This window comes from Strongylocentrotus purpuratus, unplaced genomic scaffold, assembly GCF_000002235.5.
Source record: "Strongylocentrotus purpuratus isolate Spur 01 unplaced genomic scaffold, Spur_5.0 spur5_scaffold_13, whole genome shotgun sequence".
Taxonomy (NCBI): domain Eukaryota; kingdom Metazoa; phylum Echinodermata; class Echinoidea; order Camarodonta; family Strongylocentrotidae; genus Strongylocentrotus; species Strongylocentrotus purpuratus.
In genome coordinates, this window is record NW_022145598.1 from 20,709,973 (window position 1) to 20,782,061 (window position 72,089).

The following is a 72,089-nucleotide window of genomic DNA, read 5'->3' on the forward strand; positions in this document are numbered from 1 at the left end:
CACGGCATGCGTGTGTATTCATATCAACATGGTATACAAATATTCTAAATGTAAAATAGACGTTTTAACATAAATCAAAAATTCAATTAAAAATATCAGCTATCGGGTGCTTTACTATTGTGGGAATATAACTATGTGGTCTGCTAAGGCGATATGTTACACGAGAACTTCAACATGTGTCTCAGAGTCAGATATCGAAACTGTTATATTTTAGCTCGCATTTTGTGCAACCTCAAAGCCTCAGAGATTCACAATTCTCAACAGGAAACAACCTACTGCTAATCAGGTAAAACGAATATAAAATCATATCAAATAACTCTAAAATGCAATCAATAATGAAATAAATTATACCAAATCAAACTTTTAAGTTAAAAATGATTTTAAACATAATCCTAATCGTATAACATAAAACCAACTCATATTGAAAAAAGGTATCGTATTATATCAAATTAAATCAAATCAAATAAAATGAAGTCGAATTAAATCAAATAATTTCAAATCAAATCAAATCTTATCAACATCATATTTTATCAATCCAAATATATTATCATATCAAATCAAACAAAAGCAGTTGGGGATTAATGTCTGAAAAGTATTGCGATGATCTATTCTCAGCTTTCTCCCGCTAAATGTCGAAATGAAAGAGAACTAGGACACAGCAATCTCTTCCATATTTGCACAAGTATGAATTGATTCACTCGTGTTTTCAGACAGGCGTTGCAATGATCTGTCGATATCCACAATCTCATGTGGATTTATTCTTTTTGAAGGAACAGTTTAAAGAGGTCGAGTCTTACTGAGTCAAGGGAGAGGAGGTCTGTGTACTTCAGTTTCAATTGTAACAGAAGCGCAATAAAATAATCTTCTTCTTTTTTCTTCAAATAAGCAATCGTGTATTGTGGCGTAATTGAATCGTATCCCATTTTCATATCCATCGCGTTCATATAGTCTGCTGACTAACTATCTTACCATATGGCATGTACTCGATTCATAGCAAGCATGTATGTCTTTTCAACTCAATCAACTCACGTGTGGTCATTCTGTGTCTATTGTGTTTCAGGTCATATGATGCAGGGGATGAAGGAACACTATCCTAGTGTTCTGTAACCCCACCCTGGTTCTTGTACTAGAGCTAAGGAGGTGCAAGATCCCCCTGTGGAACACCTCTTCTCCGGGCAATTAGACCAGCAGAGGAGGGGGGGGGGGGGGGTGTTTCACAAAGATCCTAAGTTGAACTTAAATCTAGGTTGGAATTAAAAATTATGGAGAGCCATTTGCTGCCTTAAAATTCAAGTATTTTAGAATTTTTTATAAAGTCCACGTCAAGAACATGAAATCTCCTTGATAATTGAAAATATGAATGATTTGAATTAACATTTTGTGCCTTTTAAAATAACTTTTACAAAATATTTTCAAAGATGCTAACGGCTTTTCATAATTTTTAAGATAAGTTTAACTTAATATGATCTTTGTAAAAACACCCCTGGTGTTCTGTAACCCCATCCTGGTTCTGTATACTAGATCTAAGGAGGTGCAAGATCCCCTGCGGAACATTACTCTTCGCCGGGCAACCAGCCCAGGCATCGAGGCCTACTCTTCGAAAATCACTCCCATGATCAATTTCCCGCACTTGTAACCATACTCAGGATAGTTGTATCAATAGGGACTTTTCGTTTTACACGACGAGAACGTGGACCGCCACGTGTGACATCCTTTTAAGGTAATGTGACGACCTTTTAAGGCACTGCCGGGCACGGCCCAGTGCCTTAACACAATGGCACACGCGGCAGTCCACGCTCTCGTCGTGTAAAACGAAAGGTCCCTATTATCAGTGGGTTCTTGTCCGGGTGGATATGTTCCTGCGTGTTGTCCGAGGTGTAGTGTCCCTGGTCCATCCACGGACCTACTTCGAACACGGTCCAACGCGTAAGCGTGGGGAAGGTGGTGCCCTGAGGGGCATCGGTTGTTATATCATCAAAACGGACGATGTGGTAATAGCCTCAAAAATGCTCGATATTTAAAAAAAATGCTTTTCGTGCCCTTACAGTTATTAATGTTGTGATGAAGAGGATGGGGTAGAGGAGGGGTGTGAACATACTTTATGGAGAGGAAGAAAGAGAGAGAGAGAGAGATAAAGAGAGGGGGAGAGAGAGAGAGAGAGAAAGAGAGAGAGAGAGGGAGAGAGAGAGAGAGAGAGAGAGAGAGAGAGAGAAGAGAGAGATACATACAACTGTGCTCTGTACTGCTCTGTACTGCTCCTGACAGAAACTGAAAATAGTTATGTTCTGCTCAAGACTTGATGAAATTGTGTTTCAGTAGTGTAAAATTACATGCTGTACGTGCAGACTACCTGCAATCGGTTGCTTTACCTCTGCAATCAGTTGCTTTACTTTGTTCTCCCCAGACTCTCGGTCAGATGGTCTATCTGTCTGTCTGTCTGCCCCACTGACCTCTACCACTCTCTCTCTCTCTCTCTCTCTCCCTCTCTATCCCTCTTTTCTCTCTCCCCGCCCCTCTCTTTCTATACCCCATTCTCTCCCTATCTCTCTTCTCCTCTCTCTTTCTATTTTCATCTCTCGTCCTCTCTCTTCCTTCTCTCTCTTTCTTTCTTTTTACCCTCCCCTTTTATTTTCCTCTCTTTCTCTACCGCCACTCTCTCTCCCTCTCTCTCTCTCTCATCCCCCTTTTTCTTTTTTTTTCTTTTTTACTCCTACCGATCTTTGGCTTTGTTCTGTTTATCTGGTTTGACACAAGACTCACCTTAATCACTGATTGTAAGACTTTCTGTCTTTCTCAATAACAGCCAAATCTACGGGATCACCATCACTCCATTTCCGGTATACGAACCGCATCAAATGAAGAACTTCCTCATCGTTACCATGGAAACTATTGTCTGACGTCATATCGTTCATGAACCCATGCGGCCATGAGGGGTTATCACACCGGTCCAGCTTGCGCTGCCCGGCCGACGCGCGTCCCCCCTCTTCAGACCCAGACATAAAGAATCATAAGGGGTTATTATTCGAAGAAGAAAAAACCCACACCGAATAGATCAAAGAATTATGACAAACGTAATTGTAGCAGGAAGGAAATCTCAAAATTGGAGTAAACAAGAAAATGTAGAGAGAAAACGGGAAATAAGCAAGTTTCATTATGAAAGCTGTCAGCAAAAGAAGTTATCGGAGAAACAGTTGCGCTGAAGCCTTTGTCAAAGCTGGCGGACATGAAGTGAACTTGAATAAGTTCAAAACTACTTGATATCTAGTTTTATTTAGCAACGAATCTTTAAAATTATGTATTGTCGAATGTTACTCATTAATAATGTTCACCAATATGCATAGGTCGTTGCCATTCACCAATTTTAAACAGTATAATAACCATTCCATAATGGCATTCGTATTAATGTATCATTTGACATTTCCGTATTATGTGCATTTTACTTTTACAATGCTTCATTAAGCTGAATCAACTCAATTCTCGTTCATTTGCTTACATTTTTTTGTCATGAATTGAACTCTTTTTTCTCTCGTTATCCTTTCCCTCTCCCTCTCTTCCACTTTTCACTCTTTATTTCTTCTCAATTCACTGACAAACTGATTATCACCATTTTATAACTTACAATCATTCTTTTTTTCTTCATACTTTAAGTTATTACTGAATTTTTGATTCAACTGTTTTTAATGCATTTTTATATGATACAATGTGAGCAATGTACTTTAACTTATTACTGAATTTTTAAATCTACTGTTTTTAATGCATTTTTATATGATACATTGTAAGCCAATTATTGTTAGTCTTTGGACTTTTTATTTGGTATATTTGTAATAAAACCGATATTGAATTGAATTGAACTGAATGCTTGTGTGAAGTCAGTAGAATTTGAGGGCAACATGAAGCTGAAATATTAGAATATGGATACCTAATATTCCACTTTGAGTTATCCACTACTCGACAATCTTTGATGATCGTGGTATCGGGTTATTTGGCAAAACTAAGTGACTTCGTAATGATGCCGAATCATCACAATACACTTATTAGAATTGGCTAATACTTAATGATTTGTGTACTTACTCAACTACATCCGCATTTAAAAGAAAAACTTAAAGATCATCTCAAACTTGAATATGAATGATTTAAAGATAAAGGTGAGTTCTGGTCATCCGATTGCATTGTGAAAGAAAAGGTGTGGAATGGATCAGAAAAAAAAGTTGATCATGTAGCATGGAAGTATTGGTGTGTACTGCGAAGTTCTGGAGTCATCAAAATCATAATAAATTTGGCCCAGTCTTGGTGAAGTAACAAGCATTGTACACAGAAAGATGTATATGGGACTACACAAATGGTGTCGGGGCTACTAACCTTGATTTCTTAACTATTTCTATGCTCATTACTCAGCCAGTATACATTTTTTTTACCACAAATGTTCGGCAAATGAAATTTATTTGTTATCTTGAACATTCAGTGTAAGTTCCGTTTGATTGTGTGAGAATTCTTTTTTTCTTCTTTAAAAACAAACAAACCAGAACTCACCTTTATCTTTTAATCAGTCGTGATTATTTTGATTATTTTGTTTATATATTTCTGGTAGGCCTACTGTGCTTGTTTTATGTCTTTCCTGTTGTGTTTGTTATATGTTTAAAGTAAAACTATGAATATTTCTGCAAACTTTTAAACGTTTTGTTTTGAGGGGATATACCCCCACAAGGCATCTCAGGCTTTATTATAATTCTCTCTTTTCAATTTCCAATATAATTTGTAGGTTATTCAACATTTCAATGTAATTTTCATCTGTGTATTTTCATCGAAATGTTAATGTTTATGGGTATATTTGTGTGCTTTGTGTATGAGAATGAAATGAAATAAACGAATCGAAACGAACAAAAGGTATAGCATTCGATACGAGCTTGGAGTTTGGAAAGTTAGGATAGGTTAGTGTAGGAACTTGACCCCGGAGCAACATTGGTTCCAAATCAAATTCTATTTCATATAGGCATGCACAGACAAACCTTTCAGGTTATTTAACGTGGACCATGTTACATATATACAGTAGGAATCGTACAGTCAGTCGTAAGAATCTATTGTTTTTCCAACCGTACTGCAATTAATTGCATCTAATACCATGCGTCATATCTATCTCTCAACATAAGACTAATCGTATTTAACTATTTATTGTCAAGTTGCGACTGATTGGAGGGGATACGATTAATTTGAAGAAGTGTAACGGTTAACTGTACATTGTTTTAAAGCCCGTCTGACCTAGTTTGGCCAGGGGAGATTAGACCTCCCTGCAAGGTCACTGACAGGTGGTTATCTCATCACATCAGGTCTCAATTAACATACTTAAAAGGGGATCATGGGGGACCAATGGTCACCGATTAGACATTGTTTTCTATATAGAGGGAGCAAGTAGCTACATGTACAAGTAGTACAGTGGGGCATTAAATGTTACATGGCTCTGGGACGAGACGACTGGAGAATTTTCAGGGTTGAAGGTGGACGTATCAAGGAAAGTCAGACCGCTGGCTGTCCCAAGTGACAAGATTATTAGTGGCACGCGACAAAAACAAGGAAGTGATTTACAAGGGATAGTCGAGCAGTAAAGTAAAGCCCCTCATTCGGGAAAACAAAGAACATGTTCCGCGTATTACATGTGAGAGACCGATTTCACCTCCCTGGTCAAAGGTATATCGAGGCCAGTGTGAGAGACACATAAAAAAGTTGACAATCATTCGTGATACACTTTTTATTTCGATTGTTCAGTTTACGTTAAACTTTGTTCTAGAACGTTTTAGAAACAAAATGCGATTTAATGATATTGTCCTCAAGTAAAATTTGAGACATTTTTTAACGACTTAATGAGGTAAACGTTCTTAAAACAACTTTTTCTTTCGATTGTTCAGTTTGTTGTAAACTTTGTTCTATATAGAACGTTTTAGAAACAAAATGGGATTTAATGATATTGTACTCCAGTAGTACTTGGGAGTTTTTTTAACGACTTGAAGTAAACATTCTTAGGGGAGCCTTCCAAAGTTGCGACTGTGCCCGGACGCGTCGGGGCGCGATGAATAGAACAGTCGCGTCCCAAGAGACGCATTGAGGCGCAAAGGGGCGCGAAGGGGCGCAATAGTCACCCTCACCTGATTCTTGCATATGAAAAGAAACCGTCTATTGTTAGTATAAACCCGCCTTATTCTTCTTGCGCCCTTTTGCGCCCCACCAGGCGATGGAAGATTATCTCTCCCGTCATTGTTCTCGCTCGTGATGCGCGGTACAGCTTAAACTTGATATACAGAAAGTATTTGTCGGCCAAAGCCTGACTTCCCCTCCTCCGGTTTTCGTTCTGATAAACTTTCCATTGTTTGTACAAAAATGATGTATTCTTCTCGCGTCGCGATCTATTCTTCTCGCGCCGTTTTGCGTCGTAACGGGCGGGGTATTACCTTTCCAATCATTGTGGCGAAGCTTTGCGATGTACATTACTACAGCACAGCATGAACTTCTCTGGTGGGATCGTCTTTGTTTTTTTTTGGGTGGGGGGGGGGGGGGGGGGCAATCAACACACTCGTTCATCTTGATCAGAATACATTATGATTTATTTTTGTTGGGTTTAATACGCCTCCTTTTAATTTTTGTGACGACTGTATGAAATGTGAAATAAAGATGACTATGTACGATTAATGGTTGTTTAATTGCGAGCTTAATTGTCCCCAACAACAAAAAATAAAAGACGAATGATGTGAATGACCACATGTATGCGGTTATAGTCGGCAAATTGATTACTGTTTGGGTCGCTTGTGTATGTTTGTAATTTGAATGATTATCAACATATTTGTATAATTCCCACATCGCGATATGATTCTAGCGTCGTATAATGGAAAAAAGAATTATCTTTCTCTCCCGTCATTAATATTCACGCTACGCGTTGCACATCGCCACAGCCTGAGCTTGGAAGAATTTATATTTTGTCAGTCAAATCCTTTTTTTTTCTCCTCCCATGACTTGGTTCTAATAAATTAAAGGTTTGCTTATTAGGGATAAGAAGGATAACATCAAACAAACGATTTACTCAAGATGACGCTCTTTTCATTTCACCTCGCTGTTTGAAAAAGTAGAGTTTTACGGAGCGAATACAAAAGAAAAGTTCGCTCTAAGGCCAAATAAAAAAAATGATTTATTAGTGTCCTGTTTTTTCGAAAACTAGGAAGGAGGAGGCCCTCTCTTTTCTTTTTTTTTTCCTTTCAAAATGGCCGCTCAAAATGGCCGCTCGGTACATTTTCCCTGACAGTCAGGCTATTTTTCAAGATGGCCGCCGAAATCTTTTAACTTTTTAAAGAAATCAGTAATAGATCCATTTAAGTATTGTTTTTCATGTGTTTTTTTTCATTTTTTTAAATATTTTTTTAAATTAAATTTAAAAAAAAATTAAAACAAATTTCCCCAAAAATAAAAAATAGGAGGCGGCCCCCAAAAAGGAAGCAGGCGGGGACGCTAAACATGTATATTTTGTTAAGTGGCCTCAGGGAAAAAAAAACATAAAATGCCATGGCAGGATTTCACGCCCGAGATTTGCCTTCGAAAATTGCCCGTCCAAAAGGCGTTTTAAATCATAATAATTCCAAAGCTCTTTTTAAAAGTGCAATAAATAGAAAAAAGAGTCCGGGAACTATATCGAGATTATAAAACACGTGTGTCATGAAGATGTAAACAAAAAAGCGTAGCCTGATGGTGATAAAGTTGAGCAGCAATTGGAAATGCAATACAAAACATTAATCAGTTCATGATGATAATTAATCATTCGACACAAATGCAAACATTGATTTCTGCTCTAACATTCGAATCATTTATTCGTAGATTTGTATAATTAAGTGGCGAAAGTGAAATTTTGAAATCTTAATGCACAGATACAAAAAACATACCAAACATGTTTTGATTCTTATTCTAAAAAAAAAAACCGGCAAATTTTAAAAGATCTTTTTAAAAGGAGGGAGGCGCTATAGCCCAGTGGTAGAGCAGAGCAGCTCGTAACCGGGAGCTCCCTGGTTAGAAACCAAGTCGATATGCTATTGTAAGGCATAACTCAACATTACATTTCGTTCGGAGAGGATCTTAAACCCGCCGGTCCCCTGTTTGCCTAATTCAGAGCATACACATGCTTCATATAGCAGTCAGGAAAAAAAAGCGAACGGTACAGGAAGCTACCTTTTATGGATAGGCCTAAATTGAAGGTTTGGCTTAACTAGGGAGAAGAAGGATAACATCAAACAATAGATCTACTCATGATGACGCTCTTTTCATTTCACCTCGCTGTAAGATTAAGTAGAGTTCTATGGAGCGAATACAAAAGAAAAGTTCGCTCTAGAGGTAAAAACATAGAATGCCGTGGCAGGATTTCACGCGGCCGAGCAAGACTATTGTTTGATCGCTATAATTGTCCGACTTGCTATAGATTCTTGTTTAGCTACACATTAAGGTTGCTCGCTAGTTATAAGGACCGCTATTCATTGGACAACTATTCATGAAGACCGCTATTCGTAATTTGAGAACATGGTCATTATGTATAAGGGTCATGAATTCGTAATACGACATCCCCCTCCCCAAAACTAAATAAATAAATAGAAAACATGAATAGATTAATAAACTTAACTAATGATACAATAACAAATAATGCCCGGTAATTGGGAATAGCCGCCTATGAGCGCAACAACTATTAGCTGCTCACACTATGAATATAACGGACAAAGAAAGCGGACAAAATATACAGTTCCTCAGATAGACAAAGGAACATCCCTTCACTGCTATTATGTAAAAGGGTGAATATGCATGTGACACCTGTTCTACACATTTTTACATAATAGCAGTGAAGGGATGTTCCTTTGTCCACCTGAGGAACTATATATTTTGTCCGCTCTCTTTGTCAGTCATGTTCATAGTGTCAAAGAGCTGTCTTTTGTCATTGCGTTGCAAAAACAAAGTGCTTTTAAAAGTTACATGTACTATAATATCCGTATGTTATATAACACCCAATGTGAACATGACGTGTTCAGGCCTTATAACTATATACAGTGCACGTTAAAACAAAAGACTTTACTAGCGCTAGCTAACAAATATGCAACGTCAAAACGTCACGAACATTGAAGATAACAAATTGTTAAAGGTGAAATTCAAAGAAAATCACAAATATGTCAACTAATGTATTACTAGAAACTGGTAAGCTAACAGATGGCCATCGTACAAGTTTGAGGTCAGCTACATATCGGGTGATTTATAAAAATAAAAATACAACCACCTCCATAGCAGCTGGGATATACGAGAGATTCGCCAGAAAAATAACGATGTTTTAATGACGTCACAACAGGGACCAATACTGCCCAAGCAGACGACATCCCATAAAGAATGAACATAATTGCAAAGCTATTATTTGTCAAATTATAATGAGTTTAGTGTATATAAATGTACTGGCACGTCAAACCGATCAAAAGGGGACATGACCCGATTCTGATAACTAAAATCTTTTGCTTGTAAATACACAGGATAGGGGTTAATTAACAATCAAAGAAACCAGACTTTCAAATTGAAAAGCCCCGGATTGATATTAAGGGCGGCATTTGTTCCCTCTTAAAACGCCGAACATACCGCGGTGTCTGCAGCTGAATATACAATGGCGTCTTATTTTGTTTACAAGCGACAGATTCCTTTATTTTTGTATCGCTGCATTTGTCATCAAAATAAAACCATGCGCGGGGTTTAGAGTGAGGCAATAGATTACACATTTAGCCTGACGGTAGTGAAGTAAGAGAAAGAACTCAAGAGAAGATGAAAACACAGGCACTGAAAATGTGTGAGATGTCATGGGACATCGTCTGCTTGTGCAAATCATGTCCCTGCTGTGATCTCACACATCTCAGCAGCCTTCGGAGAGCTATTCAGGTGCTATGCCGGGGCTGTATTTAAGCGTTTTGTAATTTATAATAATCATTACTTCGAATGTTTCCAAGCATTGAATTTTGATAACCTTGTCGAATCAAAGTTTCAACTTTGCAATAAAGAAAATAAAGCTAGATTTAAAATCAATGAATATCTACTTTAAGACAAATGACACCACCAATAAAGTTTCTTCGCGAAGAAATATTCGATCGAATTTCATGTTTGGAACAGATAGGCGATTTCGAATTGTTCCATCTACCGAAACGTTTTGATGATGCAGGCTCCCGACAATACGACTATCATTTTTGTAATATCTTTAATTTGCAGATGTTTGTTTGTTTTGTATGACATATTTATAAACGCCCTATAATCTTATTTCAAGCAGAATCTTTCAATCTCTTTGATTATAAGTATCATTTTTTAAATCACGGGTATTTAAATACAATAGCTGATTTTGCGAAGATTTAGAGAACCTACGTTTCTATTCTTTAAATCGATCTTGCATGAGAAAGAACAGAGTGATGATATAGATATATGACCTATTTTGATCGGATGACAGAACAAAATAAATGTAATATGAACCAAATAATGTGTCAAAACATACAGAAGGAATACAATTATACATATCGTTTTTGTTTTGTTCGTGAAGAAATTAATATAATACAAGTATTGAACACATTAATGAACAGAAATGAACAATCATAACAACATCAACGCCTACACAACTTCGATGTTTGGGAGCAATATAACAATCAGAACAACAATCTAAATCAATGTCTTGTACGTAAAATAATAATAAAACATATCAGTAGCCAACGTGAAAATTTTAGAGTCAAATCTTTCAAGACGAGAGCAGACACACACGCGAGGATTACATGAATAACTAATGCGTAGGAATGGGCGCGAAAGCTTTTCAAATTCACAAATTCACAATTCACAAAAAGCGCTTCGCCTTTAAGCGCACCCCCCCCCCCCCCCCCCCCGAATGAGTGTTATGTAGGGTACGCATATGCATTTTCCCTCCTTTTGAAAACAGTCCCCTAAGTCCGGTGTGTAAAGTCAATACGGGCCGGATTTGTGTGTACTAGACGAGCCGGACTTTGGTGCGTGAAAAGTACCCCTTTACCAGACAGTAACAATGAGTCTCCAAACAATAGCCAGATTTGATATTCATATTGTGAGCATGTGCTTAGTTATATCGGGATTCCCTGGTTATATTGAAGACGTGGGCTAATATCTGTTTGCCCAGTATTTCTCGCTGATTGTTTGACCAACATTAAATTGCTATTGTCCAGCTGACTTTTCTAAAGGCTTTTCTACCCTCGGCGCTAAAGGGATTGCGGAAAATTTCAACACTATTTGTGTTTCTTGATGACCCAGTAGAAGAAGAATAAGGGCTCCCTGCCCCCCCCCCCCCCGAAAAAAATGTCCCAAAACAACGCAATCATTATTAATTCCGTTTACTACTTGATACCAACACGTGCATGATGGATCCCCCGGATGGATCCTTATTTAGACGGTGAGACAGTTCTGTTACGAGAAGCAATTCAACGAATTGCCATGGCTTGTATTTGTTCTAGAACGCACTACGCTCTTTCGATAACACGTGGCCCCTATTCAGCACAATATATCTTAACAATGACCTAGATCTAAAACTGGCCGCGGATGTAGCCCCCCCCCCCCCCCCCCCCTTCGTCGCAAAGAAATATTCGATAAAATTCTTTGATACGGGCACAGTGTATTTAATTTTGTTCGTAACATTAGTGTTTTGCAAAGAAAGAACATTCTGAAAATGAGCGTCTTCCTTCTAACGAAACATATTGATGATGTTCCCGACAATACGGATATCATTTGCATTAAAAAAACATCGTAATACAGATAAAACGCTTTTTAAATCCAATTCATGGAGAAACTACGACATTCTGGATTAAGTATCATTTTCAACATCACGGATTTAAAAATACGTTCTCTAATTTTAAGAAGATTCAAAGGATCTATGAAATAACAGACTGATGATATAATTATATGATTTATAATGATCATACGACAGAACTGTTTACAAGATGCAACAAAAATTGTTTAAAAAAAAACAAGAAAATCGAAACATGCGATAACATCGCTATAAGGAAATATAAAATTAAAATTAAAGTGTCAAAACATGCACGAGGAAAACAATGTCAGAGAGAGTGGGGTAAGTATAAAATAAAAAAAAAATGTTCGTGAACAAATCAATTTGTATTAAAATTGATACAGTATATTGAACACAATCATGAACAGAACAGGAGGAGATGAAAAAAATGAACAATCATGCCAACGTTAACGCCTACAGAACTCCGATTTTGAGAGGAAAATAAACAATCAGAACAAACATTGTAACCAATGTCATGTATGTAAAATAATATTAAAACAAATCAGTAGCCAAAGTAATGCTTTTCAGAGTCAAATCTCGCAAGACGAGAGCGACACACAAGCGGACACTACATGAATAACTAATGCGCCGGACCGGGCGCGAAAGGGCGCGAAAGCTATTCAAAGTTTAAGCTCCCATTCACAAATGTCAAGTGCTTCACCGGGGCGCGCCCCGGCGGGGTAATTTCGTAACAATGAGACTCCAAACAATAGCCAGATTTTAATGAGCTGGCAACCAACTGAAGTCCTCTCCTATCCGACGCAAAAAGGCGCTAATGGGCGCATAAAGGCGCCTCCTTTGTTCTCATATCCTGCTCTGCGCCCCGACGCGTCGCGGCACAGTCGCAACTTTGGAAGGCTCCCCTTATAACAATTTTTTTTTAAAATCGGCATTGTACTTCGAAACAAAGCCAAAGGTTTGGTGTGAAATGTGATTTATGATATTATTTTAAGAGCCGACACGGTCCATGAGCAAAATCTACTTGCCATAATTATAACACCACCACCTCTATTTGATACCATGACTATTAGCCTAATATTACTACTAGCCTACTACTACTGCTACTACTACTACTACTACTACTACTACTACTACTACTACTACTACTACTTCTACTACTACTACTACAACTACTACTACTACTACTACTACTACTACTACTTCTTCTACTACTACTACTAATACAACTAATACTATTACTACTACTACTACTACTACTACTACTACTACTACTACTACTACTACTACTACTACTTCTACTACTACTACTATTACTACTACTACTACTTTTACTACTAGCCTACTACTGCTGCTGCTACTACTACTACTACTACTACTACTTCTACTACTACTACTACTACTACTACTACTACTACTACTACTACTACTTCTACTACTACTACTACTACTACTAATACAACTAATACTTTTACTACTACTACTACTACTACTACTTCTACTACTACTACTATTACTACTACTACTACTACTTTTACTACTACTACTACTACTACTTCTACTACTACAACTACTACTACTACTACTACTACTACTACTACTACTACTACTACTACTACTACTACTACTACTGCTGCTGCTACTACTACTTCTACTTCTATTCCTACTCCTTTCTTCTTCTCATCCTTCTTCTGATACTTAGCATTGCCCTTCTATTAGTTGTACTTCTATTATTCTTTTTTTTAAATTAAAAATTCGAAGAAGAAAAAAAAAGTCATATTTTTAAATAGTTTTTTCGTTTATCTGTTTGTTTAAAAAGAACTCCTGGGTTTTTGTCATTGGTGAGGTCAGCGCTACGCCCCGGCCTGACTACTGGAAACAAGATTTCGCAATTTCTTTTTTACCATGATTTCCCTACCAGCACTACCATAAAGATGTAGGCAGGGGCGACACCCCGACACCGGTGCCCCCTCCCTATTCGATGGCTCGATCCAGCCTACTTCATCGATGACTGGACAAAGGATTTTGCAATTTATTTGTCACCCTACCAGCACTACCAGTATGATGTGGAGAGGGGCGATACCCGTTACCCAGGGTCGAGGACATAGAGGTTACTTGAAACTAAAAACAATACATGATGAACATAAGAGGAACGGAAGAGGGGAGAGAGAGAGGGAGGAGAGGAGTAGAGAGAGAGAGCGCGAGAGAGAGAGAGAGAGAGAGAGAGAGAGAGCACTAGAGAGAGAGAGAGAGAAATGGCAAGGAGGAAAGGAGAAGAATAGACAAAGAGAGGTCCTGATGCACAGTAAATATACACAATTAAAAAAATGGAGTTAAAAAAATTGCGTAATCGCTATACTTGGAAGGGAAGTTGAAGTCTTACCATGCAACAATAATGAGGAAAGTGGGCGATACGGCAAAAAGAATTAAATAAAATAATGGTGTTTTATGCAATCTTTTACCCATTAAAGAAAATTAACAGGTGAAATTTTCTCAAAACGAAAAAATCGCAACACTTTGACCAGTAAGTAAGGTTTAAACAAAGCTTAAACTTTAATTACCCGTCATCTAATGGGCTGAGAAACAAATACCAGTTATAAAACCTTTTTGAAATGTGGTAATTATGATTATATGACATGACATTTTTTTTGTTTTTATAATTTTTGTAGCGATATAAATAGATTTTGTTTTTTCAGTGATTTTCTTAATAACAAATCATGACTGACTTGAAGTAGACGTTTTTTCCATTCTAATAAATGTCGATAAGAAAATTAATCTAAAAAAAATGCCCTTATATATTTTTGCTAAAATATGTCAACAGTCCGACTTGGCACACGCAGGCCTATCATTATTTCATATTCAAAAATGAAATACGATAAATCTTCAGAACATAAAACAATATGTCAGTATGATAATGAGAGAAGCCTATATCAATCCATCTGTATCGACTCATTTATAGAGTTACACGCCACGTAGTACCAGTAAACTTCACTTTTTTAAAAATGTTTAATTAGATAGCGGGTGTGGGCAATATCGGTGTGTGTGTAGGCGCGCAGGCGTGTGTTTGTAGGGAGAGAGAAAGAAAGAGAGAGGGAGAGAGAGTGAATTTCTGAATGAAAATTTAACATCCGGCCATTGACGATACTACATCAGATGCATTTCTTTTCTTTGTTTGAAGGGGTTACAATCATATCAGATTTCAGCAATAGATGCTGGTTATTTTCCAGACTGTTGTATAAAAAAGGCTATCATTATAACGGAAAATCTAATTTTAGGTATTGCACAAGATCGGCTTTAGATCTCATGTTCACGGGAGAAAGGAAATTGACTTGCACTTATATTGTCCTGTCTCTCCTTTGTAATTAACACGACGTGAATTAGATATAGGGTTGAATAGAGAGAGAGAGAGAGAGAGAGAGAGAGGGAGAGAGAGAGGACACAAAAAAAGAGGTGGGGGGGGGGGGGGGGGTGGTGACTGGGTGCTTCTTCATTTTTGCGTTTAGTACATGCTTCATGTTTTTTCTTTCTTTGAGATACACTTTAGTATAAATCCTCTTTTTAAAATGTAATACCATTATAATAAGGGGCTATCAAGATTTATTGAAAGACCGTACGGTGAATTAACAAAGAATTTAGAAAAAAAAACAGGAGGGGGGGGGGGTGGGCTCTCTTGATGACAAATATGGCAAGACAGAACAACAGACATGCATAGAGAGATGGGGTTTGTTTCCTCTATGTTTACTACTTTTGTGGTATTCAAATATGTTTTATTTGGTTCAATTATGTTTTCTTATTTTGCTTTTCTAGAGCCTATTTGGAAAAAAAACAAAACAAATATCGATAACCCACGATGCCTCTGCTCAGGCAAGCTGTCGCAAGACGTCTGCGTCGAGACACGTGGTTCCAATTTCAATACAAATTACTTTTCTGGCAAATAAAGTGATCATCTGTTATTTTCCAAAGCCCCTCCGAATGGGCCCTGATTATGCAGAGGCCTAGACGAAATAACAATTTAATCCTTTCGATCATACTCCGGGTTTAGAGGAGATGAACACATTTGGCGGGAATTGTCAGAATGACAACTTCATACAATTCCGAAATAAGCAACCGTCTGACTCATCCTATATACTGATATACATCGAAGCAATTCAACGATAGTCGTAAAACTTACGCATTTCTAAACACTGTTACCATGTCAGCAATGCTTATGTCTTGAAGTTTCACTCTTATGCATATGTCTTACAGGTCGGTGGACGAGTTGGCATGAATTTAAAGCAAAATATTGGCACATAGCCATACCTATACCTACCAAAATCAGTTGAATTTAGCTTCTTTTAACAATTTCACAAATTGGCTCAATATACGGCTAATTTAGGGTTACTAGAATGTGAGAGTGTGATGATGTGAGAGTGAGAAAGCGAGGGAGAGACTACGAGAAAGGAAGATAAACTGCACATCAAAGTATAATCAATTTTACTCTTAAACTATTTTTTTCATAAACGAAATAAGTATTACTCATTTGCCCCTCCCAAAACACACTCATTGCATCGCACACTTTCATAGACAACATTTGTTCAAAAATCTAAATATACCCATTCTTTAAAAACGCTATATAGCCCCTCTCTCACTCCTTCACTTCTGCCAGCGTTCCCATCTATCAAAACTGTCATAATCTTTCGCATATGGTGCCAATAGATTTCTTTAGATGATTTACATGTGTGTTAGCAAATCCGGATATATCACCAAAAGGATTTGCTCTTGGACGGGTAATGATTTTACCATGCCCTTGTAATTTTTCCTTTTTTCTTGTTTGGAAAATTTTGATTTTTTTTTTTTTACCCCCTGAAAATTATGATCGCATAAACACGAAACTTTATACTGGTGTTGCGCACGTACATAAGCACTTTGCTGTTTTGTTATACGACGTGTGGAGGATACATTACCAGTCATAATGGAACATTACAACCACTGAAATGCAACATTTATTGCTTATAAATGATCTATTATAATATTATAAATATGATGTTTAGTGGTACATACCCCTAGACAAATTCTGGGCCACTACAAATAAAATAAACAAAATCATCGTTATAGTAGATCGCTTATACATGACTTGTCAATTCATAGACTGATAACTTCAGAAAAAGTCGACACTTGTCATATTAAAATCAGAGTCACAGATCATCGAAGCAATTCGAAGGTTATTTAAAACTCAGTCATGTCCCAAGAAGTGACATAACGCATTGTTTCCTATTTTTAACCCTGTCTCATGTTGTATCAGTTTAATGAGAAGCTGGGGCCGATGATCACGCAATGGCAATGCGAGCTTTGTGTGGCTCATCGAGAGGGCCTTTTGAAAGAGTTCGAGGGCAATTTTGGCACAAATACAAACCTCACATGATTGCCTCAATCGTGTGCTCCATGACAAATGCAGATTAATGTTATAAACCTGTTTTCCTAATATGGATTCATTATATATTTGTACATCTTTAAATAATCATATAAGTGTGAATCATGCATTGAAACATCGCCTCTCAAGTTTCTGAATGAGTTAATTTTAGTAAAATATATTTCGGATAATAAAGTATGAATTTTTTCAAACATTGTCAAGTTTATGTTCAATTAGGCTTGCACACACAGTCATTACGTACAAACCCGAGCTACATATTGTTCTTAAATGTATAATCTAAGTTTATGGGACATTAAATACAGCCATGTTCTAACACGGATAGAGACCATGTTGGTATATATTATGCGTTTTATTAAGTAATGTACTATTATCATATTATTATAATATCAATTAGGCCCATGCCTATATTCCTAGCAAATTACATTTATCATTATAGGCACAATCAATGACGGAAATGGGAAAGAAGATTAAAAGAGAGTACAAGAACGTGGAATGGATGAAATTAAAGAGAAGAAATAATGAATAACCAGTAGAAAAGGGGGAACAAAATGTTTTAGATCAGGGGAGTTTGCCTTTCCAACCAATTTTGAATCAAGAGAGCGAGAGAAAGAAAGAGAGAGAGAGAAAGAAAGAGAATGAGGAAGAGAGAGAGAGAGAGAGAGAGAGAGGAAGGTAGGAGGGGGAGGAGGGGGAGGAGGGGGAGGTAAAGTGAAAAACACGATACAAGCTCATTCCCTTCTACATCCTCCTCATACATACATTCCAGTAAGACTACTGCCGCCCCCATGTCAACAGTGCCCTCTTAGCTAGTGGCCGGACTGACGCTTCGCCACTTAAAAGAATCAAGAAAAGGGCGTCAAAGAGATTGCAAGAGATCGCCCCTCTCGAGCACCTAGATTATTTCCTATTTTCAGGTCGATCGCTGTCAATTTGCCATCGGGTGACACATGGGCTATTGTCCACTGTCAACACCATATACAAATCCTTTAAGAGTTAGTCAGGTTTGGAAAGACTCCATTTTCTTTTCGCGAGATGTGTGTCACTTTAGCCTTTGTTGTCCGATTTCCGTTTCTGGCAAGGGTCAGGAGGGATCTGGAAAATAGGTTTTAGGTGGACTTTACAGAGAAACAGAGGAGGAAACTTTAATACACAGCTGAGTTCAGGGGATAACTGAAACAAAGCACGGATAAACGTCAATCTTCCAGTATTATGTCTTGATATTCGATTCGCCCTTATCCAGGACTTGATATCATGATGACAGTTTTTTCGGGGGTGACGAGCTGGCGGATTTCTGAAAACCCAATATCTTGCCCAAGTGGGTCTTTTGGTCAAGTTTTTGTAGAAGCCGTGTGTTAAAGGCAACATTTAACAATGTCAAATTATGAGATGCATGGTCCTACGTGTTATCAGTGTCTGTGATATGGTGTAATATTGAAGCCCTAAACAAATTGCGCTTCAAAATGATCATGAAGTGCCTCCAAAAAGTAAACATTTTTGAGGGACCGTGTTTACCATTCTCATTTTTTCCAATAGACTGTAGTGTTATAAAAACCGTTAGGAAAATGAAAAAAAGAAATTTCGAATTCCAATCATAAATATCTTGATAATCAGACAGGCGATCGGCTTGTAAAAGTCATGGGATTCCTGACTGACCTAAAGGTTTATAATCATGATTGCAGCATGAGGTAATCCAGGATTTTGTTTCAGAATCTGTAGCAATGTTACCGAGTCACTTTAAAGCGTATACTTCACATTAATCGTATTTGCATCGTTAGTATTATGATCCAGCAGTATTTGGAAAATTACCCAAGGCATGCACAACTGCAAAAGTAGACAAACAGTACTTGGTTTGTTTATTTCACCTTTTTTCTTCCATTGACATACAGTACGTATGCCAAGCAAACTGTGTTTAATTGTCAACATTTGAATACTTCAAGAACATTGTGCATAATTATCTTAGAAAAGATAACGCTACAAGAACGACTCAAAGTCACAAGAACAAAAAACCCTACAACTAATCAAAACAGAAGAATATTTGAAGAGAAGTACTCACATGTCTCCCGGTTAATCTCAATGAGGTACGCATATATATAAACATACATGCTAGTTTGTGATATGTGTTTGTACAATTATGATGGACAGTATTTGTAACACTGTCTATTTTGATAATATGAAATAAATGATTCAAGAAGCATATTAATATATGATAATAATAATAACAAAAATGAATGAAATGCTATGGGTATACGGTAAACCCCTTCCCCCGTATACTTGTTTTTTTCTCAAGGTTCTATATCATATGCCCTTCTTTTGCATAGGTATCACATATTCGCGGTTATTTCAGTTGTTTATGATAGCGCTGCAATAATCTATCTATGCGTGGGCAACATAGAACACACCGTTAATATTGTGGAAGACATTTCTAAGAGTTTTGTAATGCATTTTTTTTTTTACAATTCCGAAGAGCACATATCCTCGATGCCAAGTTATAAATAACAAGAGTGATTCTAAAATTATCTTCACGTCCAGTCATAATAATTAGCATTCGCGGATGTCTCAAAAAATAAGGAAGCCATTTCCCTTCATTAAGTTAATTAATGTGAACCTACATTTTCTTGTTTCCTAGAGAAAGTTTCCTTTCTACCCAGAATGTGTGTATTTTTAAATCGTTCTATTCTCTCTAAAACGACATGTTGTTGCAAGTACATGTATTACTTATTTAGGCGTGTAGGCGAGTAGAAAAGAAGATAGACTAGTGCTAAAGCACGAAATTGCCCTCATTAACGATGGCAATGTGTTCCATATCGCCCATGCACACACACCCACACATGGGTAAAATAAAGGAGAACTTAATAGAAAACAAAATCAGCGAGTTTGATAAATTAAATATCAGCATCGCCTAGGGTCTTTCCTATCGCAAGGTACAAATCGATGAACCGTTTTTCCTGTGTAGTTCTAGGCAGTCGCATTGATATCTAGATCTGTACATAGCGAGTGACTCTGAACTTTGGAATATGTTGATAGGGTCGTCAATTGATCATGAAGAACCCATGTTTACAACTCGAGACCGAACTCCATTCATAGTTATTTCCTGCTGCGAACGAGCGCAACCACAGGAGACAGCTCTCGGTGACCTGGGCCGACCTCATTAGCATAATAGTAAACCTGTCAGCCCCGCCTCCGCCCGCCGCACAGACCAATGACAGCCCGAGCCTTCCATGTGCTCCGAGGTTTGTCAAAACATCTGTGAGTCTCGCTGTGCGCGACATTCATTGACGACGTAGTAAAAATAGGTATTTGTAACTGAGCGTTCATATTGATACGCTGCGATACGCAAGACGCACGTGCTTTTTCGTCTCTGCTCTTCGAGGCATCGTCTGCAAAGAAACCCTTTTATTCGGATTTGTCACAAATTACGTGAATCTTGTCTCGCTGAAAAGTCTCCTGTTTGACAAGCAGGTATCGACAGGACAGTCAAATTTAGCTCACTTCATTGTCAAGGTGTCTCTTCCTTCAGAATATTGAATTATTTGAAAAGAATCTGACCGTTTTGAACGATTGTTGCACTCGGTAATTTGTCTGCAAGGTGCATCAAGAAAATTCTGTTCTGGTGGTTGAAGAAATAGTTTGGTCTCTCTCTCCTGCGAACAGAGCGAACCATTCAACATAGGGGATTTCAGCACGTGATGCGGATTTACCACAAGAAAGGTGAGATTAATTCATTTATTTTCATCGATTCATCTTAGAAGTTAAGCAATTCAAATACGTTTTATACCTCAAAACAAGGTCGCATTTCCCCCTACCTCTTTCTACTCAATAGTCTACCATTTATCCTATGTTTGACCCAATGGGGTTTTAGCGTGCACATTCTACAAGTACCTAATCCCCTCTGTCTTCGGAGGTATTTGTTTACCTGTTGAAACTGTTCTTTACCATCGTTCTGTGATATTTGCCTCATTCTATTAAATGCACTTGTTATGTTAGCCGCCTGGAAGGCTTTTGTTCAATGTATAAACATGCATGTTTAACGAACCAACATTAGTAGTGCATAGTCACCTCAGTTCAGCTAATACACGTTGAGGCGATGCTTGAAAATGCAAATGTCATCTGCGGAATCGTGTTGAGCCAACATTTATTATGAAAAGGATGACCGCATTTTTGTGATGCTGGCTCTTTTCCATCACCTATCCAATTCTACGACATAATAACAGGTAAACACTTGGCAAGTCAAACAAGACGCTATTAAAAAATCCCAAAGAAGAATCATCTCGCCTCTCGCCTGTCTGTGAAGGACTTCAGTTTATCCCTTCGAAGTTCAAGTCAGTGCCCAGCCAGGTGACCTGCTAGACACACAAGGAAAATGTATCTAAAAATATTCTGGTATGGCAATGAAAATGCGTGGGTGTTCTATTGGCAATTAGGACTATCTATTTCTGGAGTTGCCATTAAAACGGGAATACATGCAGAAATCCGTAAGCATAAGGTTTCAGTCCAAACATTCACGTCTAAAATATAAATGATTGCATTCTCAACCATCAATGCCTGACTTACGTCTGTATCCTCGTTATGAGACAATGGAACTCTGCATAAAGCGATATCGAGTGTATTGCTCTCGAATCAAGTCAGATCAAGAAGATGTGGTTGTAAGTTAGATTTTATAGCTTCTGTTTCATTGTCATGTTGAAGGGTCGAGTAACGTATAGTCGTGATAGTTATTGGCGTATAGATAAAGTGATATAGGATGAGTCAGTACTCGAAACGTTGATTGAGGGGTGGTATTGCTCAATCGTGGATGATGCGTGGCGATTGTGTGAATCCTTTTCTTGTTTTCTTCGAAGAGTCTCGTGATTGTCATATGGCCATGTGATGATGTACTATTTATAGAAAACACGTCCTCTTCGAAGTCCAATGACCGCTGCTGTGATTAGTACCACTCCTTTGCTGTTGTCTTTTTTTACTTAAAAACTCGGTCCTATTTTGTCGAAAACACACACAAATTGTTCGTGTCAATATTCAATTTTTCATGAATATACGATTATAGAAAGAAATGAAGTCGACTGAGCCTGACATGGCCCAACGATCGTCTATGAAATTTAAGTAATGAGTCAAAATTAGCAGCTAGCCAGCTACTCAATTTAAATAGGATGCAAGTACAACTTTCGGAGAGAATCGACTAAAATGATGGTGAATTTGGTGATAATATTTGATAATCTCGATTTAGTGGACAAAAATGAATACACAATAAAGATCATCTGAAAAATACGATTGATTAACGGGCTTAATTTAGCAGCTCTTTATACCTTGATATAACTGTAAAGCCGGCGTTAACCCGAATGGAATGTCTGTGGCATTTGTCCGTTATTAATAATTCATTTTGCTATAAAATTAAAGCTATATAAGCATGTTAATTGTTATGATTACTAATCATGTACGGTTGTATTAAAGGCAGGTCGCAGAGAGAAATTGTAAATATTGGAATCAATTGGGTTGCAATCAGTTTATTGATGTCCGATTGTCATTGTCACTCCGTGCAGTTCAATTCAACGTGTCTGTTTTCCCGAGAAGCAGTATTGGTCATGCATCCATAATACATGACTGAACTCATTCTTAGTCACTCATTTTGGTGGCCACCTTGCTGTAGATATCATTACGATGTGACGTTTCTCCCCTGGTTATTTATTTGCAAATTGGTCTATCCAATCGTCTTTCGTTGAAAGCAAAGGGAATGAGGAGAACTGATGACACATACACGGTGATGCTTCAAAGACAAAGGGGTATCTGACATTGGCTTAACATGGAAATAAGAAGAAACAAAAGGAAGCCGTATGATCATCACATTTGCGACAAGACAATGGCTAATTATGCGATATTTATAATAATGTTCACAACACACAGTGACAGTGTTTGTATTGAACATGTTGGAATGGATGTGCAAATTAATCGTGTAAACTAAGATGTGTATTGCATAGAAATGCCATAGATAATTAGCCTCATGTGATGATCAATTAGGTAATAGTCTAGATGAGCTATTTGTAATGAGCTGATATTATTTTGTAAAACATATATAGAGACAGAGGTAAATATATATACAGAGAGAGAGAGAAAAAAAGAGATAGCGAGATAGAGAGATAGACATACGGAGAGAGCAAGAGGGAGAGCAAGAGGGAGAGAGAGGGAGTAGAAGGGAGGGAGGGGAGGGGTGGCGATGGTGAGATTAACCGTCTGGTTTAGAATGGGAGCTATTAATATTCATAAATATTCAGCGATTACCTTTCCTGATAAAACCGAGGTCAGCTCGCTAATGACCAACGTCAACATTGTCCAATATTGTAATAAAGAATTGCTTATCTACTATATGACTGTGTTATTAAATGTCATTACGGTGCGATAACATCTTCAAAGGGAATTCCAGTATGCATGAAATTTGCAAATGGACTCAAATCCGTCACAAATCAAATGGAAATCTTTCTTATATTTGCGCTATTTTCTAAAAGTGTAAATTGTTATCAGAAGCCTGTATACAAAATAGAAGTCGAATTAAAGAAGATGGTTCGTAAAGAACGCCTGCATTAGGGAACAGGTGATTTTGTTCTGCCTCGATAGCATCTAAATCCTTTCAGCAATTTGGAGTCCCGGAGTGCTTAAATTATTCAGAGTATACTCAGTTGATATGTTATCGTGGCAACCCGAAGCTGTGCCGCATCTACAAGATCTATATTGTTAATATTTCATTTTCTATTTACGCGATTCTGAAAGGGGCGTACATCGTGTGTCAGGTATTGCGTAGCAATGTGGGCAGCTTGCGTTGAATATCAACCTTTTCAGGCCCTCTAAAAGCTTCACACGAAAAACAAAAAAAATCCAGGCACAATTTTACTAATGTGGAAAGAATAACCTGCTCGTAGTATTGGGTTTGAGCCACGCCCTAGGATTGGTGACTGATCAAAATAATGTCATCAATTTTGAGTAAAAGTGACTTGGGGCATTATAATTTCAGGGTTGGATAAAATGAGTAACCGCGGTAAGAATTAACCACCGTGAATATCGATTGGTGAATAGTTATACCATGCCGTCATTCTTTGGTCATTTTTGGCTGGTGAAGCATCATTGGATACTAAATACATAATGCTAACTACCATTCCGACACGATATATATATATAAGAATTAACCACCGTTAATATAGATTTGTGGGTAGTTATGCCATTCCGTCATTCTTTGGTCATTTTGGGCTGGTTGAGGCGCATCATTGCATATTAAATTCATAATACTAACTACCATTTCGACACGATAAACCTCCATAACCCGATATGGTTTGAAGGATAACGCAGCGAATACAAGATGAGTCATCTACAATTATCTTTTGTATAACGCGAATGAATGTTCGTACACTATTACGTGAATGTCTTCCTCAACCCCATCCCTTTAATTAGGTAAGTGATAATCGCTAATCAATACGAATTTCCTTTATGGGCCCCTTGATCACCTATTAAAGATAAACTCCAGTACTGGTAAAAAAAAAAAAAAAAATCTCACAGAATCAAACGAAACTTACACTGAATGTTCAAGATTACAAATAAATGACATGTGCCAAACAATTTTGGAAGAAAATGTATACTGGCTGAGTAATGAGCATAGAAATACAAGGAAATCAAGGTAGTACTAGCCCCGACACCATGTGTGTTGTCCCATATATAGCTTTCTATGTGAGTGCTTGTTACTTTACCAAGACTCGGTCAAATTTATTATGATTTTGATGACTCCAGAACCTTGCAGTGCTCACCAATATTTACATGCTACATGATCAACTGTTTCTGATCCTTTCCACACCTTTTCTTTCACAATGCAATCGCATTACCAGTACTAAAGTTTATCTTTAACTTGCTTTATCATGCATAATCGGAAATGAATTCGGTTTGAACGGTTGTATACGGATTCCCCAGTCGTTTCTAGTCGGACCAAGGATTTATACTTAGTCGAGCTTGTCTAGAATATTCCTGTTTAGACTATCCTCTGGCAATGACAGAGGCCACGTCTTTAGCGGTAATCAAATGCAATCACCGGTCTTAATCATGACACCTACTTGTCTCTGAGATGGTTTTAGGTTTAGGTAAGGGATTGCGAATCGTCATGACCACGCGAACATTTATTCTGGGCAGTGATGACGCATCACGAATTATGTTTTTTTTTCTTCTAAGCTTGGAAGCGCTCACGAAAAACAGAAAGAAGGAAGTCTGGTTATATTGACAGTGTTAATATTACCTGAGTTTCCTCCTTGTTATAATTTTGGGGATGACTTTGAATGAGTGTCAGAATGAGCGATGCGAGATTACTTGTCAACTCGTGATAACTACAGTGCACCAAGGAAAAACATGAAATGCATCTTCTGCACTTGATTTCTGAACCTGCTTCTGTGCTTTGACAACCTCTGAACTAAAATATTATGTTGTTAAATTGATTCCCATGACCTCACATGGAACAATATGTCAAAGATATGATTTGCCATATCTTCAGCTCTATACGATGATTGGTATGAACTGGGATGTTTGTGCGTTCAATCTCTAAAATTGACCCGGATTGGGGACAGTCTGAACATGTTGTTAATCATCACAAGCCCGATATAATTGTTGTGAAAGTATGGGAAATTAATATAGACCCTTCTCAAACGGTTGACCTGTTAGGAAAATGATGAGAGGTCGGGAAAGAAAGATGTTTACAAGATCAAAACTTCTGGGCTGATGCATACAGCAGTGGCGAGGCCTAGTATGTAAGTTCAGGCAGGGCAGTCCCAGAGTCGTTCAAACCCTATCGAAATTTCTAGGGTGTCAACCATGAAATTGCCTTTCAATCTGTTTCTGAACTCGCACACCCCTTTTTCAAACCGTGTTTTCAATCAGCATGTTGTCTGCTCATTGTTGAAACCATCCGTCATTCATTTTTTGACACCGTATTCTATTTTAGTCCATGTTTCGTGCACAAACGTTGAACGCACACTGAACCCTATAATCGCATCAACGTGTTCTCACACTAGATTACGAAATTCTCGGGAAAGAAAATCTCTTTAAAAAAAGGCGGAATGAATGGAAAATATGAATGAAAATACCTTCGTGTTATATTCATAGAAGCCAATCCATCCTAAATGGTTTTGTTCTTTTGGCACTGGGGTCGGACTGGGTATGATAGGAAGGTTTGAAAAAGGCCAGAATGTGAGATTAATTCGGAGAGAAAAGGTCTGGCATAATCATGATAATGGGAATTCAGAGCCCCGGATAACACTTCGGCCACAATTGAGCAAGTTCATTTGGCGAACACCTAGCCGTACGCTCTTGACATCTGTGTCAGCCTTCCCATTGATACGTGGCATTAAACCAGGAGGGTTTATACGCCAAAATGAATATTTACCTGTTTATGCGAACACTGACATTGAACGCGCATGCGCATAGGACCATTGACGTGGTAACCTTGTTCTTTGGTGAAGGAATCCTGATGAAATTCATGATGGCTTGACGTAAATCCCTAAACAGTTAATTAACAGGATTTTGTGTTGCCTTGTTATGAAGATTCTGCAACTGCACAAAGAAAATTGCCTTCCGACGTGCAGAAAATCATGCAGTCGCATTGATTTGAGTATAGCCAGTGTGAAATAAGGTTTTAATAATCAAAAAAGAAAAAAAGAGATTAAGATACAGAGAAAGGAAGAAAACGCAAGGCCTTACCAGGGAATCGAGCGCTTGGTATTACCCAGTTTTTCGATAAGATCTTATTGAAAATGAATGTTCAAAACGATGGTCGCCTATAATATATATAGATCTGTATCTTTCGTGGAAGTCCAGGGTCTGATTGTCACCAGTGTCAACGCAACCCATCCACATTTCCTTCTTCCTGATCCTTTTCCTTTGAAACTTACACCGGACTCGTTTTCTTTGTCTGTGATAATACTTCCTGACAAAAGTACTCTCCTCCGAGTTAGTTCTTTTTATCCTGTTGTCTTCGAAGATCCAAAGTCACAATTGTTTTCACGGAAAAGCAACACTCTAAGGCTCCGATTTCGGTTTCACCTGAGCTCGAGCAAAACGAAAATGAGCGTATCGGTTCCTGGATGTTGGAAGTACATAATAATATAACGGGACACCAATCCTGCAAAGATTTCTCACCATCTGTAACAGAATACCTTTGACATTTTGAGTTCGTGCAGCAGAACAAATAGATATTACTTGTCTAATTGATCAATCCAACTACGTTAACTTTCCCAATATAGAATCAACAAAACATTGAGGCATTAATCGGTTCCGTGATCCCTTTTCCTTCTTTCGATACGGTCACACTTTTCACACGATATTTGAATCTTTGTTCATATGCATCGCGAAAGAATAGGATTTCATTGTCACACTTTCGGTAATTAATCCATGAATGTCATGCCCGCCGTTAGTTAAATCAGATATTTTTCAAAAATAGTTTAATTGATTTGCATATTTAATGATTTATTGCCATTTGCCAAAGTCTCAATCCATATCTGTCACCATTACACTGTGTGACAATGAACAAATACTCGCTCAGGTGCTCTTCGCGTTTCCGTTGCATTGTCTCGTTTGTATAGAGACAGGGGTTTTTATTTTTCGATCTATTAGGAAAGATTTTATTTCTTTCGAATGTATTGATCATCGTCGAAGTCTGCAACAATTGCGATGGGAATCCATCATTAGACGAACTTCTTGACAGCCAACTGTCATTGATAAACGAAATCAAAAGAGAAAAGGGTAGACAACAGTGAAATTGTACCTTTATTCTGCATTTATTTCTCATGGTGGCTTAGATAGGAATATAGCTGGGGAGGTAAAGCGTGATGTTATCGCATTTACCCCCCTCCCTCCAAACAAAAATGTTTCAAAAACTTTCATACCAACGCCAAGTGTGTCTATAGGGTTTCCATGTTTCCATGTAATCATGTGCTTTTACATTTCATAGGGTTGCACGGGAGTCCTCACATTCGATCGTATGAACAGATACGAGACCACCAATTTGTAAAGCTTTACAAATCACCATATTTGTTTTTATAAAAAGGTGAAACTTATAAATGCTTCAAAGCTCTGTGACATTTCACAAGCATGGATAGGTTTACTGGGGTGCTAGATGTACATGATATATGACATCGTTCCACGGTTCAATATTGTGATGAATATTTGGGAGATGGTTGGTGGGCGCGACCATGTCACAAATACAATTTTAATTTGATTTATCAAAACCCATGTTTACTTCGTAGATGATATACAGTCCTAGTTGAAAAATAACATTTGCTTTCGTCACGTTTATGTTCAGAAAACGTGAAAATCTGGGCGGACTTTAAGATGTAGTAGAGCAGAGACCAAGTTATCTGTATTTGTGGGATTAGAAATCATAAAAGTAAAAGCTATTCACAGCAAATGACAAGTTATGGATCAAAATTTTGGAAGTGATATTTCATTTAGTTCAGCAGAAATGTACCTCAAGGATACGTCCTTGGCTCTTTGCTTTTCAGTACGAATACATCATCGGTATCGACATGGCACCATTAACAAAAGTCCAACGATAATATGGCCCCGCTTGTCTGGTTATGATTAATTTAAAACATGTTCCTTTCAAAAGCCATCTCTTTTGAAATGTCGTTTCGATGCTCAGGTCAGGTTGGGGGAAAGAAAAGGGATGGTGAAATGATTTTACCGGGCGTTTGGCTTTGCAAGACCATTATCCCCAAATTTTAACTGGTTTAATTGACTTCGCTGTCAACACCTTTTAACTATGTTTGGCGTTAGGGCTTACTTACTTACACAAATCTTTAATGGTTTGTTTAAGAATTGCTTGCAAATGAAGGGATTCATTTAAAAGGGGATCAAAGCTGAAAGAGGATAGATAACATATCGGGTAAACATAGGATCAAAGGAAACCCTGCCTAGACAAATTTGGGCGAGGACATGCTAGACCAGCTCCGGGGGCATGTTCCATTTAAACACACCGCTTAAGTTAGGGAAAGCTCTTCATCAATGGGGTGGAATCGTTTTTATTTTCACTTCTATTCTTTGGTGCATTAAGATAATTCGTCCAATCTTTTTCCAGGCGATTCAGCCAACTGGGGACAAGGCAATATACTTTTCAGGCTCCTCTGATCGGGATAAACGGGCACACCTCATGATAGTTCTACCGGTAAACTCCCGAGGTCGCCCTCTCATGTGGCGTCTACCAATGTGCCTAGTTTCACATTTAACATTTTAATGTATAAACGCTTCCTGTAGACATTATCCCAACTTTTAAACAGAAGTTAAATGTCGTTTTAAGAACAAGGAGGCGGTTTTGAATCGTTGTCGGCAATGGTTTTGTTTACCAGCTTATCTAAAATCCACGAAACCGAACATTAATTTGGTTCTCCTGAACATCATTAATTTTCTTGAATCACCTCCAGCTTCCGACAGGTATGAACTCACAAAGGATAATTCTTGCACAGAAATGTCAGAATGGCGTAATTATGACAGCTATAAAGGGAGGAAACATATTAGCCCGCAAAGGGGATTACACTTATCAATAGATGTTGTTGCATTCGGGATAATTACGACCCATTATAGTTTGCCTGAAAATTGGGCTATTGACAATAGAGTAAACATGGATCAATGCTTTTAGTTTACTTTGTTCAAATCGGCGTATCGGCAGCGGGGCAATTGTAGGACCATGATGGGTAATTACACCAACCAAACCCGCCCTGGTGGTATCAAATCGTCTCCTTTGGTCTTTAGATGCCAAATCAATTAGCGAAATACCCAGTTGGTTTGGCCATAGCAATCAAAAGAAGGTGGGATTGAGCTGTAATGAGGCCGTTAAACCGTTTTGTCTGTCTCCATTTTGTTTAAATTTTATTTTACCCGCTTGGGTGCGCGTTATGATGTAAGGTAATATTAAATCTAGCTGTAGGCAAGACCCGTGACCCGGAATGGGGACATGGTCAGCTGGCCAGTAATCGGACATCAAGATGATCTAATCTCTTTCAAAACTTGTCAGTCTCTGTCTCATCTCCCGTCCTTCGTTCCCCCTCTGGACTCACTGTCTGTAGCTAATGATCTGTTGGTAATTTTTGGTATCAAAGATTTCCCCTTTTTGTTGTCCACTTTTTGTTTTCCACTGAATTACCCAATGGAATAATAAAGATAAAATGTCTAGACAAATTAAATCTTCTATGAAATAAAGAGATAGCATTTGAGTAAGAAACAACTATTAACTTCGATTGCCGTAAAAAAGGCTGGATTATTAGAGTAATGAAACACGATTTTGATTACGCCCATGTTTGAGGTTTTCTTTGGTACTTGCACGACCCCCTCCCCTCCCCCACCCCCTCACTGATGTTACTTTTGTACTACATGTCTCGTTCCGCTGGCCAGCTTTTTTACTCACTTGTGGCGCCGCGTGTTGCTGTTTATTCGTTTGCCACACCCCTTCGACAACGCCCACTCCGCCCTTTCTCGACTTGCCAGCAGCTTGAGCAAACATGGCGTTCTCCCTTTGTTTGAGGGGAGGGGGGGGGGGGGGGATAAGGGGAGTGGAGGGTAGTTTTATTTTTTAATTTATTTATTTGTGACAATTTTTAACGTCGATTGTCATACAAATTGCTGAAGTTGCTCTACATATTTATTTCCCCAAAAGACTCGAGTCATGTTGAGGCCACGTGGAGGGTATTTTGTTCCATTTGTTGCTATATTAAAATAATACAGCTAACGATTGCATTTCTATGAAAGATCGTTTATCCTATTATAGCCTAGATCCGACTAAATATCAACATGATCAAGGGAATATCATTTCAGATGTATGTTCAAAGCATGTCGTTATTTCGCACATGGTTAGATAGCAGGCAGCTACATACCAGATACCTCTGATTCTTACAATGTCACACCACAAACAAGAGTCCCAGTTGGTGGTCATTCTGACATTTTTGGATCCTTTTGTACATTACTGACAATTTCGAACCGCCAATGAATCATTACATGCCAATTAGATAAGCAACCTATTTACCACAGTAATGACAATACTATTTTGTGGCAGGGCGTTCAATTCTGTATTGACAAAACACCCGTCATAATCAACACAATCATGTGTCAAAAATATTCCGTTTCATTAAGGACAATGCTGCGGAGTTCTTCGAATTGCCACCAATTCCCAATATCTTGTACTTCTCTTTCGTTATTCAATGACTCAGTCCAGATCAAATAAAGAAATCATATTCATTTGTTGTGGTGATTTGTATAACTGGGGACGAGTTGTCTATGACACAGATCGAACAATCGAATGACACATCGATGATCAGGTTAGTCTTGCTCCCAGGCTTAGTGAACCTCCAATCTCTATCAAAGTATTTTGGTAATACTATTGATTATGGTATTGATATGCTGTATCATCCCTACCATTTACAGGTGGATTGAAGTGGGTTTAGTGGTTGACTGTCTTGCGCCAGGGTTCGTAAGTTGTCTTGCATAATAATGGCTTTGTTATATGACCATGTATGCTTCATCCACGAATTTCGAGGAAACTTAGGGATTTAGAACATGAGTAATGGGATGACGTAAACGTGACCTTCCCTCACTGTCGAACAGCAAATCAGGGCGCAATAAAAACAAAAGTACGAGAAAGTACAGTTTATAAGCAGAAATAGCCTGTCAATGGGCCAATATCACTTACTGATAATTAAACAACTAATACACATTATAAGAGAAACATTGAATTTGATGCGTTTTGAAATGTTTATTTTTTCATATTACTATCTATTGTGCTTGCCATCCATGTCCTGACCTGACATAAAAGATCGGCAGTGGTGTTGACGAATCGAATACTCCATTTTCATATGAAAGTATTTTTGGGGGAGGGTTCCATTAAAACAATCATGAGAAATGTCCTTATTTGATAGCACGATTAGGTCGCCCCCATTCAATAGTTAGACCCCAGTATACGCGTATCGTGACGTCATTTTTTGGAAATAACCAGCTATCGCCTTCCATAGAATTCAAATGATTGGTTGTGTATCACATTAGATAAATATTGATATATTTTTCTCCCTATTATACGAAACTTGTCGGTAAACCGAAAAATCCTTGCCTTCGGCTATTTATACTGGAATTTAGGCAAACACGTCTTTAAATGGTTAGCTTGCAATTAGAATCATGTAATAGAGCGTGTAATCTTGCCGCGTACAATACGATATTTTTGTTCGGCAAAAAGATTGGGAATGTGATTATTGAATAACAGGTTTGAAAGTAAAAATGAAAATGGAGGTAGAATGGGACAGACAATGGTAATAGAAACAACACGACATGAAAAAGGTAAGAAAAAAAAACTTGGGTCGGTTCCGGGGGGTTTTGAAACGAATTGATACCTGACGTTTATAAAATAAGAACGATACGAGAGAAAGAAAAAAAAAGGTGGTATTTGGGCCCGCGGCTTATCGTACGGCCACACAACAAATGATCATTTCCCCCGAGCAATAAATAAGCGACAATCATAATTTGAACTACTGCAACAAAGGAGGTACGTCCGGCATACAAGGTAAAGAGACATGGAATCGGAGAATGGAAAACAAACCCCGTAAATTATCATAAGGAAGATAAAGAAAAAACTTGGGTGTTATCAGTTAATGGTGATAAGATGAGAAAAAAAAAGGATTGGAAATAAATGTACAAAGAAATGACAAAATAAAATAAAGGAAAAACAAACGTGACACTGACAGTGAATAACAATATTGAAGAAAATAGAAGATGAAAAGAGCTAGAGATGGTAATGAAAAAGAAGATGAGGAATAAGAAGGATACATGTACTTGAGATCTACTGACTTTTAATAAGGAATATGTTTTAATCAACGCAATTATATCATTGATTACATCGCTTCCCTGCCGGCCATAAATAGGCCTACCTGATTCGGCGCGATCTCAGCAGGGGTAATAAAACCACCGAAACAGCTACCCAAACGCACCCCTCAATAATGACTTCCACGCTCCTATGTTGATTGATCTGTCCACGTATTGCCTTAAAAAAAGGTTTCTGCTGAATTTATTCTAATTATGGTAACAGAGTGATCATAAATTCCGTAATATACCCGCATCTCTCAATTATTATATCACGCATTAATACTTTTTTAATAGCTTTATTCACGCCATAATGATATAGCGTATGTCGATATAATAAATTGAAATACTCTTCTTGGAAATATCATCTTCGCTCATGAAATGTAGCAGAAAGTACTTTCACTCCGTCTAGCGCAATGACCTTTTATTTTAGTATAATGACTATATAAAAAAAAAACAACCAACCAACCAAAAGAGGATAATGATGATGATAATAATGATGATAACAACAATGAGAATTTGTAAAGCGTCATACTGCAATACAGAGTACACGAACAAAATCTTTAGGAGTAATATAAAAGTTGACATGAAATATGCGTGAATGACGTATCTAGATGAAATGTGAAGACATTGAATTCATTGTGCGTATAGCAAAGTAGAAGCCCTAGATTCACATCTGGCTACTTATAATGCGTAGACGCCCTCGAAGTAAAAAGTTTGCCATGATGTTGCCATAAAGAAGCAAAAAAAACACACGAAATAATGACAGATTACCCCACCACCCTCAAATGGCACTTCCTCCAAAGATTTGTTCTTTAAATTCCCAAGTATTCCGTCATGTCAACATCAACGTCGTTTAAATTTGTCTTTCCTGAACGAGGGCGTGATGGTCTTAAAAGACGACATCTGACAGGTACAGAAACTTATTTGATAAATGTTTGTTCAATAGATCCCAAGCTTTGGGTCAAAACCAGATCCATCTTAGTCAGTTTTTCTTGAAAAGGCGAGAAAGAGAAACTAGGGCGAGCTTTCCATCAAAAAATAGAAATGGAATATGATTTTGAAGAGTTAAGTATATAATGAAGAAGAAAAAAAAAACGGTGATAATTATTTTGACCCTGTCCGCATTTCGTTATGATAATTGAATGGTCAAAGTGGCGGTCAAAAACTATGAAGATAAATATTTGATTGAGGTTAGATTGTAGGTGAAAGAGAGCAAGGAAAATGCAAATAAGATGATATTTGACAAAAATAATTTTGTGTCGTGATTCGTAATGGAGACAAGATTGAGGTCGTGTTTTGGATTGGATACAAAATGACATCTAAACCTGGTGTGATTTTGCTTTGCAAGTGAAATAATAATTACAAAAGCAACGCTAATCCTTATGAATTGAAAGTGCAAAGTAAATGTTATTCACAATAATTGACCAAGAGGATTAGCTTTTACAGAACATGGAACAAAAGTTAAATCCTGGCCATGAATCCATTCCGACTGCATATATACCTTACCCAAAGTAAATTGATATGCCTTGTTGCAGTTGAAGTGAAACGGAAACGATTGCCTCCGAGGTCAGCTCTTCATGAAAATTGATACCTAATCTTGTAGGTTTATACCCGCAATTCTGACACCAATTTTCTAGATTCATTCATCAAAAGGAAGCGAAAAATTGATTGATTTTCACAATTTTGTTTTGTATAAAATAAAAGTGGGGTATGCCCGTATATTCTAGCCCGAGGTGATCGGTTTTCTTTTTTTTTCTGCATTATATGTTTACTTGAATCATATAGACCTTTTCAAAGCATGCCCGCATGTTTCAAATCGTGCTATGAATTGTTCATGCTTCGGGTTCCTTGCAAAAGGCCATTGTGTGCTGCATAAAATTATGCATTAATATTCCAAGCATCTATACCAATGTACTCTGGGAAGATGAACACAAATCATGAATGAAACCAAATTAACGTTGTATCTAACAAGTGTTTTCCTCACGGGAAAAAACACATAGGAGTGATCCATTCATAACCATTACAGCATCTACAAAAATAAACGATGTTTGTCATGCTTTCTTTATACTGACCTAGTACCACGTGCAAATAGGATGGATATACGATACCTATCTGAAAAAGCCAAAGCCAAGGGATTAATTAGTCTCTTTTGGGCTGGATGATAATGAGAATGACATTTTTCGATGGTTTCGTCGAGCCCTCGCGTGTTTATTGACGTAATAATTCAGACATAATTCGACTGCGTGACAGTTTTGGCACATAGGTGCAACAGACTCTTGACTAGACTTTGAGTAAATACCAATCAAAAGATTAATCATAATGAAGATCACAATTCACTATTTAATTTAAAAAGTCGATCTGTAAACGTTCCATAATAAACGAGATAACAGTGATATTACAGAATGGTAATCAGTGATAATGATTGGTTGAGATTGGTGTAAGAAAGGGAGTGGCCGGCCGCACCCTTAAAGCCCCCTTGCACGCTGTTACAAGAGGTGTCAGTTTCATATGTTTTAGTTGAGCCAACATAAGCTTTTGACTAATGACGGGTAATGTCAAAATGAATGCTCTTGCGATACGACCCGTCACGTCATGTCGCACGATTGGCAAATGTATACACCGTCGATTCAAAGTCCACGTGATAAGGACCCAGACTCTACACCAAACATAAATATTAACATTGCAGTTGTAGTTTCTCTTTCATTACCATTCCTTGGCTCAAGTCCAAATTCTTTGACACCAAATCCTGTGACTGAATGTGAAGGACATGATCTGCAGGCACAGACTCCAATTTGACACTTGAATACAATTCCATGAAGTCTTGAGCACAGACCTAGTTTGTTCAATGTCGGTATCCGTCAGTTCGTGGTGTAGTTGACCGTACAACCGTGGACCTACGTCCACGGTTGTACGGTTCAACCAACGTTTCCATCCTTCAACAAAAATGTTCATTTGTTGTGCCGCCCTGATGACCATATCAATATTTACGGCAATATAGTTCGAATGTTATCGAACAGATTGTATTGCCAACACCACAATCACCGGTTCGGTACTTTTAGGGGATGAAGAAATACCATAAAACAATGATAGCTTGCAATGTCGAGATAAACTAAGTCAAGTTGGATATAAAGACGTAATGAATACTTTGTCGTAAAGGATCTATTTATGACTTGTAAACTGCTAACCGCACTTATTTATGACAACAGTCTACCTGTGACAACCGCCTTCGCCAAACATTACCTTGTCATTTAAGGTGGGAATAAAAACGTACGGATGTGTTTGACAGTGAACCATATATGAGTGTCGTTAAAGTAGAGTTAAATTAGATGCGATAAAAAGGCATCAAACGAGGTTTACCAGGGCTGTATAAAATCAGAACCCAGCATAACAGTTCACGGTCAATGTCCCTTTGCCAAACCTCCCTCAGAATCAACACCTTTACCCCGCGCGCTGAAATTTGTTACAATTGCAAGTGATAAATCGAGTCACCCTTCCCCCTGCAGATGTGTGATAAAGTCTGATTTAAATCGTCTGTCAACTTCAGAAGGTAACCTTTGGGATACCTTGGAACGGGGTGAAGTTCGTGGAACTTTTCTGAGCCTAGGCTCTTTACAGACCTGGCGCTTATGTTCCCGCATTGGCAAAATAATCAAGGTATTATACTGTAAGCATTAGACGAGGAGTACGATACGTGAATTTGGATTTCCATGATAAGAATGAAATGTTTTTTCCCTTTGCCACCATATTTGTATGATATAATTGTTTTAATGTTTAAGAGTTCAAATATTTCATTTTAATGCTGTGCGAATGATCTGCGGCTAGCAGTCTGGCCCTACTGCCACTGGCAGTTGGACGCATGGGAGAAATCAGAACTCAAAGTTTGGGAAAGAGTTCATTATTATCCATCGACCAGATGTTGAGCTGTTTTAGTAAGGGGTGCACTGGGAGGGGTAGGGGTGTTAGAGGGGTGAAGGGAAAGGTACAAGGGGTAGGGGTTACTCGAGTTCAGAACAGAGGTTCAGTATACTTAGGCCCAGAGGTGTAGATGTGAATGGAGTGGCGTTGATGATTTTCCTCTTTTTTTGCAGACGTCATCACGAATAGCACATTTCTTTGACGATCGTATCACGCTCGAACAGAATTGAGACATGAATTATGATTTATTGTGTCTAATTTAAGAGTGGTTGCACTTTTAACCTCTGCTCGCTTGTGTCAAGCTGTCACTAAAAAGTGCAACCAAATTTATTCTTGCTGAGCTGTACTTTAGTGTGGTCATGCCTGACTAGCGTGTTCTAAAAACGTTGAAGAACTAGAGAAAAGGACAAGATGAAATCATGTTATTAATTTCTTTTTAAAATTCATATTCAATTACATGTTCATCTTAAACTCAAAGCCCAAAGAACCTTTGCGAAGTGTACACTACACACCGACATACCAATATATTTTCTATTATTTATATGTGCCTACAATTTGTGTTTCGTTAGTTTGGTGAGCAAATCTGATGTATCGAGTGAACTTATAGACCTAAAGCAAAATATCTTACGAAGAAGGCAAAGGAATCACCCTGGAATGGTCTGAATGTAAAGAATTAAGTGTATTGTGATATTTCTTTCTATTCTGGATGGAGGAAGAGGGGAACTTCTTCATTGGTATAGTTTGCATGGATGCTTTGTGGTGCAGTGCAGTAGCATCCATCCCCCAGTTTGACATTTCTATATTCCATGTCTTGGGGATTAAACCTGGCTGGCACTGTAGTCGGACATACCTACTGCCATCTCAGGTTCCCGCTCGTCGCGAATTCCAGGTCCGAAACCCTATCTGGAGCCACGCGAGTTGGACCAACAATGGCCCCCGTTTCTGACCCCCTTGGAGGGTTCCACTCACGCGTGGTATCCTCTTTAGAGTCTCCTCCGATGAATGATGCACCCCTCTGTCCATCCTCTTCCCCCATCATCCTCATTGGACTCTTAGGATCACATTCTGGAGAAAATATTCCATACAGTGTCGGGTTTCAATCCAAAGTTACTACAGAGCCGTCTTGAGGAGTTACGTGTGTACAATATATCCTTTTGTATCACCAAGGAGTTATCACACTGACCTCAATATTTAGGCTCTTTTTTTAAATATTTTTGGATTAAAAACACACTAAAGGTACAATTTTTCATGAACGTTCCTTACGAATCTCTTCTTCAAAATGAGATTCTTAAATAAATCATTGATATGGGATAGACAATTGATCAAGTTCAACTTGCGAAACAATTATTAAGTTTTTCTCGTTTTCTTTACCATATCAGTTTGTGACCGTTTCTCTTTTTTGCAAGATAAAGCAGTGACTTCCTAATGTTACTCTGTCTAATTTTTGGAAGAAAAAAAAAGACCAATACTTGAACGCATACAAAAATGAACATCATCGTGGTAATTCGTAAAATGGAGGACAGGAAAGGTTGTTAGTCTTTGATTAAAAGTGAATGTTGAACAGTATGGCAAAGCATGGTGTGAGCGCCCAGTGAACATGGGTTCCTATGAGACGTCATTTTGGGAATCTGTTTCACCACATGGTGCCTACCACTGCGGCAAGATCGATTATCAATAGACGTTCATTTCAATATTTTCAGGGAGAGATCTGTTTACATAGGGGTAAGGCCGCAGCAGGTAAACGGTGGGAAAGCCCCCTCATGTCAAAATCAACGCCATCGCCACGAGTTCCCCTTGCCTTCGCACAAAAGGATCCAGAAAAGTGTGATTGAAAAACCGTCACATCAAAAGCGTCATCTTGCGCTATTGTTTTTTATTCGAGTTTTTCTTCGTTTGTAGTCTGGATTTGAGCACACGGCTTGTGTTTGCACGAGAGATAACACTCGGGTCTCTTCTTTTTGTTCCAAGGAGTGAGCACCATTCACTATCTACACTTTACCCGCAATGGGACAATGCCTTCTCTTCCAAGCGCATTGTGATTTCTTCCAGCTGTTACAACGCCCAACCAAATTGAAATATAAGTGGAACTTGCGCCGTTGAAAAATATGTTTAGTAACTGATAGCGCGTCGAAAACCGGGCTCTAATTTTGTCGCCATTTTGTTTTCATTCAACATCGGTTTTTATTTTATTTTTATTTGAGAAGGGAGGCTGTCAACAGGCTCTTTGCTGCACCGGCTGCTACAATCCCACGAGGGGGCATGTCAATGGAGAAGTGGATAGAAGCCTCAACCCCGCAGCGAATCGAGTCTGCGCCAAAGTTGATTTTGACAGTTGAACAATTTGAGGAGGTTTCCGTTCGCGCGCGTTTTAATTTCTTTGATTATAACTCCTTTTTTTCCAAGTCGACCCACTCTTCTTCAAATCTGTCGTCTGCTCTGTGACTGCAACAAGACGCGCGAATGAACAGGAAGTTCCAATTCTCCTCCCCTTATACCTTTCGGTCGGGTTTCCGGTCGCTCGCGCGAGTGTTTCTACCAAGATTAGGGACCCACACTGCCTTCTGTAGAACAAAAACATAAACATAAACACTTTAACACCCTAAACTTGAAGATGGGTCCACGTTTTTTTCGGCAGCCAGTCGCGTGCCCCCGACCCAGACAATGGTGGGTTGAGCCTGCCGCGTGTTGGGGGCGGAAACGACACATCATGGCTGGGTTCATGGGGAGCAACGGTCAAACGGCTAGGGGTAGTGTGATAAGAGTCGCTTGAGGGTTGGGGCATGGTTGGGGTGGGGAAAGGGCTATAATTCGTCTTGGTAGACTCCCCATGAAGACAATCACCACCAGGTCGATTACCTGACAGCGAGGCAGGAGGAAATTGGACAGTTAGCGCCCTGCTAAGGCGTTCACAAAAACATCCTCTCACCATCACCTCCTTCTGCAAGCTAACAATCTAAGAAAAGTCTAATGACATGAAATTAACTCCACTTATTGTCTCATCTAATGTTTACTAATTGGTGACAAGGTGCGTTTATGACAGCGAAGACGCTTAGTCACCAACGGTTGTACCCAGAAAAAGGCGGGAGAACAGGATTTGTTCCTCACCTGTATTACTTGAGACTGCTAATTTTTTTGACAGCTTCCTCGAATCATTCCAGATTTCCACCAAAAACCTGTCCGAGCCAACCTTTTAATACAAGAGGTGCTCTACTCTGTACTCACTTGCCTTTGTCAGATATGTGACAGTATACAGATGCAACGAAACATCGACTTTTTATTAAAGGTATGATAGTGGAAATATTCGCTAAAACACCCACAAAAACACATCATTTATATGAAAAGGAATTGCTGATTTTCAAGTAAACAATAAATTTAAGCCTCGTCAGATAACCGTTGATATACACAGGTTGATATACTCATCCGCCGATAAACCATAATGCTGACATGATAGAGCAAGGAATGGTAGGCAAACAACGCCGTACATAATTCGTCTTTGGCCAATGTTCACCTACTAGGTCTATTGTTTACTTGCCAGACGTTCCACAGAAGGAAATTGGGACTTGGGAGTTTTGATGAGAGCCAGGAAGCCCTCTTGACAAGTTTTGAAAGTTATAGGGTGTGCCTATGAATTACCTACAAGAAAGGGGATATCCCTACTGAAGGACATATGCGATGACGTAATGCATGTCCACTGTTTCCCGTCTGACATTAAACATTATCTCATTGAATGGTCATTCCACAGTATTTCCCTCAAGTACTGTGACATTTCCTTTTTTTATATTGACACTATGTGCTTCGACAATCATGATGATTTATTTCATTTTTTATTTAAAAGCTGAAATAAAAATTGAACGAAAGAGGAAGGAAGGAAGGATACACAGAACACACTTATAATTATAAACAAAGAATTAAGTCATAGTAGAAAATAGTACATAGACCTTTGTTCGAGTTAGGTGTATAAAATCCTCTTTTTGTGGTTAAAAAAGGTCTGATGATGAATGTTACAGCTGCAATTTTTTTTTTTTTTTATAAGATCAATGTTTCAACGTAGATGTTTCGAAACTAAATTTCGAAAACGAATTATTCCTATCGTATTTTTTTTTTAATTTGGAAATAACAAAGAGAACCTGATCAAAGAGAACATCGAGATTAAAGTTTCGAAAGGTTCCCAGTCCCTGGGTTGGTCATGCAGAGTAGCGGGCTGTCGTCGGGAATTTCGGTTTCGTGTTTCTTCTTTATAATTATCTATATCGCCTGCAATGGATTTATTTCGTCTTAATCAAGTATTGAAAGAGATATCATGACTCTAATATCATTTTAGGAAATATATGCGAATTAATTGATTTAATTTGACGATAGATACCTCGTAAAATGAAAAAATATATTTTCGTATCCGTCAATCATAGCATAGAAAACATGGTAGACCCTTGTTTCGCTTTCACAATGGGGGTAACGTTATATATTTCGAAGACTGGGTCTGGAGATGGGTAGAATACATTGTGATTGCCATTGGGTATTGTTTTGCCGATTACGGTGGCACGTGCCAGGCGCGCGCCACTAATTACTAAGCTGAAATAAATACCCAAATTGTTAATCTAAGCCGGGGTTTGGAGAGTCATTGCCGGGGGCTTTGTACGTCAGCTGGTCCTACGCAGTTAAAAACAAAAGGTGAAAATCTCGTTTGCAATCTCGTTCGCCCGCACTTTGTTTGCATGAGGTGTGTGGACAATGACACACAATGCCCCCTGTAGTCTGAACACGCATTCTAAACATCGAATTATTCTGGCCTTATGGTCGAGATGATTATTTGTCACAGGATTGTTCAGTGAAGGGGGCATATCCTAGGGAAAACGGGTTTTATATGAAATATCAGAAATTTGTAGTGGCAGTGCGGCCTGGGCTTGGCTTGGTCACAACTACAGATTGAGGATTTAATTGTAAGAACAGTAGAACAAAAGAAAGGGGCATGATGGGTCGGCTAATTAGGGATGTACGCTGAAACCGATTATAGGCAGAATGTTATTGGATTAATAAGCCCTCGGAGAACTGCCTATGTGAGTGTGAGCTCGGTTTCGTTGAGGAAAACAATTACCCAAAAAGGGGAAAATATAAAATCCATTATGCCAGAGAGTAGACAAGGTAGATTCCATATTGCAGCCTTTGTGAAGGTATTCTCGCAGTTTATTCAATCGATTGAAGTGGCACAAAGCAGGGTAGACGCAACACGTGTTCAATCAACCTCATTCCCCATGTCCTCATAATACCGATAATTTGCAAGTCTTGGTGACAAGTACGGAGTGCGAACGACATTTTAATTATAAAAACAGTGCTCTGATTTTATTTTAATGAAGCCATGAGCGCGACCAAATTCCGCCCGAGCGTCGAGCCTCTCGATCCCGTCGATTATATTATGAATAATATTTAATAAGATTACAACCTTCTTTGTTCCTACTTCTCTTCTTTTCTTTTTTTATATTTAAGAGTTGATGGGGGCTTTGGAAGGTGTTATTTGACGGGCTGCGAATATTGTTTGTGGGTAAATGCGGCTAAGATATGCCACAGGCCCCCTTGATTGGCACTTGCTTCGAGTTTGACACTTGCAGTGCTATTCTGGACCGATTGTCTTCGTGTCCTGATTGTGACTTGGCAAAGGAAAGAACTCGGTTGTCACGGGAAGACGATTCGGCTTCTCGGATCTGACACGGAATGTTGAGGAGAATAACGGGGTTGAATGTTATCTGAACTACTTTGTCATTATGTCGTCACAATGCACAACATTAATGAGAGAATGGAACGATGCAAGGGATTAACCCAGTTTGTTCGAAAATAATAGACGTTTACAATCTGGGGTTTAGAGAGGAAGGGAAGAGAAACAATCGGGTATATTCGAGAAGTCATGGGGCGGTGGGGTCCCGAAAATTCTTATCAATCTTTTGATATCATTTTGATTACATTCTGATATCATATTGATATCATTTTTGCAAGGATGCAGGGCAAAGGGATACTTTTCATAGTCGGGAGTAGTGTGGTGTGTTATGCTCTGAACAATGGAAGATGCATGATAGTACTCAGCTACGGTGCTCGAGATGGAATATACATTTGTATTATATCCCTAGAGTATCATACATCTCAACATGTTGGCAACGCCCACCGAATGCCCCATGTGCACCTGACAAGTAGTATAATCAATGCGTGCAAACATCAGGTTGAAAACGGTTGAATTACCAACGCCTGTTGGTTCTAATGGCTGAGCACAGCGAATGGGAAAATCTACACTTGATTTACAAAAACCTGGCGACCGTGAACTGTGGTTTAGTGGTCCCCTACTCGACAGTTCTTTTGGAATATCTTACTTACAAAACTGACGAAAGCCACACCCTACTCAAAGATGAGGCACGCGGTATATCAAAACATTATTCTCGATAGAGATTTAGAACATCACACTTAGATATTATTCCAGATTTTTACCAGCACGTGTTCGCTTTGTACTTCTTAAACGATAATTTGGGTTCTCGTTCGCTTTGTTCAGGTTTTTAGGGGTATATTGACACTTTTTAAATCATGAATTAAAACAATATTAACAAAGGGGGGGGGGGCGTAGACATTAGAATATGTAGTTCTGTTCCGCATCGGTTTTACTAAAAGGTAACAAAGATGTTAAAATGGCTACACAATAAGTAAATAATAGTCCTAAATGTAGACTTGAAATCGACACACCCCGACCATCACACACACCAGTCAAACAGGTTGCCACCCACATGTTCCCCAATCATCTACTGGTTTTAATCTGAATGATAAATCTGCCTCTTCAATACGGTCCCGATTCTTTGCCCATATCCATCGCCTTATCAAAACATACGGGTCGGAAAATGTTGATAACGAAATTCGTCATGTTTACTCCTTGACTTGGCAACACATGGGCGCGTCAATGAGATTTGTGTTAGTATGTTCAGGCTCAAGTGGTGGCGTTCACAAGCAATGTAATGTTTATCGAAACCGTCTCCCCCACCGTGTTTAATTAGGCAAATCATAAGCTCTTTCAGAGCAAATGAGAAAATGAGGAGAGAGACTGGAGTAGAGAGAGAAAGGTGGAGACAAAAAGAAAGAGAGAGAGATACAGAGAGAAATAGAGATAGAGAAAGAGAGACAGGCTGGAGTAGAGAGAGAGAGAGAGAGAGAAGGGGGAGGGGGTGTGGGGAACACATGTTACAGATTTTTTAATTGGCTTATGTTTGTTCTTTTGGATTGCATCGCGTTGGCTGTGCAGATACCCCCGCAGTCTCGATATCTCAATAAAGAGTTTGCATAACCAGAATGTGATCATGACCACAAATTAATGATTACTCCGATATATCAAGCGATATCAAGAGGAGTGGTTAGCGATTTGAATTGATATAAGATGTTTCTCCCGCTTGTTCCTGGACAGCAATATCCTATTCGGTTTCTGATTGTGAGCCTCTTGACCATGTTTCAAAAGTAAGGTGTCATCAATACATCCTTTATCATTATTTGCTACCAGGAAATCACGATTAGACTCAAGTCAAGATAACATTATGATAACTCTTGAAACAAAAATTGTAATTCGAACATGAAGTGCTCGATCCCGGATTTGGAGAAATCAAAAGATGATGTCATATAGCATGCGTTCTGTCTATTTATTTGTGGGCAGTTTCTTTAGAAGTAGACATTTCTTTCGAATGAAAGGTGGTGTCATGATTAGGACCTATCAATTTTTGTTCACATCGAAAGAAATTTCTCTATTTGACGTGGACAGGTCGGAGACATTTTCCTTCTGTTCTGGAGGACACATGCACCATGTTAATAAATTAACTGACCTGTTCATATGTCCACGTGCACAATGACCCCTTTCTGTGGTTCCCATTCTACCGGGGACATTTAATTTCAATCAATGATTATTTTTTTTATTCCATCCGGCCCTTATCATGAATAGTTGACAATGCCTCTTCCCGATAGCTAATTTCAAACACTTAATTTAGCCATGACATGAAGTCATTACAGTGTTTTACACCAATACAAAAATGGAAAAGTGAATAAAGTGGAATAAACATTGTCGAATTATCGTCGCCCTCTGTCTAGACCGGATAAAAAGAGGAGGTATAATAGTCCGGCTATTCATGGGGTAAAATTATCGGGGAGAGCAAAATCAGAAAACCTCAATTGACATGATTGAGGGCGGCCCAAGGACGTGATCTTTATGTAATCTGTCATACGAGGACCACATTCCCTCAGATTGGCAACGAATCTGTGTCGTATTCTTTACTAAGGTTCCTTCTCCTAAGACCGATGGATTCTGTTGGGAAGTAGAATGGCCTATAAAACTCGACTCCCCATGTCGAAGAACAAAGCCCAACTCCGCCACCCTGACACACAGGCATTGTCCTGTCGCGCCAACATTGGACCGTCCGAATAGATCCCGACCGGTTTTTTTTCACTCGTTCATTCGGCGGAATCTCCGGGGGTAATTGAGCATGCAATCGTCTAGGGACCCGTTATATCAGGTACATTGTATAATAGCGAAAAACAACACGGGATCGTATGAATAGGACCAAGGTCAGAGAGTAATATGAAAGCAACGAAGAGAGACCCGGTGGTATAGATACAGGTATACCATAATACCAGATAGTCTTCAGGCTTCGTCAAGCAGAAGGATGGTCTTTCATCACTTGTCATAGCCGTTTCTCGTCGCACCCCGGTCCGCCTGCACCCGGCAAGGGGTCTCACACTCTTATTTGCTGTCATTCCGATCTGGTGGACCCCTATAACATCGGGCCCTGGACAATTAGGTTCAACTACAGGTCCCTGACTCACCTGTCCAGCCAACCCGAACTATTCCTAAAATATTTATTATTCTATGATGTTTTAAGTCTCTTTGCAATGTGAAAAATAGGAAAGCACTATAATATTCTATTGTAATTTCGACAAAGTTATTTTCTCCAGTAATAATAATGATGCAATGAGTACGATGTTGTAAAGGCAGAACCTACCTGGATGAGATAATTCGGTAAAGAGAGATAGAGATCGAGTGGGAGAGAGAAAGGGGGGGGGGGGGGTTGCAAATATTCAGAAGAAATAGATTTAGAGCACGTTTCATTAGGGAAATATAATTATGTTCATTGGAGATTTTTAAATCCCGTGATTGAAATATGAATTAAAAAAAAAACCGGATGAGAGGGCTGATATAAGTCCACATTGATAGACTTATATCCGTGTTGGCATAATTGATGGTTTAGCATGTGCATCCTCATCCGTTCTGGTGATTGTTCTGACAATGGACATTTTAAATGGTCTAAGCAAACAATTATATGCGACACCTTTTGTTTTAATTATTTCACTAATCATGTTAATGGAACGCATGTTAAGAATATCATGAGACTCATCCATTAATACGTAAATTACTCGAGAATACCTTTAAGGGCGGTGGGCGGTTGATGAGCAACGTTCTGTAGCGGTCACAGCAGGAATCAGACCTTGTAAGAGCTCAAGGTGATCGCTAATCCCTCCTAAACAATAGTGGAGATGGGTTACATTGAGTAGCAGGCAGGCATGTGACACGTACAAGGGGATTTCTGGACTTAGCCATGCCAAGAAAAAAATTAACCCGGCCCCTGGATGGGAAGCAGCACATCCAATCATGTAATATTATGAAAGCCGCCTGATGAAGGGTATGATGAGTCTAAGGTCAGCATGGTCATGACGCCGCGCCGTTGTGTGAGGGCGACCTACAGATAATTTGCAGGTACAAACCCTGATACGAAAAAGTGTCTGCACTATGAGACTACAGTAAGCTCTGTACTTTACACAGCCAGATACTGCCATGTCTAGGCTCTGCTGTAGGCTTGAGTATTGTGATAAAGAGTCAAATTAGAGTCTGTGCCTGCAGACTACTCTACAGCCTCAGTGGCACCCCCCACCCCTCCACCCCTCCCCTCTGTTTCCATCGACGGTAATCGCATACTTCATGTGCTGCTCAATATTTAATTTGGCAACAGCCCCCGTTTGAAGAGGGAGCACAAATAGGCGGCGTAATGAAGAAATATTTCTAGTTCAAATTACAAAGGGCAAGAAACGGATGTTTACCAGAGATTAAGATGATGATGCTTGTACACATTTGGCAATATCATCATTTCTTTTTTTGTCATTCTGTCATTTTTTTTTATTCTCGAGGACTGTGTGAACTGGAATTTTCAGTTTAAACGGGTCATTCGTGTTTGGTCGTACTATCTACTGCAATGGGGGATGGGGGGGGGGGGAGCATCATGACAGTGTTTAAAGATGATGGTTTCGAAAGAGAAACAACTGCATTTTAAGGTCTCTGAATGATAACATCCATAACAAAACATTCAATCTTTCTGGAAATCACTGCACACAGATACGAGTACATGGGAATTTAAAAAACATGTGTGTCTAAAATCAGGGAGCACTTCCAGAGCATTATTCTTCAAGGGCCACTCTCATAGGGGAAAGAATAGAATCAGGAAGCTCAAACAGTACCTTTCCCTTTTGACCAACCCAACCCCCTTTTAAACACTCGGGTGGTGTACTCAATCGCCAAGTTGTCCCTTTATGCCGAAGATAACAAAGATCATAAAAACGTGAATTAATTAACACTAAACTGATGATAACATGTCAGCAGTAGGATGATATCCATTGTGGCATTAGAAACTAAAAATGACAAATTGTTGTAAAGAGGCATGGTAGCTGGGCTGGATGTTTGTTTTAAGTCTAGCTTTATTAAGGTGTTTTATTAAAAACTTGCCTTACCGAAATCAATAATTATGGATACTTCTATCTATGACATCATCTGCTAATAGAATTACAGCGTGGCAAGGATCATACGCAATAAATTATAACTGCCAATAAAGATTTGCCGGATCTCTTTATTCACCTAGAGAATCCAAACCAAAGCAAAAGTGAAACTACGAGGTAGCGAAAGAAAGACTCGGGCAAACTCGTGAGAGAGAAGGAATTACGGAAATAATAATGATTTCTAAACTTCACCAGCCAGCCAAGCGGTAGAACGTGTTCTTATTAATTGTTTTAGAAACAGGATCCGATATTGGTTTCCTTGTCGAGGGATGTTATATTATTTTATATCACCGCTGCAGCTGGAGGCGCGCAAAGCGTGGAACTAAAACTTGATAGGAATGAAGGGGCATGCTAACATGTTTATGGAACCGAAACGTCGGTGACGTCTGTCATATACTTTAAAATAACAGTCGGGGAAAATTATGTGAGATCATTATTGCACAATTATCCCGTTGAGTTGTCTGGACTGATTGAACGCTCTCAAGTTCATTGCTTTGTTTGGGTGAAGAAAATTTGAAGAGGATATAGACACACTTGCATATGATACATAGGTTTTTATTATAATTTTTTGTTGTCGATTGTTTATAATGCATCACCGGCTCATTTCACCTGTTAAGAAGAATATCTCAAATTTTCAAATGATAATTCACATTATTTTAAAGGTATGGCATATTTTTAAAGGTATATCGTTTTTAGGGTGTGATATAATTTCAAAGGTATGATATACTTTTAAAGATATGGTATAATTCAAAAAGTATGATATAATCTTTTGAAGGCCGTGTAAGACAACGGCTAGTCATTGGATCACTTCCACGAGAGTGATCTCGTTTAAAGTCAACTTTGCCTTCCAAGGCTAATATTTACCCAATGACACAACCTTCTCCAGCCAGGTGGAAGCGGCTGAGAAAGTCTGAGAGCCCTCCAATGTCACAACAGCCTTCTCTGGCATGCCAGGTGCGCGCCCTCTTTTTACTCCCGCTCTCTGAATTTAAACTCTCCGACCAGCTCAATCACGGGATGTTCTTTCCAACCCATGACTTGGACCTGAGAATGGTAATCAGTCATGACGTTTCATGTGGTTATGACGTAACCAGTATGACTCGTGTGGTTTTTATGAAAGTCACGGTTTGAAAGCAAACTTATATTTTGGAGGAAGAGAAAAAAGAGAACTATACACCTTTTGGTTTGGATTGCACTTTTTAGGACCCCGGTGCCCTTGAATCGGCGGGACTGACGCGGAAGATCTTGGCACCAGAAACTAAGAACGTTAAAAAGATCCCCAGAAGTTTGTGTAGTGACGAAGACATGTCGCGTGTAAGATGGGGTAATAGAAGGATTAGTAGAGAAACAGAATTATTACTCTACACCATTCTGGGCCGGGTGATTAATTTGGAGCGCCACTCCTTTTTCATTTCAGAATTGGTAAAATCTTACTTGGGGGAAACTGTTTGTGCCACCCACTACAAGCTACAAAAAGCCGGCAATTACAGTCACAGTTCGAAACACGATGGCGACTACTTTCGAAAATTCAACCAAGGGCAATATCGATAGCCTTGTGCGTCACCCATTGAAATAAATGCGAACGTGACAATGATGTACTATCTATTCTGAGCATGTTTTCTATGGGATGTACACTATAGGGTATCGAAATTACCCTCGAATTGATTCTTCGAAAGTATTTGTGATCGTGTTTTACGAACCATGACGTAATAGACACACTGAGAGTGGTTTAGAATATGAAATTCACTTCTAGAAATGGAACCTAAATATTATAATTATGTGGAAAATCACTCCTCCCTTGCACGACTGAACAGACAGTCGGACACAAGGGTGTAACTATTCTTGAAAGAAACTATTTTTGTAGCGTTTCTTTCAGGACGAGGCATATTGTTACTTCCATCTCATTTTTTCCAGGGGCTTCTAGGATGAAGCTGATCGTAGGGATTAGCTCACATATGTCAGGATCGTAGTAGACAGGCAGCCATCTGCCATTGACTGGAAGTCACATGAATTTGGAGCAGTGATTCACGTCTTGGTGTTGAGAGCCCGAACAGGCCTCTTTCCGGATAGCGACAGTTCCCTTTTCCTTTCCATGTCACTTCGGAGGAACCTGTGATCCTCAAACGAGATTCTGCGCTGTCATCGTGACAATGATTTCGATTTATTCTGGGCCAGGGTCTGATGTCACGAAACTAATCCAGATATGTCCTGTCGGTAGACTCCTTCTCCCTGAGACGTGACACCGAGTTACCGCGATGTTGTGACGCTGTTAAAACCACACCATTTGTAGATCCTGTCAGGTCTTATAAAGTCGTCTACTAGTCCTTGACTACTTGAAGAATAAGTGAAACTTGCTAATAAATTTGGCAGGTTTTCAATTTTGCGGGGTGACAGAGTGCATTACCCAGCTTTAGAATCAGTGCGCACAAATTGCGCACACATTTTTTTGTTAAGGGCATTGGTAGTGGTGTTTACAATAACTGGCGAGTTATTCATTCTTAAGTGTATTTTAAGTTGGTGCAACCTGAATTTTAAACTCTCTCCTCTGTTGTTCCTCTTATCTTGCAGATAAACACCCAGTCATGATGAAAGCAGAAACCGATTTCGATGGATTCGTCCACAAGAAGTTTCGTCCCAATGGTGAGAGGCGACTCGTGTCCAGCAGCAGTGCCCCGCCAAAGAAACGTCGTGGAAATCTCCCAAAGGAAGCCGTCAATATCCTGAAGGCATGGCTTTATGAGCATCGCTACAACGCTTACCCCAACGACCAGGAGAAGCTCTACCTATCTCGCTTGGCTAACCTCACTCTTCTCCAGGTGTGCAATTGGTTCATCAACGCTCGAAGACGTATCCTGCCAGAGATGATTCGTCGCGAAGGAAGAGACCCTGACAAGTTCACCATCAGTCGTAAAACCAGCAAGAGTTCCTCTTCAGAAAGATGCGAGGGTCGCGAAAGAAGCAATAGCGAAAAGAGCGACGATTCCGCAGTGTCCTCTGTATCCTCAACCGATTGTGCCATGGATACCATCAGCTCTAACTTCCACGACAATGATTCCAACGCTGCGGACATCAGCTCCGAAGGCGAATCCGACAGCGGTTGCAACGATTGCAGGACACCGTCACCAGTCGCTCGCAAAATGTCGGCGTCATCCAGCCCGTACGACTACCCCTTGCCAAGCAGCGTTCCGACATATCTTCGTGATCTCTCCACCGACATGATGCACCATCTGCGGCTCCATGAAGCGAGCAAGTATCACTCGAGTCCTGTCCTGAACGCACGCCACTCTCCAACACTCCCGCCTGCACATCCCTTCATTCCTTTCCTATACTCCAGAGATTACCAACAGGTAATGCCCAAATCAAAACTTAGCGAGCGCAAATCGCCATTAGACTTGTCTCTGAAACACGACGTCGACACCCTCGCCATGCACAAAGCACGTCTACGCGCATATCCGGAAGACGCCCTCCGCCTTCCTGGCAATACACACATGGTCCAAGCGCCTACCAGCAGTCCTTTCCATATGCTGGTAGATGCAGCAATATGGAGGAGGGACAACGAAACACCAGGTCAGGTGCGCTCGACGACCGTCTGCTGACTGTGAGAACAGGAGAAAAGCCTTCTCCAGAAATTTAGGACAAATAAAGAGTTCCACCCGTAAATCGGTATGTCCCACAGCACCTAAATGACTCTTCATCAACAGAACACTGCAAAGATGCCAGACTTGCTATCTGTTTACGGTGATATTGTACTACTTTATAACGAGAACCTTTAATGTCAAGAGTCGATGGATATTCCAGATGATATCACATAAATGAAGCGAACACAAACATCGTAATGTGCAAAGTTTAACAACTGAAAGAATAGGTAATTTCTAAAAGGTAACGATAGGCGAATGAAGGACGAGAATGATGTTTATATGTATATGTTTATGTATAGCAGATTGAAACGGTACAGCGTAAGGAAAGACAGATATAGAAATGTATTTGTGGATAATTTTGATATTGGATCATTAAATCAATGATGTGAATGTTGTATAGAGCGGAATCAGCTATAAGGAGAAGGACTACATGCACGTGAATGTGAAGATTGAGAAAGAATAAGTAGGTTAGAACTCGCTTTAGTTGGTTAATATGTCATTTGGGGGTTGTGCCGGGAAGTCGTATACATTTATCTCAAAGAAAGTTTTTATGAAACGCTTCTTCTTTTTAATATATTAATACATATTGATCTTATTATTGTTGCAAAGTCTCGTCTTGTCTTAGGGTAAAGGGACTTGTATGTTGTATTTTATGTTAATTTCTTAATTCATGATTTTCGATGTTTGAGACTACTGAGGTGTGATTACATTTGCCTCATTTGAATTACATGTTTAGTGTTGAAACAAAATCTAGCTCGAAAATCCTTGTTCACAGAATTGTAATGAATGAAAACGAAAAGTACTTATGTTAGCGTAATTATGTATTGGTTTATTCATATTCAAACAAACCTATTAATATTCACATTTGAATGTCAAAAGTCATATTTACCAATGATCTCCTTCAGTGCCTTAAGAATAAATATAAGTGCATTGATAATTTTGCCAGATAGTCTTCCATTCATGCTCAAAGTGTTATTATCCCAAACAGGGGGGTTTATATAGAGAGTGATTGATATATAAACGAATTATCTGTTAATTATATGTAATGCATTTCATATGGATTTATGTGCAGTATTCGATGCCAGTTTTGAAGACAGTGATCATTACCCTTGAAAAGTATTGATGTGGTTGATCTGACTAGTACCCGAACATGGCCCCAAATATTAATTTAATACTGATTTAGAACTGTTCATGATTAACCAAATAGTTAGGATAGTTGGAGAAACATACGGACGACTCTCGGGACTTTGACGGGATAAACCCTGCTTAGAATGATGGAATAATCTAACAGAATGTGTGATATGTACTGCACCTAAGAGCACCGATCATGTGATGATTTTTCTTCGGAACGTTTGGTGAGGTTTTGCATAACGAGAGTAAGGGGGTCATTTTATGTTGGGTTACGTACCGCCATTCCAAACGAGCAATTTAGTTCAGAAATTAATCGACTATTTTTTTGTTGCCAAATATCCACATCTTGCCTTTGTTGTTATGTATCTCATACTGTAGCTCCGGTGATCATAAAACCTTTGATAAGAAGAAATTGATTGTATTCTTAATACTAGCCACGACCTACCGCTCAACGATGCAACCTTTTAATAATTATGACGAATTACGATGGATTTGTATCGTCACAGTTATTGTCTTTTTCCATAATTTATTACCATACCTTGATATGACATAGGTGCTTAAGCATTATAAAACTTGCCCTTTTTATTTGTGTTCTTTATGATATATCCTTTTTTTATGACAGTATTAAATTAAGTCACACAAAGAAGGGAACAGTGGAACTTAGAAGGTAATCTTAATTTGGAAATAATACTGATTTTATTGCGAATTGATTATAATTGAAATAGGTGGACAAACTAGTTCGTAAGATAATGCTATGCAAATGAAACAAATAGTTTGATATTTGGGGCTTTGCATCTCCTTGCTTTTGTATTTTAATGATGTAATTATTTAATTTATTGATTGATCATCTTGATCCAACGAAAAAAAAAGGTTTACAAAGAAATCGGAACCTCTGATAATTTTATTATGCAGTTAACCACCCCCCTCCCGGCCTTCATAAAGAAAATAATCAACTTTATATTGGTTATTTACCGTCCCTGTGCAATGTATGTATTCAATGTGTATTCTTTCTGCCCTCCGAATTGTACTATTGTATATCCTGAATATTGATAATTGTAATTATTTAAGAACTATTATCCGATGATACTTAAAATCCCAAAATACCGTATAAAAGATTGTTAAATTAAATTAAATTTAATTGGTTGAATAATGTGTATTTCGTAAACCAATGTCAACTAAAGCTTGTCTGTTATACTTTAAGGATAAAGGACTCGTTCGCATCTATAACATCAATATTTAAAATTGGTAACAAATTTGCCATTCATGGCACTACATCTGGTGAAATCCATTTTGTGGACATATTCACCAAGAAAAATATGTTATAACAAATAGAAAAAAGGAACAAAATGATAATAGTAAATAAGAGAAGTAGTCACAGTAATTTAATTAATATTAAACGAATAAACTTTCAGCAACGAAAACATGAACCAAATGTAATTATATGGATAAAAGTGTTACTAACATGTAAATACATTTTTCTTAAGACATGTTAACTGTACAATTTGGAATGACAAAATAGGACTATGAAATACTTTTTTTCCATTATTTTGTGTAAATACTTGTATCTTTTTGAATTTTTGTCGAATTTGAAGAAAAATAAAAAACTTTCTTAACATTGAAATATGTTGTATTTGCCTCTTTATAGAGTGTCGGATTTTCCCCTGAGATATTTAAAAAACATTTCGTGATAAACTGGAAACGCCATTAATCACAACAAAAACAACAACTGATTAAAAAAAAAAATCTGTCCGGGTGAATGGGGGGGGGGGACAAATTGGAGAAAATATGAACCAAAAGAGAGGGAGAGAGAGAGAGAGAGAGGGGGGGAGAGGGAGAGAGGGGGAGGAAATAGAGAGAGAGAGAGAGAGAGAGAGAGAGAGAGAGAGAGGGAGAAGGGGAAGAGGGGGTGGGGTGAGAGAAATTCCGACGAGAGAGTAATGATGAACGAGATCAAGAGAAAGAGGGTTTTTTTTTTAATGAAGAAGAAGCAGAATATGAAGAAAAGAAGAAGGAGAAGAAAAAGAAGCAGAAGGAAAAAAAGAAAGAAAGAGGGAGATGGAAGGGGGAGGGGTGGCAGTCAAGAGATTGAATGGAGTAAAGTGACTCTTTCCATACCTGAAAACAAATAATCTAAGAGATGGAATTAAGAGAGGAGTCGTATGTGTATATATTGAAGTTTAAAGTCGAGAGAATTATCTAGTTTTGTTTTATTAAAGTTTGATTATGAAAGAAAATGAGAGGAAAGGGGGGGGGGGGGTGGTCGAAAGGAGAAAACTATGAGAGTGGCGATAAACAGACAAGAAAGTTAATGTGGGAGAAAGAGAGAGAGAGAGAGAGAGAGGGAGATAGACAGAGAGAGAGACAGAGAAAGAGAGAGAGAGAGAGAGAGAGAGAGAGAGCAGTAAAACAAAATCAAGATCAGAAATATCATTCTGAGTTTCTACTTTTCAAAGCACTTTGATAAGAAAGCGCATTTCGCTATACGAGATCTATTTATTGAAACCCTTAATTAGGGGAAAATGAAATTATTCCTTCAATGCGTATTTCACATGGCACCAATCTTCATTCCGATATCCAATACAAATTAGAATATTTCAGGTAAAATTCCGAAAAGAGTTTGATTTGAAAATAAGTCCATTGGCAGGAAAATTGGGAGGGGGGGGGGGGGGGGAACAACGATCAGAAAAATGAGGGGAAAAAACCACACATGACAATCAACACAGGCTCAATCAATTATTTAAGTGTATTAACTGTCTATCTCACGTAACGTTACAAAAGAAGCTAGTGACAGGAAATGACTTCTGTTGATTAATATCTGTGATTAGTGAGTGCATCGGTGCTATTAAAAGCGCGCCTTTTTCTACTAACCTCCTATGGTCAGAAATTATTCGTATCGTCTGACCCTTCGGCATTGTCATCCGTTTCCGCCTCAAAGCGTGACACAGATGAGTTCTTTGCGACGAGTCAAGATCTGTAAACATGAATTAGCTGTTCACAGTTACAATATTCAAGGTTATTCGACTAGATGGAACTATCTTTTCTATTGTCTGTCAGATGACCTAATATGACCGTTTATCGCGGTTATTTTCTTTTTCCGCTTGAGCGATAAATTAAAGTGAGAAAATATCCAATTCAATCCAGTCCAAAAGATATTTGATATGGCACTTATTCCCGTTGCTCCATGCGTTTGGGCCACTTAAACAATAACATATCGCATCAACAACAAAAGCACCAATATTCTCCAACAAACTAAATAGGATGACAGAAATTTCGTGAATTGGTTAACATACGTAACAGATGAAGCAGTCACCACAATAATATACCAATATAATTTTGTTTAAATATAAATTATATAGATTTATTAACTCATTCTTTATTTCTATAATTAGCACTACTGTTATTTTTTTATTGGGGGGGGGGGGGGGCGTTGCGGGTAGTCCCTGGTTAGCTTTGACTGAAACAGAGATTTCGGGCTAGTCAATAATGTCTGATAGGCGAACAAAATAATTAATTATTTTTTACAGCTTGTGGACGAAATGGAACATTTTCATTGACCGGCCATTTGTTACGGGATGGATTCTTGCAAATGCAGATTATTGTCTCGCCAGAGGACGGTTGTGCTGCGACAGGGATTCGAACCCCGTACCTTTTTGCTAAAAGTCTGCAGACTTATCCAATGGACCAACACACCTTTTAAAGTTTACCATGCGAGAGTCACTCCACGATAAAGGGTTCCTAAGAGAATCACAAACTTCAACCCTGGACCAAACACTTTACTTTACCCGAACCCTTAACCCTGAAATTAACCCTTACAATAACCCTATAACCTTTACCAAAACCTTATCCTAACCCTAACCCCAACCCTAACCCGAATTCCATCCCTTATCCTAAACCTTAACCTAGTGCTAACCGCATAACCCAGACAAAAACCCTAAACATTATCTCCCATAACCATAAACCTTATTCTAACCATTACCCAAATCCAACCCGAATCATCACCCGAATCCTATCTCTAACGCTAACCCTTATTTTAATCATAACCGTAACCCTAAACCTAATACTAGCCCTAACCGTAACCCTAACACAACCCTTACTTTATCCTCACCATGATCCTTATCCTCTTTCTTGCTTTAACCCTAGACCTTACCCTAACCATATCCCGAATCCTATCTCTTACGCGGCACCTTATTCTATTAAACCATAACTCTAAACCTCATCCATGCCAATATCGTATAACCCTGACGGAACCCATAACCTTATGCCTACAAGCATATTGTAAAGCTCATTAGGAATCCTACCTTAACCCTAACCCTAAGCCTACTCCTTTGCAACCCCTACCCTTACCCTATAATTTGGACGAAACCAAGCCTGGTGCCACTGGCGTAGGAGCTAACGCCAGAGAATCAACCTGCTCAATAACAAGTTAGATTAAACCCTGTGAGGTTTTAAATAATGCAATACAAATAACAGTTTTAATGTCATTCGTGAATTGTCTAAATGCCAACGGAACGGGCCGTGTGAAGCCCAAATCGTTTTGTTTTGACAAGACCTTATCATGTGCAGCGAGTTGTCAACTAAAAAGAATTCAACAATGGATAATTTTTGTTTAAAGGGGGAAGGGGGGGGGGGGTGTGAGAAAAGAGAAAAGAGATAAAATTTTAAAGGTTTAGTTACTTCTGATAATCAAATGTAATGGAGCTTTAGTTATTAACAATAACAAGGAGGATACTAGCTTAAAATCATCATTCTGAATCGCTACACATGCAGAAAATGTCTCGTCGGTCCTGAAAAAAATCCATGACCGACCTTAAAAATACTTCCTAAAATTAGTAAAATTTTAAACTGTAAAACTATTCACTTATGCAACATTTACTTCTATGCAACGATCATATTCCATCGAAGTTAGTCCCAATCTTCTTCCATGATTTCTTGATTGGTGCATATTATATTTTTCTCATGAATATGCATGGATCCGTTATTATCTATATCACTCGTGTTGGTAGATCATTATTAGTTGCCTTCATCAACTTATCTCTCGTTGGATCTTGTGATAAACGTATCTTTACATTTTACCTTTAACAGAAACAAAAAAGAAAACCTGTCTGAGGTTCGTCGGTCACGGTTAAACGCGCCTATTGAAGACCGGATGTATCGGATCGGTTCTTATGAAAAAAGATATTCGCCGCGGTGAACTCTTTGGCAAACTGAGCAACTGTCAAAATCAACAATAGCACAGTTTACTCGAACATGGAATAATGTTTTACAAAATCGAAGGATGCAGATAATATATCAATATACATGTACCTCGCTTTGTTTAGTTTATATGTTTGTCACTCAGGTGACAATATCATTGAAAGATCATGCAGTGTGAGTCACTCATGGTTATCTATTAATTTCGGTTTCTATTGAAGCATGAGAGTTGGAATTCTGAATCAAAGTAATTAATATTTATGTTCATATTTTTCTTAAGCAATTCGAAGTACAAACATAAATTATCATAACTATTACTGCAACCGTAAATGCAATGTTAGAATGAGGTAATTTAACAATAACAAAGGTATAGCAACAGAGTGCATTTCTTCTAAATTCCTTTGCCTGTTTAAAAATGACAACATTAACGACCGATATTCTAAAAATAAGCAATACCTACAATGAAATTTGAGTCAAATTTTGGAGATAATGATAACCGCAAGAAATCTTCAAACCCGAAATATTTCGGGACATCCGATATGATCGATTTGTGCACCCTCGGAAAAGTTTCGGAAGGGTCTCCGAGACCTATACACTTCGATTTGTCGACCCCCCCCCCTCATCCCCCTTATAAAACCATGCCCTCCATTGTATGGCCATTTAATGTTGAAGTCATCTATGATGTCACAAAATGCGTGATATCACAACAGGTTATGCTTGCAATATTTTAAATTAACAAACGTTTGCGTAGTGACGTAGGCCTAGTATTACATTCAAATGGTACAAGTTCGTTGAAATAGATAGGACGCAAGTTGCGTTCATTATGATTTGTTAAGTCAGACAAACATTCTAGCTTGTCCGACCTAGCAACATTTAATATAAGTATTTCTCATTTCTAAGTTTGACATACAATAACAGACAACTGTAATAGTTCTACAAGCAATTTGACAAAGGATGCATTACAAAAAAGGGCGGCTATAATAATCATGTTAACCGTTGATATATTCGAGTTCATACCAAGAAGAAGCCAGGGTGGTTTCAATAATTCTTATAGTAATAATGATAGTAATAGTAATGATAATGACATTGATTATAATAATTATAATTATCATAATAACAATAATGGTAATAATATTAATAACATGTCTTGTTTATCCAGTATAGCACCATCAATATTAATACTGTTCACCCTGAGGGCCCTGCAACCATATTATTATCCCGGCTTTGGCACAGCTATCGTTTAAGGGATCCGGTAGCTTTGTCTTAGATCCTTTAAAAAAATCCTTGATTTAGGTCAGTCAGAAACCCCATGACTTTTATAAGCCGATCGCCTGTCACATTATCAAGGCATTTATGATTGAAAATCGAAATCAAATTTTGCGTTTGCCAAACGGTTTTCATAACACTACAGTCAATTGGGGAAAACGAGTGTGGTAAAACCGGTCACTCAAACGTTTTTACTTTTTTGAGGCACTTCTTGATTATTTTGAAACATTGATAACACGTAGGGCCGTGCATCTCAGATTTAACAATGTTAAACGATCCCTTTAAAGGGTGCACGAGCATTACATTATTTGTTTCCCCTACCAGGTACCCATTTACTACACCTGGATGGAGAGCGACAAGCGTAGATTAACATCTTGCCAAGAAACTCGTACCATGATATTCACACTCCAGCGACATTTCCACTTGACCACGATACCTCTACTAATCGAATGATTATAAGTCATTTTCACTTTCGACGCGTCCGATCAACTATCAAATGCACGCAATCAGTATACAAATCGACCGCAAAAGTGGCGAACATATTTCAAACATCCTGTACGTTTACCACCCTATAAACATGACAAAACCAAACATTATAAGTAATGATTACCTCAATGAACGAGGAGGAAGAGCAAGTTTGCTAGTTTTGGTATCTATGAGAAGCGTGGGATATGGTGGTCCCTCCACTCACTGCCTGGACTGTTTCCGCGTCGCGCGCCCAATCAGCTGAGAAAATGACACACCCTCAACGCTGCTACGGAGACAGTCATTTCATTTTTACCCTCGCAAACGTTTTTCGACGGGTGTATTTTCGGGGATCGCGCGATCGATGAAGACGCCGCGCTGTGTGGAATTAGTCCAGATTATGTCCGTTTTATATATTATTTCTTTCTTCAATCATCTATGTCCTCCTTCTTACACACATCCCACAAATCTTGCGCGACCACCAGAAAATTTGGTTTGAATGAGGGTGCTCAAAACAAAAAGGAGGGATGGCATCATGACGCGAAAGTCAGTAATCAACCCCTGGTAAGAGCGATATTGTTGACTTCAATACATGAGGAGGGGGAGGAGAAAGAGGGGAAGGAGGAGGAAACTTCCCGTGGAAGGTAGCTCTCTCCGACCAAGATCAGGAGAGTTAACAAGAGCCTATCCACAACAGGCCTTGCTTTGCTGTCCCTCCACTGTACTTTATACAGTGAATAATAAAATGTTTGAACTTATACTTAAATTTGTATGCTTTGATTTGTATGCTTTACTATTATCATGTTTATACAATTTAGGCAAATAATTTGCATTGCTTGATTAGTAAGAGACACAGTTAAAGTAAGGAATTCTATAAAGCATTTAGATCCTTTAACCTTGCCTTCATTTCAATATGTTATTTAATATTACGTTTAGATAGTTTATGTCGCAATGCAAATGAGTCGCCATGATAACTCCTTGATCTAACGTCATACATGCACCTGAATACTGGGATAAATTGAATATAATATCGTAACCACATCCTATTGATTTAAAGTCAAGAGGATGAATGACATTTTGATGTGAAGTTTAGATTTTTTGGGAAGAAATAAAAAGAAGAGATGAAGAGAGGGGAACAGGAGGGGTAGAAGTGAAAACAAAAATGGAGAAGGAAAAGAAATGTAAAACGAAGTTGATGCCACCCCCTCCCCTCCCCCATGGCTGGACCCACATTGCACCAATGACGAATATGATAATAACAACATGCTATCCATATTTTCCATGAATTAATACCTCTTTCAAATGCGAGTAGCTCAAAGTTCAAATATTCCATTATCATGTCGCAGAGGGCGCTAATCCACTTGTCTAACATAAAACTCGCGGTAAAACCAGTACTAAAATTTACATTTTCACCATCCTATTTTTCCTCATTGTTGTGCACTTACCTGCATTTAATGCATGGCTCTATGCAATGTTTCGGGTAAGGTTTTAAAAGTTATAGGCCTATGTGCTGACAAGAAATGTAAAGCTTATTTTACTTTGTAAATTATCTTGGAGAAGGAGAGACAGAGAGACAGGGGAAGAGAGAGAGAGAGTGGACAAACAAATATTTAGTTATTATTGTAAAATAAACTGTCACAGACTACTTCCGACAAAATCCCGCTATTGCATTTTGAAGTAATTTTGGTTGAATACTGACCTGGGTCAATTTTGAATAGCACAACACCTCAACGATTACCTTTAGAATATCGATATCGCCTAAATACCTTAACCTAAATCTTAAAGCCTATCTGCACCAGTTTTGCCAGGAGGCCTCTCTGCGTGGTCTCTTAGACCTCTCTGCGTGGTCACTGGCAGGTGGTTATCTCATCAAATCATGTCTTAATTAACATAAGAAGAAGGGGACCACGGGAGGTCAAACGGGAGCCGCTTAGACATTGTTGGCTATATAGAGGGCGCACGTAGCTTCAAGTAGTGCTGTCCAGCTTTAAAATGAAAACAACAACAAAAACAAACAAGAAGACAAAAAATGAATATAACAAATAAAATGTTAACAATTTGTCTCAGCCCTGAAGACGATGGTACAGAAACGTATTACGCCCTATCATAATTAACTCTCCGTCTTCCACAACGTACACAATAAACACTATATTTTGTAGAACTTTGCGAAAATGAACGGGAAGCGGACGGCAACGGCTAATCTTTTCAATTCTTCATCATACAAATTTCAAAAGAAATCATTTACATTTCCTTCCGTCAATCGAACAAGCTTCCATAATAAGATTAAATTGCTTTGCTTCTATTTTCAGAATCATTATCCTGTGATTGGTATTTTTGGTTGAAATGTCTTTTTCTCTTTTCCCATTTACAAATTACGGTGTCTTGCAATTGCACGTGTAAGGTGCCAAGTGACCGCAAAATGAACTTTTAGATCGCAGCAACGACTCGGAAATGACATTGAATGTCAACATTTCCTTTCAAAACACCTTGCTCTGAAGAAAGAAAAAAAAATGGATGCGCAGAGTAAAATTTGCAGAACGGTCCATCAACCATCAATGGAGATATTTGACAAGTCTGATTTACTTTCAACGAGTCTGTGTCTATAGGGACAATCATACATCATCTGGGAAAGGTTCGATTACACCTAGGCGCCGTTGAGTCTCGCTGAAATGCGAATATTCAACAATGAATATTGAATGTTAAACATAATTCTGTGGTGAAACACGTTCTGAAGTTGTTTTAAATTACGGAAAAGCTGGAGAATAAATTAAAGGCCTCGGATAACTTTGGTTAATCGCACATATTATTAATATGTCTGCAGATTATTTGACTGTCATGCGTCAGTGACAAGATTAGATAAGAAATCATTTGGCCTAATCGTCAAAACAAACAAAAACGTGAACAAACAAGCAAACATATATATTTATGGGGGGGGGGGGGGGGTTGTAAGTGTGTTGTTTTTACCTCAAGAAAAAATATTAAGAAGAAAAACGGGAAGAAGAAAAAGAAGACGACGAAGAAGAAGAATACAAAGACGATGATGAAGAAGAAGACGAAGAAGAAGAAGAAGAAGAAGAAGAAGAAGAAGAAGAAGAAGAAGAAGAAGAAGAAGAAGAGAAGAGAAGAAGAAGACGAAGAAGAAGGAAACAAGACGCCGAAGAAGAAAAAGATGAATAAGGAGAAGAAGAAGAAGGAGTAGAAGAAGAAGAAAAAGAAGAAGATGAAGAAGCAAAAAAAAAAAAGAAAAAGAAAAGAAAGAAAAAGAAGAAGAAGAAAGAGAAGAAGAAGGAGAGGAGGAGGAGGAGGAGGAGGAGGAAGAAGAAGAAGAAGAAGAAGAAGAAGAAGAAGAAGAAGAAGAAGAAGCATTATCATGTCTATAAGTAGACGCGAATGATAAGGATTAGCAAGGGGAAAGAGAGTGGAGTGGAGAAGATTATGCAATAGCCCATACTTTTTCTGTAAATGATACAGTCTATAACAATGATAATATAATTCTTTGTGAAATAAAGCACAATGTTTAAGAAAATACATGACTATTAATACTTAACTTTTGCAAATCTGAAATGAAAATAAATAAATATATATTTTCAACTCCGAATCGCCTCCAAACAAACAGATGACCGGAAATAACCAAAATGAACTCAACCTACTAAAACTCGAAATTATGTAGTCATAGAAAATTAAAGTCGAATATATGCTGGTGGCCACTTTATGATAACAGTACTGCTTTTGACTCTAGAAATGACCTACATTTCAATTTTATATCCTATTACCAAGATGGCATATTTGGAATCATAGCTCACGAGAAATCGGGATTATTTTTATTGGCACAACTATAATATAGTCAAGTTCATTTACGCATTGCAGAATTGAAGAAATTAGCTTGTAGCAATCAAGGTAAACTAGATTGGATGAAGAAGAATAATGTGGGGGAGGGGGGGGGGGAATAAAGAAAGGACATGAATGAAAGATGGAGAAGAAAAAGGTGGGAGCAGATAAAGAAGAAAAAAAGGTGGAAGAAAAAGAAGGATAGAAGAAGAAGAACAAAACAAAAGTAACTTATATGATAATGTATTTCAAAAAGTTTCCAAAATCAAAGGGAATAAAAAAAGGAAGAAACCTTGGATCGATTCAACGTTATTAAAAAAGATTCGGAAGAAAAATAAATTATTTAAGAAATATCGTGAAAATCCAAACCTTAATACCAAGAAGAAATATGCACAGATAAGAAATGTTGTTAACAAGTCGTTAAAGAACGCTCGGAAAAGGTTTTACGAACATAAATTTCAGGAATCTAGTGGTAATCTTAAAAAGACATGGAACATTATTAAAGAGGTACTTGGTAGTAAAAAGAATAATTTGCCTAACTTTGTATATGATAATGGGAACACTGTATGCGGGAATAAGAATATAGGAAATAGTTTTAATCAGTTTTTTATAAAAATTGGATTATTAATAAATGATTCCGGAAATCACCTTAATAACAATGATTATACCAAATTCTTGCTACAGAAATGTTCTAAATCATTGTTTTTTAAACCTGTTACTGAAAATGAAATAATTGAAGTTACTAAAAAAATCAAATGTAGCAGTAGTTGTGGTATTGACAATTTGAGTCCGGTAGTTATTAAGAAAATAATAGTACTTATTTTGCAACCATTATGCCATATTTTAAACTTATCCTTGTCTTCTGGTATTGTTCCTTCTAAGCTTAAAATTTCTAAAGTGATCCCTATATACAAAAAAGATAACCTACATAATGTTTTTAACTATCGCCCCATTTCACTACTCCCATTCTTTTCAAAGATCTTAGAAAGAATTGTGTATAATCGATTATACGATTTCCTTTTTAGTAATCATCTTTTAAAGGATTATCAGTTTGGCTTTTAAAAAAATGTATCTACCGAAATGGCTTTGATTAACCTGCATGATTATATAATTAATGCATTGAATAAGAAACTTCATACTGTTGGAATATTTTTAGACTTAAGTAAGGCGCTTGATTGCATCGACTATACCATATTATTACATAAACTGCAATTTTATGGAATAAGGGGTCTTCCTCTACTCTGGTTTAAAAACTACTTATCTAGCCGTGTGCAATATGTTTCTTACAATAATGTTTTATCCGAGCCTTTAAATGTTATATGCGGTGTGCCCCAGGGATCTATACTTGGGCCACTTTTATTCTTGATATTTGTTAATGATCTTCCAAACTGTTCAAATAAGTTGAGATTTGTACTCTTTGCGGATGACACCAACATTTTAGTTTCTCATGATTCTTTACAATCTTTGAATAATATTCTCAACTTTGAATTGCAGAAGGTATCTGAATGGTTTTATTATAACAAATTATCCTTAAATACAGACAAATCAAATTATATATATTTTTATGTTAAAAATACTAAAAAAAATAACATAGAATTATTGGATATAAAAATGAATAATCAAGTTATAAAGCGTGTAAGTCACACAAAATTCTTAGGCGTCTTGATTGATGAAAAACTTACATGGAATAACCATATAACAGATGTAACAAACAAAGTATCCAGAAATGTTGGTGTCATCCGCAAACTTAGCAATTTCTTCCCTCAACGTATTCTTATTACTTTGTATAATACCTTAGTCTTGCCTTATTTATCTTATTGTAATGTAGTGTGGGTGAACACATATCCAACAAAATTACAACCATTGTATTTATTACAGAAAAGAGCTCTTCGTATATGTTCATTTTCTTGGAGACAAGCCCATACTAAAGAATTATTTGTTAAATTTAATGTTCTCACTGTGTTTCAACTCAACTCTTACTACTGTTCAATATTACTTTTTAAACATAAGCAGAATATGCTCCATAAATCATTATCATCAATGCTCACTTCTAATACAACTGTTCATGACCATAATACAAGAAGCAGAAATAAATATCATCTATGGACTGTTAATAAAAATTACTCACTATTCTCTTTTAGACATCATGCTCCTGTTATCTGGAATAATCTGCCACTTGAAATAAAATCACTTAACTCAATGAATATCTTTAAAAGAAAACTCAAATCGTACTTAATCACAAGTGTATGAAATTTTAAATTGTTGATTTTATTGTCTTGTATTGTCCTGTGGTGGGTTTGTGCGGTTATGTATTTTTTAAATAAATTATGTTATATTTTCATAATTGTTTATTCCTTTATAGTACTTTATTATCTTTTATTTTTTAAATATTATATTGAATGTTCAATGAAACGTATTTTACCTTCATCAAGGGTGGTCGTCTCGACAAATCCACATGGTTTTTTATGGCCACCCAATTCCAATAATCTTATGTTGTTATCTGATGTATCACTTTATAGTTTTATAATTTTACCTTATTTTGTATTATTGATCGACTTATACTCTTATTCTGTCATGATTGTATTCTGTTTTGTATATTTTATTGGAATTGAATAAACTGAACTTGAACTTGAACTTGAAAAGAGAAAGAGAGAGTAGGAGCAGAGTTGTAATACAAAATGCCAACTGTAATAACAAAGTCTTTCTTGACTGGATTTACAAAACACATTTCTATCTCGAGGGAGACAAAATGCCTGTCTACTTTAGACAGGTGGTCTTTACATAGAGGTGGTCACTATTATACAGGATTGACTACAGTAGGAAAATGAGTGATTTGGAAAATTAAATTCAATGACATAGGCAAAGACAAACCACAAGTTCCTGTACAGCTATATTTTTGAATAATCTGTAGAGAAGAATGACGTAATCGGGAAAGAAGGTCAATCTTAAGCAATCAGCTGACAGGATTGACCGCAAAGATATGAAGAAGCTCCTACGGCTACGTCAAAGTCAAACACATTTTCTATGCACCATCATCAGTTATATAATCTACTGTAATGCCCACTGCACACGCGGCGTCGTTTTCCTGGCGCAGGCGTCAACGACTGACACGGCCTTTGAGGCGTGGGATGGTAAAAGCCGATCGAGATATTTATGATTGGAAACCGAAATTTCAAAAATCGTTTTCCCAACGGTTTCTTTTATAACATTGCAGTCCATTGGGTAAAATGAGTATGGTAAAGCCGGTCATTCAAAGATTTTAAAACTTTTTTTTAGGCATTTCATGATCATTTTGAAACGCAATTTTGTTAGGGCTTCAATATTACATTATATCACAGACGCTGGTAACACGTAGGGCCATGCACCTCAGATTTAGCATTGTTAAACGATGCCTTTCAGCTGTGAGGAGGTCGTACACTTATTTCTAAATGTACATGACATTTGGTCAGCCAAGTGGTTTATTCTAATTCGACTAATCTGACTACAAGCCATTATCATTACTACTAGTCCTCTAGTGGTTCAACATTTGGAATACCTGTATCATGTGTGCGTATGTATGGGTCTCTATTTAAGATGACAATCAGACGGGCGTGATAATGAAGAAGGCGCATATCTTTAGAAACGTCTTCCTCTACAAATGCTGATGAACTGTATACGAGTGTTTACTAACAGCCCCATTTCCCAGCACCAGTTCTGAGGGCATGCCAATCTGTGTTTGCTCGAATATTGGCCGAGATTTGTCAATATTATGTCGCAATAAGCTATCAGGTTTATTATGATTGATTGCGGGAAAGGATGGGTGAAAAGTTCAATCCGCAAGTGGTGTAGCATGGCTCCAGACATTAAAGGGGCACTTTAAGGGACTGAGGGGGGCTTGGGGGGGGGGGGGGGGGGTAGGCGTATCCATACCTTTTAGGGGCAAAACATCTCACCTTTACATGGTCCATTCCGTTAATTAAGACAAATGGAAAAGAAAATGAGGGTCTTGGCTTTCGGTAGAGCGGCATCAATATTGCCGCCAACATGACTTCTAATTAGGGAAGAAGGAGATCGAAAACAGTGTTTTGAGAATGTGTTTGTACTTTGTGCAATTCAAATTCCTTAACCGATCGTATCGTTATTGACTTAGAAAATGATCCTGCAAAGTATGTAAAAAGCGACACTTTTTTCCTTGGTCAAAACTATATCGGGAGGGGCAAATTCCTCCTTGCCCCTCCTTAAACAAAGTTTTGTGTAGGAGGGGGAAGGGGCGGTCTTACTCCGTCGATAAAATGGGGTTGAACAGGCTATGGAAAGTAGGCTGCGGGTTGATTGTCATCTTCTTTTATCATTCAAACCCTTTTCCTTCCATTCATTTTCCATTCCTCGTTTCTCCTTTCAAAAAATATTTATGTTTCCTACCATGAGAATGGGGAGGTGGGAGGGTCTTTAATCCCTCCTCTTTCTGGCAAATTGGGATCTGCTTTATAAGATGATAGCCATTAACAATAATACGTCCTACTCTGTGTTTCATTTTGTGCGTTTATTCGTTTGTTTGTTTGTTCGATTTTTTTTTGCTGTTCTTTATTTTATAACCAAGAAGACAACGGTATGTTCTAGCATTATCAAGTAAACAAATATGCGTAGCTCTCCGGAAGTTATCATCCACAGTCTAAACGTTGACAACATAATTGTATTTCCGCAGTTCTGTGGCATTTGTAATATCTACCATCTTTGGCTTGTCACCAAATGAATACAACATTTACCGTCAGATCTGTTTACCGTAGAGTAGAATGTTCAAGAATAAGGAAGGAAGAAGGAAGGAAGAAGCAAGAATGGACAGTCTCTTGTGTTTGATGAGAAAAAAAATGAAAGGACGTTTTGAGAATAGACCGTTGCTCAATGCATAAGCAGTCAATATGGCGCATATTATGTTATAATAACGTCTCAATGAGCTTCAAAAAGTGGAAATTAGAATGGCCCTGACTAAAATAATTATGAACAGCCGTTCACTGGGCACGGTGCATTCACGCCAGGGCCTCCATTTTGAACCTGGGTCGAGAGAGGCAATTGTAGCTTAAATAGTTGTAAAGGTGTGCGGTGTGCCCGAAGACTTACGCACCGGACAGGGGTTCCAACCTGCAACATGAATCAGAATCGCAAGCCTGTGGTTGACATTGACACCACCTAATAGTATGCAACTAACAGTAACACTGACATTGTCTACAAGAGGTTATTGTTATAATCCATACAGAAATATATATGACTGATTCGTCGGTTCACAATAGCGGCAACGATTTATGACATTATGCAACATAATTATACGGTCAAACATGTGTTAACTTAAAGGCCACCCGAAAGAGTGGTCACTGTATGCAGGTGGGAATCTTAGACAGGTTCTGAAACACACAATTCCGTCTCTAGAGGGAGACAATACGGGTGGCCACTAGAGACAGGTTGCCTTTATGGAGTGGTGGCCTTTATTTAAACGCCATATTTTACTGTATCTCCAATCAAAACCATTGGCGGTACACATATGATTTAAATAAAAGTCATATTAATCCAGTTTTTTTTTCCGCATCCAACAACAGCGTAGAATACAGATTTACCATTCCACTGCACTCTTGATTAACTCCCGTAGGTCTATGGTGGTACTCACACCGTGAATACAATACTGTTATTTACAGAGGTGGTGCCGCTGTACGATATTTATAAGTAATGTTTTTGTTGTTGTTGTTGAAGTTGTGACAGCCCAAACTGTGATGGCGCTATACATGAAATAGGTTAACGGTAGATTCACTCTTCACGGATACAATCTACGCCAGTACACTAACCATCGGCCCTTGGTCACGTCAATACATACCGTTTCTTTGTTTGGATTAATATGACATTCATGTAAATCATCCTTGTACATAATTTACCGGGAATGAAGATCATCTACACCACGGGTGGCCGATTGGCGATATAAATAACCATATTATTTTTGTTTTATTATAACTTAGCGGGCCATAGGTAGTCTCCCCACCCCCCAAAAAAAAAAACACGCATGCAATACGTGTACACACCTGCAATTTTGCAAAAACAAACAAGCAAACAACAACATCAGTGAAGAAAAAATCTCATTGAACGCGGTGCATGTAAAGGGAAGGGGACTAACCAGTTTACGATTAAGATTCATGAGAAAATTCAACGGCGGAAGAAAAGGGCTGTAAGTTACAAGACGAGTATGGCTTTTCAAACATATTTCTCGATTCACAACATTAATTTGTATGTACAAACTAAAATTAACTTGGCGAGTGATGTTAATATCCGGGGGAGGGGGGGGGGGGGGGAGTGCTCAGAGTTGGTTTGGACGGTGGTGTGCCGCTCAAGCCTCGAAACCCCTCCCCATTATTATTATTGCCACAATTTTTGGGTGTTATGGCAAACGCCCGAAAATTTCGATTTTTTTGTTGAAATTTTGAAGAAACGGACCCATGGAAATAGAGCTGTTTGTAAATGTTTAGAATGGCTCTGATAAATGCCCCTATTAAAATCTAATACGTGCCCATTCTGCTTCGCAAATGCTCCTTTGTCATTATTATTAATATCCTGTTTTGTATTTCTGGGGAGTGCCCCTTTTCAGGTGTGGAAGCGCTGATTTTAACCTCTGATAATCGTCATTTTTACTTTGATAAGTGCTCCCTTTCCTTTCTCCATAATGGGGGGGGGGGGGGGGGGGGGGGGTAGTGAGTACTATATTTTTGTTTCTTGGCCCTCGAAAATTTGATAAAAAACGCACCCCCCCCCCCTTGAGCGACAGTGGAGGGAGCCCATCTATTAAAAAAAAAGGGTAAAATAATGTGTTTTACATGTTTTTTTTGCAGGAGAGGGGGCCCGGTCCCCCATGGATCCGCCATTGAGCGACTGAGTACTCAAAAACTGAAGCTGTCGATGTATTCTTTCGTCAAAGGAACCCGCTTTATTAAGACGGGCGTTTAGAGGAACTGAGACCAAATAGGAGATAATAATGGATTGAAAGTGTATTAAACAATTAAACGAGACTATCGCCAATATCAATAGAATAATAAGAATAATAGCACTCAAGTGCTTTTATAGTTCATTTCACTGTCGGTGCGTCTAAAAGTATTTATGTACTTTAAATTATGGCTTTATTCTCGTGTTGGCATAATAGGATGACAAAAAAGATAAATAAACAAAACAAGTCCCATGCCTTTTAATCCAACCTTTAAAAGTATAAATGTATAGCTCACAAATATTGAGCATAACCAATAACGTTGTAATTGTCAGGCAATAGTGACCCAAATCAAGATGAAGAATCAACAGTTCGACGTTTTCCTATGTATTTCATTACACGGTTTCAATCAGATAACTCGTTTTGTTTTGCAGAATATAACTAAGAATACACATTTAAAATGTCACAATAACTTTAGGAATTCTTTTCTTCCCACATTCTCTTTCAAAAACAAACAAACAGCTTTTGAACTGCAATAGGAAATATTAATTGGTTACTTTTTTCCCTTCTTCATAATCTATTCATCGCCTATAACTTGGACAAAACATGCAATTCTCTATGTCAGCAACTGCTTTCAGCTCGGAATAGCGACTAAAACGTGACAAACTAATAAGAAATGAGCAACGAATTGTGTTTGTGTGTGTTTGTGGGGGTGGGGGGCTAATTTAACCGGGGGCTCGTTAATCCCTCTCTCACAGGAATTCAGAAATAAGAAGCCGATATTATAGAGGTTGCCGACAAATATTTTAGAGTGTGATATATAAAAAAAAGCTTATCCTTCACTTTACACATTTCATTTATTTATTTATTTCCTCTCATAGGGTGGATGGCCCTTTCAGCACAGCTGATTTTCAAAGGGGTCCACATTCGTTTTCCGAATCAATTCAAGACTTACACGCACACATGATAATAATAATAATGATATTAATAATAATAATAATAATAATAATAATAATAATAATAATAATAATAATAATAATAATAATAATAATAATAATAATAATAATAATAATAATAATAATAATAATAATAATAATAATAATAATAATAATAATAATAATCTTTAAAGTCCACTCCTAATTTTATTAAACCGAAAATAGAAATTCTTTTTGCCCTTGAGCCCGGCAGCCACTGAGTAGCGTCAGATCGACCTTGCTCTATCCCTTATTGTTGAACGCCAAACAAGGTAGCAGCAACTCCCGTCTTTAACGTCTTTTGGTATGACGCGGCTGGGGTTCGAACCCACGACCTCCCGATTAAGAGGCAGACGTTCTACTCAATGAGAGGGAGAAAAATAAAATACACTATGTACTCTTTCATGTGAGACAAGGCTTGTATTGCTCGTAATATAACCCCCCCCCCCCCCAAAAAAAAAAAAAAAAAAAAAAAAAAAATCAAATCTGACGCTTGGTTCAAGCTTTTGTTAAATCGGGTTTAACAAAGGTCTGGGGTCGTTTATGCGAGACAAAACAGTACCGGTGTACACGGAATAGGTAGAATACGGGCCTTTTTGCGGTATTTCGATAAACGAATTATTGCTCCATCATCAAAATATGACTACGGGTTTTAATGCAAGTAAAAGCAACTTAAAAAAGAGAGTCCATATTTTGTTTGACGTGGCTAAACTATCTGAAAATAATTTGGATTTTCGGACGTTGTAAAGAGGTGGGTTAATCATCACTAATACCCCATCCCCTGTTGCGCTGCTGATTGTGATTGAAGTACCGACCTTACAAAAATAACTTAATATTTCACCATCTTGCTGATGATGAATAAAAGATAGCA

The 72,089-nt window shown here is 38.2% G+C and overlaps 1 protein-coding gene across 2 annotated transcripts; it reads left to right on the forward strand.

The window, feature by feature from the left end:
- The first annotated feature begins 20,469 nt into the window (after positions 1 to 20,469).
- Positions 20,470 to 53,481, forward strand: LOC575445 (homeobox protein TGIF2). 2 transcript variants are annotated; one of them, XM_011681298.2, is made up of 3 exons: positions 31,228 to 31,231; positions 44,048 to 44,053; positions 50,361 to 53,481. In XM_011681298.2, exon 3 carries the CDS (start codon positions 50,375 to 50,377, stop codon positions 51,386 to 51,388), a length of 1,014 nt encoding a protein of 337 aa, XP_011679600.1. In that variant the 5' UTR covers positions 31,228 to 31,231; positions 44,048 to 44,053; positions 50,361 to 50,374; the 3' UTR covers positions 51,389 to 53,481. The 2 variants fall into 2 exon arrangements, with proteins under 2 accessions (XP_780940.2, XP_011679600.1); XM_775847.5 differs by lacking the exons at positions 31,228 to 31,231; positions 44,048 to 44,053 and adding an exon at positions 20,470 to 20,909.
- Positions 53,482 to 72,089: the final 18,608 nt, after the last annotated feature.

Bases quoted from the DNA above. Each gene is read 5' to 3' on its own strand.
- LOC575445 (XM_775847.5), top strand. From the start codon at position 20,888: ATGCGGATTTACCACAAGAAAG. The intron at 20,910-50,360 runs GTGAGATTAATT...CTTATCTTGCAG, and splicing joins GCGGATTTACCACAAGAAAG to ATAAACACCCAGTCATGATG.